Raw genomic sequence first — 72089 nt, 5'->3', positions numbered from 1 at the left:
GATAAGAAAACTCTAAGGAGACTTTCCGGCAGTTTCTTCCTGAACGGAGATGTGCTATACAAAAGAAACTTCGACATGGTTTTGCTCAGATGCGTGGACAGACACGAAGCAGACATGTTAATGCATGAAGTGCATGAAGGGTCCTTTGGAACTCATTGAAATGGGCATGCAATGTCCAAGAAGATCTTAAGAGCAGGATACTATTGGTTGACAATGGAATCTGATTGTTATAAACACGTGAAGAGATGTCACAAGTGCCAGATCTACGCAGATAAGATCCATGTGCCACCGACTCTACTCAACATTCTCTCATCTCCATGGCCTTTTTCCATGTGGGGTATCGACATGATTGGAATGATTGAACCAAAAGCTTCAAACGGTCATCGTTTCATCTTGGTAGCAATTGATTACTTCACCAAATGGGTCGAAGCAGCATCTTACGCCAATGTTACAAGACAAGTGGTTGTGAGGTTCATCAAGAACAACATCATTTGCCGATATGGTGTTCCCAGCAAGATCATTACTGACAATGGTTCAAACTTGAATAACAAAATGATGAAAGAATTGTGTGAGGAATTCAAGATTGAGCATCATAACTCTTCTCCTTACAGACCAAAAATGAACGGCGCCGTTGAAGCTGCTAACAAGAACATTAAGAAGATCGTCCAGAAAATGGTCATCACTTACAAAGACTGGCATGAAATGCTGCCATTTGCTTTACATAGGTACCGTACTTCAGTGCGTACTTCAACAGGGGCAACTCCCTTTTCTCTAGTATACGGCATGGAAGCTGTGCTCCCTGTAGAAGTTGAAATCCCATCAATGAGAGTCCTCATGGAGACTAAGTTATCAGAGGCTGAATGGTGTCAAAACAGATACGATCAGTTGAACTTAATCGAAGAAAAACGTATGACTGCTCTATGCCATGGACAGTTATACCAAGCAAGGATGAAACAAGCTTTCAACAAAAAGGTTCGACCTCGTGAATTTCGAGAAGGCGACCTCGTGCTTAAAAGGATCTTGTCTTTTCAACCAGATTCTAGGGGCAAATGGTCTCCTAATTACGAAGGCCCGTATGTTGTCAAAAGAACATTTTCTGGCGGCGCCATGACTCTTGCAACCATGGATGGTGATGAACTTCTATATCCTGTGAATGCTGATGCAGTCAAGAAATACTTTGTCTAAAAAAGAACAAAAGAACAGCTCGGTAAGTCGAAAACCCGCAAAGGGCGACTTAGGCAAAAATGAGCGTCTCGGTGGACTGAAAACCTGAAAGGGCGGTCCAGGCAAAAATTAGAGACAATAAACAGAAAAGAATTCATCCTGGTAGATTGAAAACCTAAAAGGGCAATCTAGGCAAAAATTAGGGATTTATGACAAAGTAACTGCATCAGTCCGTACTTCGTCACCTGAGGAGTCTTTTTCATCAAAGGATCTTCCATCAAATCATCTCCAATCTGAAGCAACAAGCACAGTTGGAACTCAAAGTTGTTAGGGGGAATAGTGGTTATTGCTTTCAATGTAGCCTTTTCCGCATAATTACCATTTCCAACTTTTGTAAATACTCCATAGAATCACGCCTTTAGCTGATTACCATCCTATTAAATAAATTTGAGCCTTGTGCCCATTTGTTTGCAATTCTAATTTCTTTTAGCTTGCAAAATGACGCTTTAATTGTGTTATTCACTTTTGAAGAAAAAAAAGAAAAAAAAAGTTTTAAATGAATTTACTTCACTTTTTCAAAATAAAAGCGAAACTTTCCTTTGAGTTGTGAACAACGGAAGGAACATCAGCAGTTGTCTCCGTAGGATGAACAAAAGGGTTCTCCCTGAAAAATTGTTGAGACAACGGTATTCTGGTCCCAGAAAAGAATTCTTGAAGCAATTACCCCTCGAGGTAAAGAAGCTCTTCTATCCCCAGTGAAGAAGGTCTTTTATCCCTAGTGATGAAGATTTCCAATCTCCAGTGAAGAAGTTCTTCCATCTCAATAAGAAAAGATGCTCATCTTCCCCAGAGAAGTTTAAAGCACGCAGCACCATTCATCAGCCGTGTTATCTACACCGTGTTGAAGAACATTTGCCGAGTATCTGGTTGTATTGCGACGTTGGTCCATCTCCATTATATACTTCTTTGTATGTCAGTATCGTCAGCATGCATGCTACATTCATGACATTCATCATTCATACATATTTGCATCATTTATGCATTCTTTCATTTTTCAAATGTTTGCTTTAAAATCACTTGTTCAGGATATATCTATCCCAAAAAAAAGAGAAAAAACAAAAAAAGAAAAGAAGAAAAAAGAAACAGGTATGGGCGTGTCATCTCTCCAAGTAAGTCGTCACCCATAAGCAAAAAGAACATATTCTTTCTCCAGTTCCCCACTGAGATCATCCCTCGTGGAAGAAAGTTGCTTTAGTTTCTCCTCTCAAAACAAAGGAAAATTCCCCAGTTGAGTTCATTCCTCATTGGGTACAAAGTCTTGTTTGACTGTCTCTTTCCAATTCATTCTTGGTTAGAACCCTGTCTTTACCAAAGATTCAAATTCCGATTCCATCAAACAGAGTCGTGAAAAACAAACAATAAGCAATAGCCTCATCATCTGAGCAGCTTATGTCTCTTTCAAAAGCTTTTTCCTCTCAAGGAAATCAATCACGAAGACCATTTGACAATCAGGGTCTTATTACTGTTCACAAGGCTGAATAACCAGTAATTTCCCTAGCAAAGTCTCCAAGATCATTTTATCACTCGGCTGATAATTGATCATGTCTTCAAAACCGCTATCACGAGGCTGGTAGTCGGTAACTTTTTGTTCTGGTTATATTATTTAACATGTCTATCACAATGCTGATAGTCGGTAATATTAACCGAACCGTTGAAACTCTTTTTACCATGTCAAGTCTATCACCATGCTGATAGTCGGTAACACAGCTTCATACCTTTCACCTTCGCATTATTAAACAAGTCTATCCCTGTGTTGATAGTCGATAATGTCGATTGGCAAGCTTTTCTTACAAAGCTATCATTCCCCGATGAAGCATACACTTGCTTTCCCAAAAGCAAAAACGGTTTCTCTTCCTAAAAACGGATTGAGGCATCCTTCCCAATCTCTTTTCCCCAGGGGAGTCAGTTCTTGATATCCCCTCGGTAGAGATATCCTTGCATCACTCGCAATTTTGGTATCTTAGGTCCAAAATTTGCGTCTTCTGATATTTAAGTCTCTTCCATCCTATCAAAACGAAGATTTTCAATCTTCATATCTCAGGTTGAAGAAACTTAAATAGGGGCATCTGTCATACCCCAATTTTTGACCTAAGATACCACCTCATATCATAACATATGCATCATTTGCATCTCTAACAAATTGTATAGCCTGTGTTTGCTACTTGTGCTCAGCAGGGTTTAATCAGGAAATCACTCATCAGTACAAGTAACAATCAATTAGGGTTTTGTTCTCCCTTCATCTCAAAAGAACTATCTTCATCAACAATCAACATTTGATCCTCAGAGATTCATTTCAACAAGCTCAAAGGCACTGAATCAACCAAATTAGGGTTTTACCTGAAGATAGCACACCCCTGACTTTTGCTCAGGATTTGACCTAATGACTTGGGAAATGACCTCAAGACCCCAAGTGCATCATTTGACTTAATCCATTGGCTCAGAATATCTCCTACACAAGGATTGATCAACAGTGAAATTTCAAATCATCAGATTAGGGTTTTTGAACTATCAGGGACTAAAATCAGGGATCACATTTGGGAAACCCTAAAAATCCCCAGGAAGTCAATCAAAGGTTTCAATCATCCTCAAATAATCCCTATGACAAAATCCAATGGAAATTGCATCTCAATTCAAGATCCACAGTCATCAATTTCATCTGGTCGACAATTAGGGTTTTTGACCTAATTCACTGAACAACTGACTTTTTAATCAGGACATGGTGCCACAACTCAAACCATGGCTCAATATCCTCTAATGCTTCAATGTGATCCATTCATACCATTCATTTGGTGAGGATAGCCTGTTTCATTTGAAATCTCCAGAAACGCGATTCGTCTGAAAAAGTCAATTGTACAAGATCACCATTGACTTTTGGGGAATTTTGGTCAACCATGACTTTTGAAGTTTTGAATCAGCAATATATGATATATGAAGTCATTTGATCAAGAAAAATCAAGAAAATCAATCAAGAATCAAAAAGTCAAAAGTTTGACTTTCATACTTAGAAAATTTTTCTAAGTGTTTTTCATGGTTTTTTCCAAACTTTGGAAGGGAATTTCTCAAAATTTCACCTACAAACTGAAAAAAACTTCCAACATGAAAGTTGTAGATTTTGATCCAATAAACAACTTTGACACATTAAATTTTTTCCATAAGATCAACCATTTAAGAGATATGGAGCTTCAAAGTTGGCATCTTTGGAAAATTTCACTTGAAACTTCATTTTTCTCAAAGTTCATGGATCTTTTTCACCCACTTCCTTAAAGATCTTGAAGAAACTTTCAACTAAGGTTTTGAAGTGTGTAACATGAGCTTTCCAAAATGTCTAAGAGCATGGAAAAATATGGAGTGTAGCCATGGTTTTGAATTTTGACATTAGTGAACTTTTCACTTGAAATTACAAGCCATTTTTACCAAAGTTATGCACTATTCTACCAAATGATCCAATTGATGACACATAGAGGCAATAATTGAAAGATATTTCTGGTTTGAGATCAGAATGGAAAGAGATAAGAAGCTTAGATAAATAACCATGGTTTAGTTACTTTTAACCATATATGCATTAAATGTGAAAGATTCCTTTCTATCCCTTAAGCCAAATCATCAAACTTTGAAGCAAGTTGCAAAGCTCTGAGTTCAGACACTTTGGCCTATAAATAGAGGTCATTTCCACTCTTCAATTCACACCAAAACCTCACAATTATAGGTTTTCTCTCTTCTTTCTTGAATTGCAAGTTTCATGAGTTTCAAAGAGGAGAAAGTGCAAGTTCCATCCCTTGCAAGTTCTGAGCAAAATGATGCTTCCCACAACCCATAAACATCATTTGGAAGTTGTCTGATCCATCCATACACCCCAAAAACACCCAAAACTCAGAATCATCATCTCACCTCCAAATATGCATAACCTAAGCCTTATCATGCCAAAATCAATTCCAGATCGGGTACCACCAACTGCTCCAGAGGTTTTCAATTCATTCCAAGCATCCAGACACCTTCCATAAGGTCCATTGAAACTATCCAGATCATCAAGCAACTTCTGTAACACCCCTATTGCAAAATTCAATTCTCAGGTGGCCGTTTTAGAAGGTAAGCTCTCTTGAACTTCAAACTCTATGAATCATGCATCATAAATGAAATATTGCTTTGCCATCTTGTTTCTGCACCTATGAGGATCATTAACCCTCAATCAATTGCATCATATCATGATCATACACGATTTCACAACGATTTGTCATATTAGGGTTCTTCGTGTTCATCAGAAAATTGATCACCTTAGAGCAAAAATAAATGAAATTAAATGGTACCATCATGTTCCTTGTGAAAAAACGAGTAAGATAGACCCTTCACTTGATCAATTTGGTTCAGTTTCAGAGATTTTTAAATTCAAATGGGGATGGTGTTCTTGGCGCCATTTTTTGCGAAGGAAATTCAAAAATTGAGTTTAAAATATAATCAAATCTTTGCCTTTGTTAATCAGACCACGCGCGTGGTCCAGTTGGTTATGCTTTTGAGTGGTGAGCATGAGGTCGTGGGTTCAACACCCTTAGGGACCAAAACATTTTTTTTAACACTATTTTTCTTTATTTTCTTCACAAACTTCATTTAATTAATTAACACATCAAATTAATTCATTTTCACTTCATTTTTTATACACTCCTCATTTAACATATATATTTTATGAATATCAAAAAAAATTACAAAAAAGATTTATTTAATATGTTTTTAATTAGGTTTAAAATGATACATTTTTAAGTGTTTTTAAATACTTTAAATATTGTTTTTCATTTAAATTTTTAACCTAATCACTTGTAAATATTTTTTGTGATCAAACCCTAATCATTTAGGTCTTAATTAAGCATTAAAACTTGTTTTAACTTAATTAAGTTGACTTTTGTCAAAATTCAAATCGTTTTAAGACGAGCGATCGCGATTCTTTTCAGAAAAACGATAAACCATTTCTTTTTGAAACTATTGATTAAATCTTTTTAATTGATCAATTGATTTTCAAAACGAAATGGGGCCTCTCGAATATTAGAGAGTGTAAGTCCCATTTATTTTCTTTTGTACAGTTTTAAACAGAAAACTTCTTTCAAAACAATCTTCAAACAGTTTTTCAAAAGCGAAATCTCGCGTTCTGTTAACAAAACAATCAACCATGTTTTATAAAATAAAACAGGGGCCTCCACATAGGTATAAGTCCCATTCCCGTACATGAAATTAGGTATTTCATTGTACATTCATCTTTTTGTACATACCTCGATCAGCTTATATTTAACTTCGAATAACAAATCAAAAATGAAGGTTTTCTTCAAATCTTCCCAAAAATACCATGGGCCTCCATGTAGGTATAAGTCCCAAGCCCTTTTGTGAATACCTGTTTACATAGCTTTGAATAAATTCAAGTGGACCTCTCCTCGAGTATAAGTCCCGAGCCCCGTGTATACAAATGGATCATGCTTACAGGTATATTTCCTTCATAAACTCCATTATATACACACACTTTGTCATATATATGTATAATTGTTCATACCTGTTCATGTTTGTTCATACTTGTTCATGTTTGTTCATATGTGTGATATGTGTGCTTGTTCAACTTAGTACAATACTAGGTTCCCCATAGCCTCCTATTGGGCTTCGTGCAAAGAATCTCCACTAGTTTAGGTTAGGACATAGAGTATGGTTTCCCGGTGAAATTGCTCTAAGAGCTCAAACCAACTATACCATGCCTCCCCTTGGGCTTTGTACAAACGAGTGACCCTCCCATAGCCTCCTCTTGGGCTTACAATGCAAGGACCCTGGATTGTCCCTCCCATAGCCTCCTCTTGGGCTTACAATGCAAGGACCCTCGGATAGCCTCCTCTTGGGCTTCGTACAAGGACCCACGGGCTTCTTATAAGCATCCCCAATATCCAAATCAAAAAACCCTAGGAGATTAGACATTTATCATCTCTATGATAGGAGTATCTCATCTATATCATCACAAACAATCAATCAATCAATCAAACTTATCAAACTCTTTTTGCCACAAGGCTGGCTAATCAATCAAACCTTTTTTTGCCACCATACTGGCTGATTAATCAAAGTTTTTGTCACAAGGCTGACTTCATTGAAACTTTTGCCACAAGGCTGGCTGATTAATCAAAACTTTTTGTCACAAGGCTGACTTCATTAAAAGTTTTTGCCACAAGGCTGGCTAAAAAACATCTTTATCATTCTTAGCACCATAAGCGGCATGGCCCAGGGCTTATAATGAAAAGATTTTTAAACAAAAACAAACAGATGTATGTGATGATATAGATTAGATACATCGAACATTTAGATGACATTTGTCTCTTTTCCTTTGCTTCCACTAGCATAAGTGGGAACTACGATTGCTCTGACTTTCTCAACATCCCTTTGAGAATACGTAGGCACAAGGTCGATCCTTGGCGAGCAAAATAAAACAAAAAAAACCACTCAAACCTTAGCACCCGTAGAACCCGAGCTACAGATGCTCTGATTCCCTCTAAGGGATATGTATGCAGAGGATCGCGATGATCTTTGCGAGCATAATCAAACAAACACCTTAGGTCCCACCTCTTTCTCACAAGAACCTCTCAATAACATGGAATGAAAAACAAAGCAAAGAAACCTATAGAGTACTATAGATACGTTGGGTGCTAATACCTTCCCTTCGTATAACCAACCCTCTTACCCAAGATCTCTCCCCCCACTTTTAGGTTATTGCAACTTTTTTCCTTTTCCTACTTTGGAAACAATAAAAAGTTTGGTCGGTACAAAAGAAAAATCATTTTATGAGCACTCGAGCCCAAAGAAGGCATCAGGTGTCTCATCCCGAAAAAGACAACGATTTTTCGCCCGCGACACTATCGTGCTACCAATCTTGTTCAAGCTTCGAGCTCCCCAGAGGTGGAGAGGAAGATTTGGTAGCTTAACCCATATAGGGAGAGTTCTGAACAGATCTTCTTTCACATTATAATCAGGCCTCCATTCCTTCAGTATAATAGGGATGTTACGGAGCGTGTAAGGTCCCTTCATCATGACTCCATCCATATTATCATGATTCTTGAATCGAAGAAGGAAGTAGCCCTCCTCACGATAATACATGTCTGGTAATGTCACAAAATTCCAGTGTTTCACCATAAAGTTCTTCACCACGTTCATGCTTAGGTCTTCCCCCAATCCATACAGGATTAGGGTATTATCCCAAAATTGCATCTTAGAGGTAACATCCTCCTCTTCAATTTCAATGTCAAATTCACCCTCAACCCTAACAGGTGCTACGTAGACCATCGTTATTCCCTTTGTGGGATTGCGATTCTCGTTGATGACATCGACCCACGGTTTTCTTTGTTCCTTCATATCCTCTAAGGAATCTTTGTTTTCAATAGTCTCAGAGTTCTCAAGTACCACTGTAGGAACATCCCCAGAGCTTTGCTGCACCGGTTGACTCACCGGTGTTGGAGGGTTGGTAGGTGACGGCGGCACTAGGAGTTTCGGACGCCCTCGTCCCCTCTTCACCATCGCAAAACCCTAAAGGTCTCCTTATTATAAATTTTAATCCTTTTTTGTTCGCTTTTTATAATCTGCCAACTCAATTATATGTAAATTGATATCAAATGGGACAATAATTTTAAAAAAAAAAACTAAGTAAAGAGAGAAAGAGGAATTGAAGGTGTTACTTTATATTTTTTACAAAATGATGATTTTTCAAGGCTTAACACACATGCCTTTATATAGGCCTATGAAACCACTAAACTAAACCACTAAACTTACAGCCTAAGAAATTATTGGCGGTGGTACAAAAGGCTTTAGGCTAGCTGGACTGTAATATAGTTCTTACAAGCTAAGAAACTTAATCATGAAGAAAAATTTCAGGCGGTGGTGTAATGATGTTTCTTAACATATCATGTATTTTCCAAAACATTCTAGTAATTTTATTTTTCTCAATAATTCTTTAGCCACTTGATTTAATTTCTAACATTGCCTCCCTTAAATCAAGCTCGCATCATTCCAAGCATTTTCTTTAACTTGTAAAATAGCTCAATCTTCAGAGGTTTTGTAAATATGTCTGCAATTTGTTCTTCAGTGGGACAATACTCGATCACCACTTCTTTCTCAGCTATCAACTCTCTTATCTTATGAAACCGAATATCAATGTGCTTGGAACGTCCATGAAAAACGGAATTCTTACTCAGTGCAATTGCCGACTTATTGTCGCAATATATCTTTGTAGGACTTTTCTTTTTCTGATGTATCACTTCTAAAATTCTTCTCATCCATACTGTTTGAGTAGCACAACTGGTTGCTGCAATATATTCAGCTTCAACAGTAGAAAGTGCAACAACTGGTTGTTTCTTTGAAGACCATGAAATTGCACCTGTGCCCAAATGAAATGCATACCCTGACGTGCTTTTTCTTGTTTCTATATCTCCAGCCCAATCACTATCTGTGTATCCAACAAGTTCCACATCATTATTACTAGCATAAAAAATACCTTCGGTCAGAGTACCTTTAATATAACGAAGAATCCTCTTTGCTCCTTTAAATGGCTAACACATGGTTCTTCCATGAATCTGCTGAGCAATCCAACTCCATATACTATATCTGGTCTTGTCGCAGTCAGATATCTCAGGCTTCTGATCAAACTTTTATATTAGGTTGAGTCTACCCTCTTTCCATCATTTTCTCTTGTCAACTTCAACTTTTCTTCAACAGGTGTGTAGACTGGCTTTGAATGCTCCATCTTGAACTTCTTCAGAATATCACTTGCATACTTTTGAGAAATGAAAATTCCATCATCTTTTTGGACGACCTCAATGCCAAGGAAATAGGACATTAGGCTCAAATCTGTCATTTCAAAATGTTGAATCATAGCCTCACTGAATTTTGTAATCATCTCTGAATTATTTCTAGTGAAAATCAAGTCATCAACAAACATATAGGCACACCATAAGGACATCACCAGGATCAATGTATTTGATATATAGCGTGTGCTTGTGAGGACATCTCTGAAAACCATTCTTCACAAAATAAGAATCAATCTTGTTATACCAAGTTCTTGGCGCCTGCTTTAAGCCATATAATGCTTTCTTCAACCTATAGACTCTATCTTCCTTTCCTTTTACTACATATCCTGCAGGCTGCTCAACATACACTTCTTCTTCCAGATTCCCATTAAGAAATGCAGACTTAACATTCATTTGATGTATTTTCCAACTATTTTGAGTTGATATTGAAATAAGCATTCTAATTGTATCTAACCTTGCAACAGGAGCAAATACCTCAAAGTAATCAATACCTGGTTTTTGTTTGTATCCTTTTGCCACCAACCTTGCTTTATACCGATCAATATCACCATTGGGTTTGAACTTTGTCTTGTACACCCACTTCACTCCTATAGCTTTCTTGTTTGTTGGTAACTCTGTCAGCTTCCATGTTTGATTCTTGTCAATTGCATTGACTTCTTCATTCATGGCTTTTCTCCAATTTTCATCATCAGCTGTTTCTTCAAAAGTAAATGGCTTACAATCTGCAAATAAAGCAAAGTTGATAATCTCCTCATCAGATGGGTCATTATCATTACCCAAAACACAATATTGCAGTCTGGCTGGTAATCTATGCGGCCTTTGTTGTCTGTTGGATGTTTCTGGCTCATCAGGCGTTGTTTGTTGTCTGTTGGATGTCTCTGGCTCATTAGGTGTTAGATTATATTCATTCATCTCTTCGTAATCATTTGAAGTTACTATTGAATCTTTTTGTGATTTTGAGGACCAATCCCACATTCCTCCTTCATTAAAAGTCACATCTCGACTAATAATCACCTTCTTTGTCTCTGGATTATAAAGCTTATAGGCCTTTGAGTTTGAACTATAACCAACAAAGATACATCTTTCTCCTTTGACATCTAACTTCTTTCTTAATTGATCTGGTACATGAGCATATGTAATACAACCAAAAACTCTAAGGTGTCGGATTGAAGGTCTTCTTCCACTCCAAGCTTCTTCGGGAGTCTTTTGTTGAACACTTTTTGTTGGACACCTGTTTAAAATATAAACCGCAGTAGCTATAGCTTCTGCCCAAAATTCCTTAGGCATATGTTTGGCCTTCAACATGCATCTCACCATATCCATGATCGTTCTATTCTTTCTTTCAGCAACTCCATTCTGTTGAGGTGTGTACCTTGTTGTTAATTGATGCTCAATTCCATGTTGTTCAAAGAAACTTGTACCAACGAGGTATTCTTGGCCTCTGTCTGTTCTCAATGCTTTGATTCTACAACCACTTTGTTTTTCTACAAATGCCTTGAATGTCTTGAAGGCATCACATGCTTCTGATTTTTGTTTCAAGAAATGCACCCAAGTATTTATACTAAAATCATCAATAAAAGTAATAAAGTACTTACAGTCACCAGGTGTTGGTATTTCCACTGAGCACAAATCTGAATGAATTATCTCTAGTAGCTTCTTCGCTCTCCAAGACATTCCAGTAGGAAAGGAATCTCTATGCTTCTTTCCAATTTGACAAGTCTCACATGCTCCATTTGGAATATTCACAACAGGCAATCCAGAAACATATTTTTTTCTCGATAGGTAATTCAAGGCAGAAAAATGAAAGTGACCAAATCTCATGTGCCATAACCAATCATCATTTGGAATGATAGAACTCAAGCAAGGAAATTTTTCATGTTGAATTTTCAAAGGAAATAAGCGGTTTGGTGTCATTCTTACCTTTGTGATGAATTGATAACAAGTAATTATATCGTATATTAGGCTCGATTATAACATTAATTGTTTCGTTATTTTATTATAATTATATATTATTACGGTATTATGCTGGTATTTTCCTTTGTTTCAGGTATTATGTTTATGCAAGAAGCATTTGGCAAAAGAAGAAGAAATCGAGAAGAAATCGTATTAAAAAGGGCAAAAGAATCAAGTTGGAGGTACTGTAGTGAAGTGGAGGTGCAAATAGAATGAATCAAATGTGAAGGGTGAAAATAGGATGGATCAAGTGTGGAAGCCCAGCCCACGAAGGAGCTGAAGCTCCCACTATGAAGAAGCTGAGACGCCCGTCTTAGGGCCCAATTGCATGGAGACGCCCGTCTCCAAAGTCCAAGGGCCATGTCATCAAAGGGGACGTCCGTCTCCCAAGTTCACCCACGTCCAAAGGCCACGTCAGCCACTTGAGACGTCCGTCTCCACCTCCCCACTATTTTCTCCACTTCTTTCTCACACAAGGCGCACGTCTCCAACTCTTTCCAAGTCAAAACCGTTCCTAAATTCTCGGGGAAGAAAGAGGAAGACGTGAAGAAGCAGTTACCACAAAGAGCACTATAAAAAGGACCAGATATTCACATAAAAGGGGTTGGACCATGCTTTGTCCCAGCCATTGTTTTTAATATTATTTTCATTTCAGCATTTTACTTTTCCAGCAATTACTTTCTGTTTTTGTTCATCTTTTCCCACAACAATTTCTACACCGGAAATTGTTGTGAACCTTTAACGAATCTAACCTTACGTTAGATTTAGTTTTTTATTTTCCTTGCCTTTAATTTTACGCCCAATAATATTTGAAGAACAATTCAACCAACCTGTGGTGGAAGTTCAAGTACTCCAAGATTCCAAGTTTAATTAATTCAGATTATATTATTCAGGTTTATTATTTACCGCCTTTATTTATATTTATTTGCATGATATATTGTATGCCTGCTAATATGCCTTTTATTATGAACCGAACCAATTTATGCATGTTTAACCGTATCAATATGTCTGGCTAATTTATTTTGATGTCGGTATGTAAATTAATCTAACCGAAGGGATCCGAAATAAATTGACTTAATTATGTTTTATTAAAAATCACTTGTTTATGGTTTTGTGTCTAATTTAATTTCTTAAAGTTCTAAAATCAACAGAGCGAGAGTTTGAGATTTTAGAACTGATAAAGGTTAAGATCAACAGAGCGAGAGTTTGAGATCTTTAACTGGATAGTAGATGTAACACCCCGATATCCGCTGCACGCATCAACTGTGTCGGCCAACCGAGCATGTTACCGGCTTAATCAATAATCCCCCCTAGGTCCGCTTATCGGCTGCCCAGGAAATATTGTTTTTGCCTCCCGCAGGAATCGAACCATGTACCTAGGGGTTAAGTACATATTCATAGCAATTCCTGCTACCAATTGACCACTAGCTCAATTGGTAGCAGGAATTGCTATGAATATGTACTTAACCCCTAGGTACATGGTTCGATTCCTGCGGGAGGCAAAAACAATATTTCCTGGGCAGCCGATAAGCGGACCTAGGGGGGATTATTGATTAAGCCGGTAACATGCTCGGTTGGCCGACACGGTTGATGCGTGCAGCGGATATCGGGGTGTTACAGTAGACATAGAACACTAGTTTTAAGGATGGCGAAAGCGTATTAAAACTGATTAGAATTTATTTACTTTCAAAAAGTGTTTTTAAACCCGATGCGGGATGGCGAGAGCGTACGTTAGGGAATACTAGCATGATCCGAGTCAACAGAGCGAGAGTTTGAGACTAGGAGATTTAAGTAGGTAACGTCTTCATGAAGCGAGCATTTTATTAAATATGATGTTTTCAAAAAGCGTTTCTAAATCTGGTGGGATGGCGAGAGCGTACATTATGAATTAGGATCGTAGTCTTAATCAATAGAGCGAGAGTTTGAGAGGAGGACTTTTAAATGACATAGTTAGTAAAGGTTTTTGATTTAATAAGAATCTGGCTAATGGAATTTCGGATCACCTAAGTTAGACAAACTACATACTGATATCCGCACATTTATATTTCATCTAGATTTAAGATTTTAGTTTCCCCATTTATAAACAACCCAAATATTCTTAGCCTTAACTTTACATAGTAACATTAGATAACGGTAGATCGATTTATAGTCCCTGTGGATTCGATATCTTTTAAAACTACACGACATGACTGTGGACTTGTAGTTATCCCGACTAATAGACACGTAAAGTCGCGATCATGAATCTGCCATTTCTATCTATCAACGTGCAAAAACCATTGTGAATCTGCATGTTGTAACCTTTCTCCAACAATTGTCCCATACTCAAGAGATTGTGATGAAGACCAGGAGCATAGAAAACATCACCAATAAAGTTTTGAGTTCCATCTTTCAACCTGATAGCAATTTGGCCTTTCCCCAAAATTAGAATATTTGAATTTTTTCCAAACTTCACGGTAGATTTTACCGTTTCGTTTAGAGAAGAAAATAATTCCTTTTTTCCACACATATGATTACTACACCCAGTATCCAGATATCAAATATCCTCTTCTTCAGAAAATGTATTACTGGCCAAAAATAAATTTTGTGGATTTTCAAAGTACTCACCGGTATTTTGATACGAACTTTTTGCCACATTTGCCTGATGTTTGTATCTGCAATCAGCTGCTTTGTGTCCAACCTTTCCACAGTGATAACAACTATAATTCGTCCTTTCTTGATTGTAGATACCTCTTCCTCGACCACGATTTTTGAATCCAAAATTGTTTCCTTGACCATGATTGTTGTATCCAAAGTTATTTCCACCTCTTCCTTGATTGGATGGATTGAAATTATTGTCTCTCCATTGGTTAAAGTTTCCACGTCCTCTTCCTCCATAATTTCCTCTGCCTCTGCCTCTATAATTTCCTCTTCCTCTATTGAAAGAATTTTGACCTCTTTCTTCTACAATATAACTTGACTCAGAAGTGTTGTTGAAATTCACCTGACTCTTTAGAGCTTCTTCTTTTACTACTTTCTCGGTCTTTTCTAATATTCTGTTGACATGACTTTCAATGCTTCCTTGTAATTCTGCTACAGACAGAATATCTGTATCGTGGGACTCAATTATTGTAGTCACCACATGGTCAAACTTCATCGACATCATACGTAGAATTTTTTCTACCACTTTGCTATCTGGAACATCTTCTCCATATACTCGCATCTTGTTGACGAGACTTATAATACGAGAAAAATATTGTTCTACTGTTTCTGAATTTGACATTTCGTACCTTTCATATTCTCTACGCAGCGATTGTAATTTGGACTTTTGAGCTTTCTCTACTCCTTTATGTGACAACTTCAATATGTCCCACGCTTCTTTAGCAGTTTTGGCATTTGCTATTTTGCCAAATATTGAGTAATCAATTCCTTGATGAATTTGTGAAAGTGCCAATTGGTCCCTTCTACGAGCGACATCATCAACTCCTTGTTGTAAACCCGGATCCACAAAGCTCCAAACATTGTGAGCTCTTAGATGTTGTCATCAACAATTCCCAATAACTAAAATCCAATTCAGCGGTTAATTTTGGACCGGACCAGACAAAATTATAATTTGCCATATCTCTCAAAAAATACTCACAATAGTTTTTGACAGAATGAGAACTCTTTTGTTCCTCACACACTCAAAAATATTTTTGACATTCACACTAGCAGGACCTAACCTGCTCTGATACCAATTTGATATCAAATGGGACAATAATTTTAAAAAAACTAAGTAAAGAGAGAAAGAGGAATTGAAGGTGTTACTCTATATTTTTTACAAAATGATGATTTTCCAAGGCTTAACACACATGCCTTTATATAGGCCTATGAAACCACTAAACTAAACCACTAAACTTACAGCCTAAGAAATTATTGGCGGTGGTACAAAAGACTTTAGGCTACCTGGACTGTAATATAGTTCTTACAAACTAAGAAACTTAATCATGAAGAAAAATTTCAGGCGGTGGTGTAATGATGTTTCTTAACATATCATGTATTTTCCAAAACATTCTAGTAACTTTATTTTTCTCAATAATTCTTTAGTCACTTGATTTAATTTCTAACATAAATTCCCCCAATTTAAATACATAAATATGATAACCATGTCTCAATTTAAATAATTTGCAACTTCTATGTTGAATGATCTTACTTGTCATTTTATTATTTGTGCAATATCTGGTACACATGCTAATTATCCATCAAAATTTAGGCTCTAATGTTGAGGATTGTTAAATTTATTTTCAACAAGACAATATATTATACTTGATCTTACTTTATTTTTTACTTTTTGTCATTCAAAAACTCAAAAAGACCGAATTTTTTTTTTGTTTTATTTTTTTTACTTTAATTATGCATTGCTACTAAGATTTTTTATGAATTATGTGTGCAGTATAAAAGATCGGATGAACTTACTATATGATATAGAAATCGAAAACACTGTAAAAGCAAACAGAAAAAGAGTAAGATTAGCATGACAAAAAGAATAATAAGCAAGGAAATGAGCATACCATGTTATCCATCTCATTGAATAATTACTTAAGAGCCAATGGGAGGAAATCCACCATCACTTAGGCAAATACTTGGAGATTACGAAAGGAGAAACAATCGAGGGGAACTCACTCATGGGTTTCAACCGGAAAACCAAGTTGCCTTCAAGATCAAGACATTTACGTTCACTACTATTAAGAAATTAATGCCAAAATATTCTAGAGCAGATACTATGAAGACTCAAATCAACATTTTTAGTTGTTTCTAAGAGACATGTGAAAAACTACTCAGCTGGACATTTCTAACAATTTGGCTGATATTTTTGTTCCTATTTATCATAACTACTTCTAGACCATTGTGGTCTGTTTTGTCCTCGACTACCCTGGGCATGCGTGGTTCGACAAGTATCGTTGGTTGTGGTATTTGGTTATTAGGTAATCGCTGGACTAGCGCTTGTAGAGCGCCTAAAAAGTCCGCAATTCAACCCATATGATGTGCTAATTGTTGTTAATTATGGTTAGTGTTCTGAATCAACATATTGTACATGGTGCCAAGTTTTTGCATCAACATGATAAACATCTCATGGTTACTCTTATCCATTTGTTGCCTCATTGACAATAGGGAAGTATTAGTTAGCGTCAGCATACCCTGTCCTGTGGTTGCACCACTCGATCGAGGTTGCTTGATGCGGACCCTGATGCCAAATGTTGATTTAACGACGACGCCATCATCACAATATTATGTGCAAAGGTAGAAGAGTGGGTGTGCAAACCTGCCATCTTGGCAGTCGACATGCTATACGGGTAATCTCTAAGGCCTAGGGATAATATAAAGTTCATAACATAAGGGGGCTAAGGCCCCCCACAACGGCCTGAGTAATCCTAGGGTTTGTTAGAGTGTTCGCCACTAGTGGTTACAAAACTCCCACTCCTGGAATCGATACCGAAGTAGATATTTGACTTATAACGGGTTCGGTTACTCCAATATTACTCGAAGTTCCTGCGCTATTAGCTGCTAACTTGACGAGTTGTTCTATGTCTGGGGGATTGCTTTGGAAATAAGTGTTTTTTGAACATTCCATTTCAGCGAGGGCTTTACCACTTCTCAAATGCTTAAAAATCCAAACATAAAAAGGATTCTCCTATAACACAGAATTAATAGTGAAAATATAACACTTTCTTGCAAAAGTTTTAGGAATTTCACAAAAGGGTCCCACTAAACGTGACAATTTGTTCATGAGTGTTTTTGTCAAACAATCAAAAGTTTGTTTGGCTTGTTAGATTAACTCGAAATATCTCGGGAGCAATCTGTGCAATATTAAATGTGCGAGAAAGTGTGTGTTTACAAACTGCCTGTGCACGTTTGCACACAGACAAAAATGTTAGGAACCTTAATTGCATATGAGTTTGGATGAAAGCAATGAATAAAAAGTGCAATAAGTGATATTAAACGATAATTCACAATTAATGAAATTAAAATAAGAATGTTCTAGTTAAGGAAACATCAAGACAAATAAAATAAAGGGACACAAACTCATACATGTTCCTCACAAACTGTTTCGCTCTTTGGCTCAGGCACTCTAGTTCTATAGAGAGATGTATGAATTTTACAACCTCAAGTACAACGTATGATTCTTCTATTTATACTATTCTAAAGATAACTGTCGATAACAATTAATATCTGAAAGATTGGACACAATTTCCACTACTTAAACATCCTTATTCTGAGTTGCTTTTCCGCGTCTCCGGAGAGGTAACTGTTGAGGAACTAGACATCATGTTGATAATCGTCTTCCACCGTGCTTTGAACTTCCCAACCGCCTTCAAGCCTATCTGACTCTGTCCCCGTAGCGTTTGTCAGAGTGCTTCCTTGCATGCTTGATACTGGAAATCATAAAATTATTATAAGTCCTTGATAACTTGTGACCTTATCAAATTTTACCATTACGTCAAAAATCATCTTTTCAAGATTTCAGACATGTTTAGAGGAGAAAGTGATCCTAATATTATGGATATGTTCTTGAGATTCTTTCAAACCAAGCTTACCAAGCTTCGTTAAACGCTCCTGGGTCTACATGTTTGATATGTTGAAACTCCTTCTATTGAGAGTCTTCAATACTTACCACCTTTCAGCATAATTAGCTAGTCTCATTCGCTGACTTTCTAGCACTTTGTTAACTTTCTTTAGCTAGAATTTGCAAGCTAACATTTCAGTGGTTTTGCTTCGAATCAGTCTGTTCTTGTTCTCACGTTACAATTTTCTAGTGTTGGTGGTGAATTCTTTACTTTAATTTCTGGTTCTTTCCAGATCGGCTGAGATATGCAAATTTCAAGGTGTTTTAGTTTTCGGCACCACACCAGTGGTTCTGTGGTGGTTAAAGCCTCGTTGCTGATGCGATGTACTGTTATTGTTGATCAGATGTCTTTGAACTAGCTCATTGCAGTCTGGGTTGGGTAAGCTTGAAAGAGTTGTTAAGCTTGTTGTGATTTATTTCACATGAATTGTTGGTATGTGTATTTGTCTTTGTTGGTGGTCGGTACATTCACCAATCTTTCAAAAATGAGTTTATTTATTCAAGCTCATTTCTGCCTTATTTAAAATGCTTGCGATTTTTTACACACATTTCTTTTATAATTTGGTTTCGAATCCTGTGTTGGATTAATGAGAATGTCTTTTTGTGTCTATCTCATTTGCACTGGGCTATATTATAACGAGTTATCAGTTAATTAATTTATTTTAGAATAAGTTAAAGTTTTTTCATTTTTAGCTTATACAAATAAAAGATTTGTGAATGTAATAATTATAAAAAAAAAGTTTTTGAGAATTGTTTAACGATGTACTTAGCCTCTTTTAATGCATTTCCTCTCCCCTTTAGTGTACCCCCAAAAATAGTATTTGTGCTCTTGTTGTCGGAGAACATAAAGATCAACACACAAATAACCATGTCAAAGTTTCGTCCTATTAACAATTGTAATTATTGTTTGGAGTCATGTTTTTCAAACACAAAAACCCTTGTTTGAAAACCTTCATCATGTGACCACACACCCTAACTAAAAATATTTGTAGACCATACTAATTCATCCTATGGTAGACCCTTCACTATTTAAGATCCATATTGTATGTTATGAAGTGCAATTGAATCCCTTTCCTTTTCATGTTAGTTTGTACCACTTTGCAGTGTGACACACTCCAAATCATATGAAACTAATAGTATTATTATCCTAACAATGCTTAAAAGTTCAATAACATAATAAAAATTCCTATGGTTGAGTAGTGATTGAAGGTGAGTGTGTGCTGTCATGGATGGTGGAGGGTCTGAAAGAGACACCATTAGGTGGCCATCTAAGGCCATATTTTTGTGTGTAGATGAAGTTTTGGCAGCATTTGCAATTAGGGAAGGTAGATCCAAAATCAACATTTGTGGGACTCTTGTCGCTATTTTAAGGTTTGATTGGAGGAGGTTTCGATGGGATCAGTTTTTTGAAGTTTGAAACAGCATCACATGTGCTAATATGCGAATCTTTTTTTTCTTTCCTTTTTGGATAATGAAAAATATGCGAATCTTCTTTCGTGGACTTGGGTCGGAACATTTTTATGCTAATCAGTTATATTAATAATTTGCCAACTATGTAACTTACAAAAAATCATTATGTTCTAGTAATTTATTATATTTGTTTATATTGCTTCAAAATAATAAACTTAATATAGTAGTAATATATGGCACTGACATTTGTACCGTTAAGATTTGGTGAATCTATCTCCTCAGTGTATATAAATATAGGCATTATTTTGTTTTGAATGGTGGAGGTGTCCTTGGGGGAGGGGAGAATGAACCTATGTTGCCAGTTGCCACTAAAATTTTAACTTGACTTCAATAAAGGTTTTACAATATTTTTAACTAATGTAAACTAGATCACCTGCCCGTGCATGGCACAAGTCAAAAATATATCATCTTATTATATTATAACTATATGTATAGATGGAGAGTGTAGAAATAATAACTTTGAAATGATTTTTTCAATATAAAAATAAACATAAAATATAATTTAGTATTATATAATTTTGAAAATTTTCTTAATACTACTAAATTTGAAGTTATATCTGTAAAGTCATTATTGTTTCCAACCAATACAATTTTTAAATTGTTTTTTGACGGAAATTTTGATATTTCAACGTATAGTTGATAAGGAGATAATTTTTTTTCCTGGAAGATATATTATAATTTGTTTGAGTGATTGTATGTGATATACTTATATAAAACTGTCTACGATAAAATTTGAAATGAATTCTTGAATAAAAAAATATTAATGATAATCTAGATATATAAATTTTCTGATCAATAATGTATTCTGAAATCACATTTCATTCTAGAACGAATTTTCCCATCTTTGTTATAATTAATCAAATTTTATTGCACAATTTAGAACATTGATCGATATTTCTCAATAATATGACTAACACTCCCACTTTCAATTTTAAAGTGTGGTTTTGAAGTTTCGAAGAATTAATTATGTTCAAATTTTTTGAAGTGTAAATATCATCAAATTTATCGATATTTGAGCTATTTGAATATGGGGAATCAAATTTAAATTATACATTTTCCTAACCAAAAATCAAAGTCAACATGCATTTATTAATCAAGTCATCAATTGCATTCTTAGGAGTCAATATCCAAGAGGGATGAATACATGCTTTCAACAATAGATGCAATATGATCACCTAAACTATGAAAAATAAAATCAACTCAAACATTTAGTTTCATATCAACATTATAATTTTTCCAATACTCGTATCAATAGTTTCTTAGTCTATTCGAAAAATTCTTTCCTTTTCTGAACATTTTGATTAGAGGTGTCAATTTAGGGGGTCAAAAAATTTGAGCCCCAGCCCACTTAATGAGAGGGCCTAAAAATATCTAAAAATAATGAGGCCATAAACATATAGGCCCCAAAAATATAAGGCCCTAAAATTTAGAAAAGGGTTTTGGGCCCCAATTAAAAAATTAATAAATTTTTTTTGAAAAAAATAATTTTGAAAAATAATATTTTCAAAATAAAAAAAATAAATAAAAAATATCTAAAAAATAAAAAATAACTTTTTTTACACTTCTATTATGTATATTCATACATCAAATTCTATAATATATCAATCAACGGCTATTAGTTCTGTGTTTCTTTAATTGCATTTTCAAATAGGTTGGAGCTGCATGACTCAATAACTAAATGATAACCACCCCAATGTGCAAGGTAGTAAGTAGTAGTAAAAAATAAATAATTTTGAAAGAGCAAAATAAACCAACAGCATTAAGAATGATGGCATGACATCTTTTTATATATTATAGTTACATCAGAAAGAAAATAACAAAAGCAGAGGTGGAGTTTCTGTGTGGGGTGGAGTTTTTGCAATGAAAAACCGAGGAATTGGTGAAAAGTTACTGCAAAAGTGAAATTTTTAAAACAGAATAAGGCCCCTTCAGTTGGGCCCAAAAATAACACATTAACTAAGGGGCCTAAAATTATGGGGCCTAAAAGATTTCTCATTAGCAAGGGGTTTAATAAAGTTGGGCTTTAATGGGGTTAAAAATTAAGGGCTTTACAAAATTGGGCTTATATGACCGCTCTAATTTTGATATGAACTTTCGTGTAAAAAAGTGAAGTTGAAATATAATCTTGATATGCATTGATAAAAGATCATTAAGAATGTGCTTATAGTAGTCCCTCTATCTCAAGTTATAAGTTACTTTGTTAAAAAAATTGTTCTAAAAATTATTATATGTCACTTTATAATTTCAATACATCATTAATGACATTTTTACCTAATATATCATCTTATTTATTTTTCTTTCTTCTTTCAATTTTTTTAATTTTGATTTTTAATATAATTATTAAAGGACATTTTTGTAAAGCCTTACATTATTTTGCTTTTCTATAAAATAATAATTATATATTTTTAATTCGTGTAAAATAACAAAAACATCTTATAGTTTGGGACGGACGGAGTAAATGCTTATTCTTGAAAATATCATAGTCATTTGTAACTTAGACGCTCGTGTATTAACAACGAGAAACAATCACAAACATATCATGATATTGAATATTACAACCTACACTTAGCGTATTCCTATGTGCATGTGTGAGCTTTCAACATTGGTAAGGAGATTATTGAGCCCTAAATTTATTAAATGTCAAACATTAGAAGTTTAAAACATGCGTCATGCTAACACATGTTCTAAAGGCACATGCTAAGAATATTATAATTAGAAAAAGTAAAATGTAATTAAATGTAATAAAGTCATATTTAAAATTTCGATACATCAAATACACGTGTTCAAAAAAAATATTTCTGTAAATAGTTTATTAACTTGTACCCTTGTGGCACATTTTAGCCTTTTCCTTAAAACATAACATCATGTATGGATAATAAATATTCCCTCTGTCTCAAAATAAAAATCGTTTAAAATTGTTACATAAAAATTAAAATATGTAATGATTGAGTTTATAAAGGTAACAATTTTACAAAATTACCCTTAATTATTATTGATTGTGATTATTGATGTATTTATTAGGAGATTAGGGATAAAGTGGATAAAAGTTAATTAATGTTACAATGGAAAAATAAAGAAACTATTATTCCATCCTTACCAAATTATAAGACGCTTAGGAGAAAAAATTTGTCCCAAATTATAAGTCACTTTACTATTCCAATATACATTAATACAATTTTTCTCAATATACCTTTTATCATTTATTACTCTTCTTTTTTTTTTTTTAATTTAATTTTTCTTTCCAATATAATTATTGAAGGACATTTTATAAAGTTGTACATAATTTCACTTTCCTATAACATAATAATTACATTTCTTAATTCGTGTGAAATGTCCAAAATATCTTATAATTTCGGACGGAATTAGTATTTTGAAACAAATTTTTTTAAATTAAAAATAAACTTATTTTAGGACAGGAAATATCTAATTTTGGAAGTTAAAAAGACATCCTAACCACAAGAAATATTCATGCCTGTGATCAATGTCTAACATTTGAAGCGAGTCTATGATTTTGTCAAAATAAATGCATGTTAATTTAAAACCAATAAGAGATTGATAAAAGATACTATAAATAAGATACAGAAAAAGCTAACATGTGCTTCAAGGGCACAAGTTAATAAGTTATTTATAAAAATATTTTTTTAGAACATGTGTATTCATTGTGTCGAAATTTTAATTATGACTTTATTACATTTAATTGTATTTAACTTTTTATAATTGTAATATCCTTAACATGTGCCCTAAAGGCACATGTTAACATGGCCCATAAGATATATTTCATTGAGTCGTGTGATGCATTGGGAAAAGACCATATTGTTTTTAATAAATTCGTATTCTTAGAGATTTCAAGGTCCTTTATAACAGAATGATATTTGTGTATTACCAATGAGCGAATGATAAATATACATTACAAAATTAGTAGATCAAAATTTATTCTGTAGTATGATTTGCACGACACACTTTTTTGTTTAGAGTTATCTTATAAAGCTTAAGCTTAAGTAGACACAAACATAACACGTAATTTTAAATACATTCAATTATAATTTTTTTATTAATTAAAAAATAAAAATAAAATTGTCTCTCTCTTTCATTATCACAATTGTTCATGATTCCAATTAAAAACGAAATTAAATTTTAAATAAATTTATATTTGCTCTCTTTATTGGTTGTTCCTAAAAATATGGATTTAGGTTCGTTTCTATGCAATTACTTTTCATATATTGGATTCTAAAAGAACTTTAGTTATCCAAGCACTAAATCTGAGATTATATAATTTACGTAAACCATACCACCATCACGACCTTTGTTCAATTTACGTATTATTCATATGTTAAATTGTTCTCTTTTTACAACACTAAAACCTCAAATTCGCCACAACTACTATCATTTAAAGTAACATTATTGGCGATCTTCATTTCAAATTCCTTAGCAAACAAAAGATGGTAGTTGATTTAGAAGATGGAGATTCGTGCTTCGATTGAAGAAGAATTGGATTTCTATCAGAAGTGATTCGGTCAAATCACAAAAATTTAGATTGTGGATCTCCTACAGATGCGCCAATGTTATGCTTTAGAACTAGATGATGATTAGAGCGGATGAATTCACTTTTTGTTATGATTGTTAAAAGCTTCTAGTGTGGTGGAAAGGAGGTTGGCCTGTAAATTTATCAGTCTCATACTCAAGTCACCAAGAGAGAGAAAAATGAGATTTGAATGGGAATGATTTGAATACTTAAAAATGGCAGGATCCCTTCATTAAACAGGAGAATTAGTTTGCAATCGAGTGTATGTAAAAGGGGGTGATACGCGATCAGTCGTTATATTGATCTGGACGACTATGATGAAATTCATGGAATAGTCCACCAACATGGGGGAGAAAAAGAACACACCTATTATGTTCAAAACGTGGTCAACCACTACTATTGGACTTCTGAGTTATTGGGTCTTATAGACGACCTATAACAAATATTAAAATAATGTAAGTTTTTTTTTCATTTCAAGACTAATACATAATCTGTTATATTTTCAATCTTATTTTCTAATTATTTTTAAGAGTCCTTGAAAGTTTGAGTTTTTAGATGTTACGATTATTGTCTGAATAATTATATGCTATTAATGAAATTAATAATAATTTGCATTCAAGAAGTTTGGGTATTTAAATTGAATAAGGTGAAATATCGTCAAAAAGAAAAAGAGAGATACAAAAAAAGAGAGGGAGGACATAAACCAAAACCCTCTCAACGGGAAGTAAACCTAAAGAAAGGTAAGCATAATCTATTCTTTATAAAATATGCTCTAAGAAAAAGAGACAAAGAGTAAAAATTGATAGAATCAGAAATATTAAGACCAAGGTTAGCAAGGGAGCCTACACAAGTGTTCCCTTCTCTATAAATGTGGGATACAACAAAAGACATATGGGAAATTATATTAACACATTTGATCCATCTAGAGCGAGGCTGCTAAGGCACTTTAAAATGAGGGTTGAAAGTCTTAACAACAACAATAGAATCAAATTTCAACCAAAGGTAATTCTATTGACTGACATAACCCCTAACCCCTGAGAGCTTCGAGACACCTACGAAATGAGAGAAAGTAACCATGAAACCACCTTTGTGATCTCTAAAAATACTACCACAAACCGAAGTCTCCGAATTATTTAAATAGGCTCTATCACAAATAATTTTGATTCAGTTTCAAAACGTGGTTTCCAAATAACTTCCACCATTTTATTGGAAACATGAGGCCGAATATTAACCTTAAGATTTTTTAGAACTACAAAACCAGACATGACAAGATAAGAGCCCGGTTTAAAATGAATTCCGATGGGTATTGACACTACTAAAGAATGAGAAAAATGTTTGATTAAATATAAATTTTTAAAATAAACTAAATTAAAAATAAATCATATAGTTAGTGTTGAAATAACTGATAATGCAATGTAAATTGAATGCGTGTGTTATTTTTTCAAAGACCAATAAATTAATAAAAAAACATCATGAAGAAAATATCTCTGAATGCACATAATCAAAGTATGTTGATGATTTCTTTTAAATATTTTTTTTTCTTCCATATTGTAGATGAAGTAGTTGAGTTACTTCACAAATTATTTATTAGAGAAGTTTGAACATTTGAGTTTGTTTCGACTCTAAGTACATATTACTTCGTTTTCTAGTTATTGTTAGCCTTTCATATAATTAGTTAGTAAGAATGAAGAGTTTGTTTGTTGATAGGTCATACATAAATTTGCTTGCACTTAAATCTTCATTGAGGTTAATTGTCCATATTAACTTTGTATGAGGTGTCTTATCCCTAATCTAACTTGTTTCGACAAAATAAATTCTAGGTGCCATACATAAGATGATCCATGTGATTGTTTTAAAATTACTCATAATACCAAAACATATTAAAATTTTATACTTTTCTTTATTACACATTCCCATTTTAAAACAGACATATTCTAACTTTCTTTTAATTATTAAAAAAAGTAAAGTTTTAATAATATAAATATAATAATGAAAATTAAAGTTATACTAAAATACATAATAAAATATAAATAGATTAACTTATATTTATTCAATTATAACAAGGATTCGTTATAATTTAACAATCTTCTTTCAAATTCACAATGCGATGAAACTTTGAGAATTTGATAAAAAAAATATCTTTAATATATTAAAACACAATACTAACCACATACATTAGCCCCTAATTTCTTTTCACATCCCGCCTAAGCCTTGCTATTCTTATATTCCATTTTTATCTCAACAACCTTTTACTCTTTCTCTTTCCAATAAATATAATTTAGTTATTGATTATAATTATAAATTATAATAAATTATGAACTTTAATTAAAGAGTCATTCTATATTCCCTTATTTAACTCTCATTTTCTTTTCAATAAATATAATTTAATAATTTTTTTGAAATAATTTTCAATTCAATCAATATTTTTTTTAACTCACGTTCATATTTTTCTTGGTTGCCTAAAAAATTGGCATATCAATTCATTATTATTAAATTGATTACTTATAATAATAATAATAATAATAATAATAATAATAATAATAATAATAATATAATAATAATATAATAATAATAATAATAATATATTAACCCAAAATACACAAAATATTAAATTCCCATAGTTATACATGCATTCACGTTAATTTACGCTAATTCACTAAATCACATTAATTCACTACATTATTATTTTTATTTTGGGCATAAAAAGAATCAATAAAATTATTTCTCAAAAAATTATTTATTAAAAAAGGAATCAATATTACTCAATCAATATTTTTTTTCTTTAATCCATGTTCATGTTTTTCATGGTTGCCTAAAAAATTGACATATCCATTCATCAGTTCATCATTATTAAATTGATTACTTATAATAATAATAATAATAATAATAATAATAATAATTATAATATATATATATATATATATATATATATATATATATATATATATATATATATATATATATATATATATATATATATATATATATGAGGAATATATTTACTCTAAGAGTAAGTGTTGAAGACTTACTCCAAATCTTAACCATTGGTTATAATTAATCTAACGGCTTTAATTAAAGAAAAATATTTCCAAAAATAATTAAATTAAATATTCAATTAAAACCGTTAGATTAATGAAAATCAATGGTTAAGATTTGGAGTAAGTCTTCTACATTTACTCTTGGAGTAAATATATCCCTCCTCATATATATATATATATATATATATATATATATATATATATATATATATATATATATATATATATATATATATATATATATATATATGAATGTCATATTTATATGAGAATGTGAGAATGAATCTGAACCATTGGATTTTAAAATAAATGGTGGAGATTATGAGTGAATCTTTTTTCTCTCTCTCCTACATCATTTATTTTAATAATGGAGGAGAGAGAAAAAAATATTCACACATAATCTCCACCATTTACTTTAAAATCCAATGGTTCAGATTCATTCTCACATTCTCATATAAAAAAGTGATTCTCATATTTATATATATATATATATATATATATATATATATATATATATATATATATATATATATATATATATATATATATATATATATAAACCCAAAATAGACACAAAATAGTCAATTCCTATAATTAGGAATTCACGTTAATTCACATTAATTCACTAAATTACATTAATTCAAAATTACATTAATTCACTACGTTATTTGTTTTTTTTTAATTTGGGCATAAAAAGAATGAATAAAATTGTCTCTGAAAAATTATTTATTCAAAAAGGAATCAATAAAATTGATTCAAAAATAAGTGATTTTAGGGCGGCGCATTAAACACTAATTAATAATAATAATAATATGTTATAATAATGAATAATAATAGTATTATATTATTATATATATATATATTATATAACGCTTCATTTCTTTTTGATCAAACAGTTCATTGAACGAAAAACCCTAAAGTTTGTCTACTTTATCTTCTCTCTCATTCTTTGAATCTAACCCTTCACTTCTTCTCCATTTTTAATTCTCTAGCTTTCAACTTCCAATGCAAATTCCAAAACTCTATTGCACTTATTGTACCTATTCACATTACCCTATCATGATTTTGGTACAAATAGATTCAACCTCCACAGTTTTTCTATATTCTCCAAATTCTGCACAGAAAGGTTACATCAAGGTTCTTCAAACTTCAGGTATAGAAAATGTGCATTGGGAGTTCTTAACCCACATATATTTTCATGTTTTGACTTCCTCTATATCAATTGATTGTCTAAATTTTTTCTTTTGCATTTTATGCAGAATGACACTATGTATCGGTACGATTTCTGACATCGTCCCTCCAAAACTGAATTGGCAGATTAAAGTTCGTTTACTAAGGTTGTGGAAAGTCCATTATTGAAATGACCACAATACTATTACCAGTTTAGAAATGATTTTGCTTGATGACAAAGTGAGTGTTACAATTGTTGTTTATTAGCTATCATTGTTATTTAATTTTTTGTTAGTTTACCAAATTATTACATTTTTACCTCTTCCTGTGTTGTTTTTAGTGGTCATGTATCCAAACTTCGGTGAAATCGGCCCTAATCGGTGAATTTGACTCAAATCTTGAAGAGGGATCTTCCTATATTATTTATAATATATTGGTTGGATTGCATGATCCTAAGTTTATTATGACAGATCATAAGTACAAGATTAACTTCATCAAAATCACATGTAATACTAAGTTTGGAGATATTCCTTACATCCCTAAAATTAATTTTAAATTTGTGTGTTTTCCTCAAATTTTGTCTGGCCTCGACCAATCCCCTGACATAGGTCATCATGCTTCAAATTTAGATTTTGCAATCTTTTTTAAGTTTAACTCAATTCTATTTAGTCATATTTTGTCCGATGTGATTGGTCACGTGATTAAAAAGATTGACATGAAGGAAACAATGACAAGTGGAATTTGAGTTAAACTGTTGGATATTACATTGGAAGATTTGGTGTAAAATTTTGAATTATCAACTAATTATTATGTTTATAGTATACAATAACAACTATATATTAATTGACGAAAATTATTTTTTATTCATATCATCAATACATAGTAAATAATGTTGATTGTACTTTGTGGGCTGAACAAATGAACCATTATTAGTCATTTTACAATTGTGTAAGCCTAAAATTTTCCAATGTAAGTGGCACATATTTTAATTGATTGTATTTTTTATAGCTATACTATCTACACATCATACTAACATTATAATTTTTATTTAAATTTTTTCCAGCAATTCATGGCATTTCAAATGCCTTTAATGGTACAAAAATCTTTATCAACAACAATCTAAAGGAATCGCTTATATACAAAAGAGAAGTAATTTCGATAATTTGCCTACAATATCTTTTTATGTTTTTATTTGATTTATTTTTTGTCTCAATATATGTTTGTAATTATAGTTTTTGTTAATTTTATTTTGTCAGGTTGGAGAATAGAAATAATTCACTGAACAAGGTGATTAGTTATGTATCTGGCCAAAGCAACAATGCTTCAATGGATAATTTTCTTAAATATCCAAAAATGAATATTGTTGAGGTTCTTCAATGTTCTAAGGTGATAATTTATCTTTATGATCTATTGGTATAAATCCAGTTTCTTCTTTAGATGCATAGAATAAATCAATTATTATTTGATATATATATATATATATATGTATTTGCGCATTAGGTTTCCATTGGAGTTGTTCTTGCTAAAACAATTGACTTCAACCACACAAAGAAATGATATTATCAAGCATGTATCAAATGTGTAAAGAGTGTACGTACAAAAAGTGAAGAATTGTATTTTTGTGAAAATTGTGTCGATGTTCTTCCAGCGAATCCAAGGTATCAAAATAGTTGTTTGTTTTATTTTTTTATTAGTGTACATTCCATTGTAATTTATACATTTTTTTGTATAGAATTAAGATACATGTTCAAGTTACTAATGTTAGTGGTTCTTCGACTTTTATACTCTTTGACTGTGTAGCTACAGAAGAATTAGAAAATCTGCATATAAAACTATTTGATGTAAAACATTCATATTTTTCTATATGTACTATTAAGTTTATGTTTTTTCCTTTGATTACAGATATCTAATACTTGAAAAATGTATAGGTTAATAATGTCACTTCATTGCCTGCTGTTTTTAATTCATTGTTGGACAAGATTATGCTTTTCAAGATTCAAGTCTCCAAGGGTAATATTGAAAATAAGTGGCAAAGCTATATTGTGATGAAAATCACTTCGGATCAAAATTTGATTGATCAGTTCAAAATCAAACATGGCATGAATGTAAGATGGGATGAAACACCTTAATTTAACAATTATAGGTGGATAGTGCCAATTACAAATTAGAAAGGTTTTGCTGCAAATTACAGACATATTGTGTAAGTTTGTTTAAATTGCTATTTTAATTCACTTTCAACATATGCATAATGAATTAGGTTATATGTCATTATCAGTGCTACAAAAAGTTTTACATTCTCTTTTATATTTATTCTTTTTGCTTTCAAGTTTCAAAGATTAATTTACTCTATTTTTGTTCAATTGCAGGGAAAGTGAGAGAAGGATAATGTGAGATATTGGATCGAACTCTAGTATTGTCGAAGGGTAGCTTCTTGGTTCGACAGTTCGACAGAGTTAAGCATGAAGTCGAAGGATTGTTCACATGCTGGTGTCGAAGTGTGCATGCTGTAGTCGAAGATGGGTCTAGCATGCAGATGTCGAAGATGCTAGAGTTTTTAGCATGTTAAATTAGGTTTTAGTGTTTAAACCCTAATTTGTTAAGTTAGCTTGTTTATTAAGTTGGCTTGTGTAATGGGCCTTGCTGAAAAAGCCCATTAGTTAGTATGTTAGGTTTTATTATAAATAGCATACTAGTCTCTCATCATTGCTAAGCTGCAAATCCTAATTTAGGGTGAGAGAGGTTATTTGTTATTCTTGTAAACTTGTAATCTTGTTTTAAGAGAAAGTAAAAGAATAGCAGTTATAACCAATTCTTGTGTTCTTATTCTCTTCCCTAATTCCCTATTATACTTTGTTATTGGTATCGTTTTTCACAACAGATAATTTATGTTTCATGTTCTTATTGTATCAGTAGAATGTACTTTTTTGTTTTGTAATATGAAAAAAATATATATTTTTGTTATTTTCATACATTTATATTTTTACATAAAAATACAATATATATCCACAATCTATCCCGTGCATCGCACGGGTAGAAGTACTAGTATTCAATAATAAACAATGTAATCTAAAACTCTTATACATTCTTTCAAATTAAAATTTATTAAACTCTAAACTTTACAAATTAATCCTAAAATTAAGAGACCAACTCAAACAATTAATATAATAACTAATACATATAACAATCAAGAAAAATCATCATAGAGAGGAACAGAGAAGAAGTTAAAGAAGTCTAAGAGATAAATCAATAATAAAGATGAGCATCAAAAGAGAGGGACTAAGAGATAAGCCAATAGAAAGATGAGTAATCAAACAGAAGATCTAATAGAGAGAAGATCGACCAAACAAAAGAAGAAAACAAAATCAAAATAAAATTAGACTAAATAAAAAATAACCAATTCACAACAAAGAGAGGGAAAGACGGATTTTTTACATGATCAATAACATAACCAACATAGCCAGAGACAAAAGCGAAATATACATGACCAATACTAGAATCAACAATGAGAGAATAAATCAAAGCCATATATGATTTAATCTCGACCTTCAAACAAAAAAGTTTAAAACGACATGTAGAGAACAATTTAGTTATTCAACCCAATTTTTTTCTTAAGCAAAAAAAAAAAACATTAAAAATCAAGGAGGATCAATAGCATAAATGATAAGTATTTCAAGGAGGATCAAAACAAGCTCTAAATACCATGCTAAAAATAAAGAAGTATTGAAGGAGAATGAGACTAAAGTAAATAACATAATTTATGAAAATAAATATTACAAAAAGAGTTCATAATAAAATATAAATAGACTATACTACTCTTAATTTATTTATAACGAAAGGTTCATTTCATATTTTCTAACATTATAGTTGAAGCTATTTTTCTTTCTTCTCCAAAATGTATATTCATTTTAGTTTTTATTAAAACAAGATGATTCTAATTTAATCTTTATAAAATAAAAACAGTTTTTGGTTGATGAATAAAAGATTTAAGAAAAAGATTTTTTTTAAGGAAAGAGATAAAAATTGATGATGATTATTTAGTAGTTTTGTATGATTGAAATGAAAGTTGTTATTTTATATATATATATATATATATATATATATATATATATATATATATATATATATATATATATATATATATATATATATATATATATATATATATATATATATATATATATATATATATATATATATATATATATATATATATATATATATATATATATATATATATATATATATATATATATATATATATATATATATATATATATATATATATATATATATATATATATATATATATATATATATATATATATATATAATCTAAAGGCACCTGAACTCAACAAGAAGATGTGGGTACCAAAGGTGAAACATTACTGTTTTGTAGGTATGCTTTGCAGCTCGAAGCTTTAAAAGGATTATCAAAGAAGTTGTGTAAAGCAAGAGTATACCTCCAAGTATATATATATATATATATATATATATATATATATATATATATATATATATATATATATATATATATATATATATATATATATATATATATATATATATATATATATATATATATATATATATTTTAAGAAGTCTCTGTTCCAAGAATGTACGATTATGGCAAATATTAATCAGAGATAATGTTTTGAGAATATATAAATATTTATGATCCTTAGTGATCAGTTGAATTTATATGCCTATAATGGACATATTCATCATGTTGCTTATATCAGTTCTCGCATCCGAAAATGTGTAGATAATGATACACTATAATATAATTGGTGTTTCCCTTTAACAGAGATAATTATTAAGATATCTTGAGAAAAGAGGTATACATTAGTTTAAGGTTGAGATAATTGAAAAACTTTGGTTAAATCCTTAAAATAGTGAATTTACTTTTTGCTCGTATCAATAAATATTTTTCTAATCCAAAATATGAGTTTTTCAAGTATTTTAAAAAGGAGGTGTAAACAAGCTTAACAGGGGTGAATTCCACTGTCTAAGAGAACTTTCAGACAACAAGGAGGTATGCCATTCGACTGATCTACCAAATGCTGAGAGGGGAAAAGGAGAAGGTATGCTGGAGTGGACTAATGAGAGGGAACCTGGCAATACCTATGGCAATATGCATCTTGTGGCTGACATGCCAGAACAGATTGAGCATAAAAAATCGATTGGTAAAGTTTGGAATCCATACTGATGGTGCTTGCGTGTACTATGGTATGCAAGAGAGTTGTGAGCATCTCTTCTTAGAATATGGTGTGACTAGGCTAGTTTGGAGCCAAATGCTGAACTGGTAGGGAGAAAATCATACCATTAGTAACTGGAAGAATGAATTGGCATGGATTAACAACAGAATTAAGGGTAAGAGCTGCAAGCAGAGAACCTTGAAAATCATGATTGCTGAAACTGTGTACAATATCTGGAATATCATGAACCAAATTATCTTCCAAGGAGGAGCTAAAGAGAAGTTGTGTAGCATGGATATCATAGACATAGTGAAAATACATATGGAATTAGATAGAAAGCTGATAAATTTTTGTAATACAGGTAGGGATGAGTAGAATAGTGACTTAGAGTTCCTACTAGTCATTTGGAAACCGGGATCTGCGGATCGGTTATGTACTTGAATTATTTTTTTGGGTTAATATGTGTGTGTGTGTGTATATATATATATATATATATATATATATATATATATATATATATATATATATATATATATATATATATATATATGTATCTCTTTCTTCAAAAAAAGCTTAACAGGGGTGCAAAAAAGCAACCAAATTTAGCATAAGACCCAAAATGCATCAATGAGGCTGAAATAAGTAAGCCCAATCAATTGGCCCATTATGGCAATCGATTGGAAGAGCTTGGCGCATAGATTTTTTTAGATCAAATCTAATCCAAATTTGTGCTTCAAGTAAATGAAATCCCAACATTGTTGAAGAACACACAAAATCCCAACATTGATCCGTAATTCCCTTATCAACTAACTTAAACATGCCTTCCTTGATAATCTTTTGAATGCATTTCTAGAAGACAATATAGTTTTTGTTGCACAGTTATATGAGTTACACCACTTGTCGTATCCCTTTCCTTAGACTTCCCTAATTGTAGGAACCTTATGATTATCTAATTTTTGAATATTCTCATCTGTAAGTAGATAATCAATATTTTTATTGATTTTGTGATATCAAAAGCATCATCCTTCTTATATTCTAATAAATTATAGGTCTTACCGTTAGAAATCCTCAAGGTGGGACAGAAATATCTTTTTTCTTTTAGGAGCTAAACTGCTACTTTATATGTTGTGGAATTAACTGACATATTATCATCAAAAACCTCTATAAAACGATGGAGACCGTGTGCATGACTCCTCCCTAACAAATTTTTTTTCCTCTTTATATTAATTGAATTTATTGACCTATGCTACTCACCTTTCCATGCCTGAAAAAATTTGTATAGAGTTTGATGGGAGAGAGGAATACCATAAAAATATTTTTCATGTCAATTAAAAGGAATAACTATAATTTATGGAATTCATTTTGATTTTCTTCACTGCAATGTACAATGAATCTTACAATATGTTCCAAAGTAGACTTACATCTTTTCAAAATAAAGGTAGCAAAGTCTAGAGCTTTATGACCTATAGGAAGAGACATAAATATGTCCATCAAAAGTATATCTAAATATTGGTCTATCCATGTGATTAATTTGTATCTCAATGTACCTTGATTTGCATAAACTATTAAATTAGGACCTGTCAGACATTATCCGAGATTTCTTAGATTCTCCGTTGAAACTAAAATTAAGGTAAATATTCCCCATTGTTGTTATTTATTTTTCTTATAATGTTTTCGCATGAGTTTTAAATACCATCAAAACACTACATTGGTAAACTGGAAGTGTAATCCAAGGTTTTTCAACAACATAACCAACAACTGGTTTAGGTTCCTCAAAACCACTAGGAGTGGAGATGGTACAAAAGGTCGTGGAAATTATGTTGTTAGATTTTAAGCTACAGACGGGTTACTTGCCCATGATTGCAAAATTTAGTAACCCCAATTTGTCTTTAAATTCATGCTATTGTGTCGAAGACATTCCCTCTAGCGTAGTCTTACAATATGGTGATACTTATGGCATAGAAATTTGTATGATTGCTTCATGTGAATTATTTTCCATATGTACTGGTCCAAATTGAAGATAAGTATGATTGTATGTATCATTATTAACTTAGTGTTTCTAAGGTTAACCACGACAAAAATATTAATCAAGAAATTCTAAATAATGAAAGACATTCTTTGTATATGAATCTATTGGGCTTGAGAAGAACCTATTATTTCATAGATCATTTGACTATGAGTAGCAATATCTTCCCATACTTGATTACCTTGAACTACTATGGTAGATATGATAGTATTATCTCCTAAATTACCTCGTTTGTTCTCTAACTCATTGGCTTGTTTGATCTTATTAAGAACCATGTGTATCACAGTGCCAACAAGTTGTTGAGAAACTGTATACATGATATCATTTATCCATATGTCCAACTATTGTCTAATTAAAAATATTGTTATTATTAATGTTTCCTCAGGTGGATCAACCGATTTACCTCAAGAAGAAGTAAGAGAAAACTAAAAAATGTTGGCTTTTTCACTAGTCGTGGAGGTTCATCTGGTCGTTGTTTCCCCTACCTTATTGATGTTGGTAATGATCGATTGATGCTTATAAGTCTATTTCCATACCATAGTTATCCATCGAGCGTGCCAAATTTTTTTTTCGAATTTGAAAGTTAGTTGTCCAACTCTAAAACATTTTGATCGAGTCCAAAGTTTTTCCGACCATAATAAACCCTATTAAACTTGAGAAAATAACGATGACTCGTGTTCGATTATAGTCATACTCTTTTGAATTGCTATCGGTTTAAAAACACCTAGCTTATGTAAAAATCACGTATCTCTCAATTTCAATTGACTTTTTCTAATGTTTGGCCCTGGACAATAATAAATTCCATCTTTAATAAAAATATTTTTGTTATACATTATTTTCTAATGTTAATATTATTAAAATAGTTTTAACCGGGTTTAATCTTTTGATTTCATGTGAAACATGACACTATAAACAAGTTTTTATTTTTGTTTGATGCTTAATTTTGCTCTAACCCTTCCCTAAACCGTTCTTTTTTAAAATGTGAAATGTTAATGTCATTTATTTATAAATTTCTTGAGTTGATATATAACCCAGATGAAGATTATGAATCAGCTGATATTTCTTCTTCAAGTGACAACACATCGATTTTTAGAATTTTGTCTTATTTTGTACATGTTCTTACGTGTGTAAATGCTTTTACTCTTTGAGACTATATATCTGCCTCCTTAGCACTATGCTTTTGGTTTTTGCGACAAGACTAGGAAGTATAAAATCTTCCATAAATCTCGTTCCTCTTTATGTAATTATTTTATATTTCAATTTTATTTTATAGAAAAAAGATATACACTGATGTCTGATAGAGTAAAATACTTTTATATTATCAATCAATTACGATCATGTTAAGTATCAAATCATACTACTATTTTAAAAAAAAATTATGTGACATAGTTGATTGATGAATCCTAATTAGATGATACACTCTCAATGTACTACTTTTATCCTCTTTATTTTAATTATATTTTAGTAGAGTGACACGTACTTTTAAATCATGTTTTTTATTTAAATAAAACTATAAGATCTTACTCACATACATGTTTCATGCAATTATTTTATAAAATTAATAAAAACGTAGATGATTTCTAACCATGCATAAAACATGGCTATATAAATTTAAATATTTTAACTACTATTTCGTTTTAAAATGGGTATCGCTTTAGTTTTAATAAGTAAAATTTGTTTATGTTATTCTCATTTCTCAATATAGTAATAACTGTTATTTTTCTAATTTTATTTTTTAATTATTACTTTGTACACTTCTTCCAATATATTTATAGGATTAATTTAACAAGAATACAATGTCACATGACAATATTATTACATTCTTTAATCTGTGTACAAAAACTTTAAACAACACTCATTTTAAAATAGAGTATTATCATAAGCAATACTTACAAATATGGATCTAGTTGTCTTTACATGTTAGTGACATCACTATGTTTAGTAATTATTTGAATGAACTATTTGTCACAAATAAATTAAAAATAAATTACGATATTCATCATTGATATATCAAAAGTATGATACATATATTTGTCATTAATATATGATACATAAACCAAGTAGTTAATGTTTCTCAGTTTGAACCATCTTCATAGCTAAATTTTGAACATCTTCACAAGTGGAAAATGAAATATTTCTTTTCACTTGAAGAACATAAGTTTCAAGTTGATCCCTTATTGTTCCACGATCATCATCAGAAAAGTCTTCAAGATAAATATCAACAAGACGAGCAAGCTTATCAATATCAAACTTGGAGAAAGAGTTCTTGGGGTCAAGACATGAGAAGCAATCAAGGATAATTTTACTTCTTTCACTAAAGAGGTGATTCATCTCGACACATATTTTGTCAATAACTAAATAAAATATCTCTGCACGGTAATGATGAAGATTTGTGATAGTCCTCCCTTCTGTCCTTTTCATCATCCATTTTTGGCATCAGAATACATTTAGCAACACAAAATTCCTGGACATCGGCAAAAAAAATTATCCCAGCCACTATCTCTCATTCTGGTCAACCGAGCTTTGATAACATCGACTAATTCCATGGCATTCACAATATTAATATCTTTTCTTTGTAAGACACTTGAAAGCTCGTTGTGATACCAAACAACTTTAACATTAACTTCAAAATAAAATAAAATTTAAAACTCTCCATTTTTTTCTATCAAGCTCGTTGCTTGACATGGTCCATGTCATCTCCATCAACCTTACTAAGTACCTTTAACACATATTACCACATTTGACCCAAACGAAGCAATGTAGTATGATGTGAACCCCATCTAGTATCCCCGGGTCTAGTGAGACATGATTATTAGTGCAATCCCATTCCTCTAGATATCTCACCCCTCTCAAGTAGATTTAGAATATCATGGTGTTGTGCCTCCGTCAAAGCATCCCTCCTCTTACAAGATGCACTGTTGTAATCAGAATCTAGGATATGTACTCAAAGAAATCATGAATAGATGAGCAGCTACTAGCAATAGACACAACAAACAATTGCAAACGGTGAGCATAACAATGGACAATGAAAGCATAAGGGTTTTCATCTAGAATCTTTCTTTGTAAACCATTAAATTCACCTCTCATATTTGAAGCTCCATCATATCTTTGCCTTTGTATCCTTGAAATAGATAACGTATACTTATCAAGAATACCATAAAGAGCATCTTTTAATGACTTAGATGTAGTATCTTTGACATGATGTAGAGCAATAAATCGTTCCACAATATGCCCTTTGTCGTTAACAAACCTAAAACAAATTCAACAAGTTTACTTGGCGGCATAATAAGTAATGAAAATTAGAAATTGAAAACAAATACAACTATTAACCTCAATATCATCGCCATTTTCTCTTTAATAGATATATCATGTAACTCATCAATAAGCACGGAGAATTATTTATCACCAAGCTCTTCCATAATCACCTTGGTAACTTCATGTGCACAACAAGTTGCAAGCTCCTTTTGAATGTCACTGGAAATCATTGTGCATTTTTTCCACCACGATCAAGAGCATCGCTCACTTGTTCATCCTTAGCTTTTACCCATTCTACTATCTCTCTAAAATTGCCCTTATTTAGAGAAATAGCGGATTCATCATGGCCACGAAAAGCCAAGCCTTGTGCAATGAGATATCTTGAACAGTCTACAGAACAAGTCAAATGAATCTTATATAATTCTTCTGATTCCTTGGTTGCTTTAGAAAACTTACTAGCCACACTTTGTCTTTGATTATTATAATCATCGCAATGCTTGACACATGAGTTGTGCAAACTATTATGACTACCAACATGATCTTTAAAGCCTTGTGATGCATGCTTCCAATCTTTATATCCGTTTTTAGTAAAGACTTCAAAACCAAAGTGCTCGGTCCTCCCGGGTTTCTTAAATAGAAAACAATAAAAACAATAAGTTGCATCCTTAATCTCATTGTATTCTAACCATGTATAATTCTTGTACCATAATTTACTAGATGCTCTGTTAATACTTCCAAATGGAGTACGAGTAAAGCTTGGCATATCTGGTTGCATTGGACCCTTCAATATATATGCCATCCTCACTTGGTCTTGAATATCCAGAGCATACTCATTAATTTGTTTCCTACGACCTGGATCACGCACAATTTCATTTGGGTTAAACTCATTAACCACATCATGCGGTGGTTCTGATTCTGATTGAACCAAAAATCTCCTCATTAACCTAAAACTAATCTCCTCATTAACAAAAATAACAAAACCAATTCAACTTTTCAACTCTGATTAACAATAACAACAAAATCAATTAGATTAACAAATCTCCTCATTAAACCTAAAACAAAACTCAAGAAAAAAAAGAATAAATTGTATCCACAAATTATATACAGAGACTAAGTATTAATAATTTAATTTTCACAAATTTCATGTTGTTTTCTTTATAAAGCCAAAATTTTTGCTTCGGTTGCATTGAAAAACAAATGACACTAATGTGTCAAAATTTAATTTGACACCAAATCTCAACCGTTAATAGTACTCGATCAAGCGGTCATATAAATAGCCTATTTTTTAGGAAAAAAATAGACTATATATATATATATATATATATATATATATATATATATATATATATATATATATATATATATATATATATATATATATATATATATATATATATATATATATATATATAATATTTTATTTCATGTGATATGGCCGTTTGATCAATTCTCTTAACAGTTGAGATTTGGTGTTAAATTAAACTTTGACACATTTGTGTCATTTGATCCTATCCCTATATGGGATAGGATCAAATGACACCAAGGTGTCAAATTTAGTAACATAACACATCTGATAACTCTTTATCACATATTCGTATAACAAAATCCACCGTTAAATTGAAAGTTAACATCATATAGATCATGTCCATAAAATTTAATATCAATAAAAAATTATTTGATATGTCAACGATTTATCAATTGATTTATCCCAAGCAATGTATTATTTTTTGAAGGGGTTTAATCCCTAGCCTTTATCCCTGACAAGAGAGCATGTTTTTGTAGTGAAAGCTAGAACCCCTATTAAAGGACCATCGGAAAATGACACCAATCTCTGACGGAACAACAACACACCAAAGTGAGAATGCCGACCCTCAAGCTGCTGTTGGCTCAAAAGTAGGATAGAATTCTTGATTCAGGCCGAGACGCACAAGAGTTACCCACATACCAAACAATATATCATTTTCTAACTAAGAGGATGCTCATATCTTCCACGTTATTTCTTGCCACAAACTTACTAGAAAATACTATATTATTTTGAGATTTCTAAATGAATGTCTCTTTCAGGTGTTATATATATATATATATATATATATATATATATATATATATATATATATATATATATATATATATATATATATATATATATATATATATATATATATATATATATATATATATATATATATATATATATATATATATATATATATATATATATATATATATATATATATGGGAGCTTAACATGGTAAATTAAATTTATTAGTTTATCATAGTGAACTAAAAATTATTTATTAATTGTAAGTTAAACCAATTTTTTCATTTTAAATAAAAGACCACTATATTACTTTAATTACTTCATAGTTTTTACATAAACACCTAAAAATATATTTAATAATTTATTTAATAAAAAAGTAATAAATTATATGAAAACTAAAAACTAAAGGGTTGTTTGATAGCCTTTTCTAAAACTCTTTGCTGTTTTCGAAAACTTAAAAGCTATAAGAATTTGTTTGTTTTATATCTTTTTAGGAATTGTTTTAAGTTTAATATTAAACTTAAAACAATTTTTCTAAAGAGTATTTTGCTCTTCATTTTCCTATATTTGATCTATGGCTAAAAAAAGTCACAAAAATAAGGAAAACAAAACCAATTTTCATTAATATAAATACTGTAAATAATAGTAAATTGATCCCTTGTGGATTTCTGGTGCTTTATGCAGTATCCATGGTACTTCTCATTTATTTTGCAAAAATGTTCTTCTCATTTATTTTACCGAATGTTCTATATATAATTTCTTTTCCCACCTCCTAACCTTCTTAGTCACCTCTGGTGAATTTACCAAAATACCCCTTGTTTCGAAAGTTCATTTTCGAAAACGTACTTTTATTGAAAAAAAAAGGGCTTATTTTGGAAATACACTTCCGAAAACACGAAAAAAATGTGTTTTCGGAGATGCATTTCCGAAAACACCCCTTTTTTGGGTTTTCGGAGATGCATTTCCGAAAACACCCCTTTTTGGGAGAGAGGTGTCTTCGGAGACGCATATCCGAAATATTCCAAGACCAAATTGGTCTTGGAATGTTTCGGATATACACTCCCGAAATAATTCAATAATTATTAAACAATTAAAATCAAGGTGAATCAATACAATTAATAGGTATAAAATCAAGGTGAATCAATAAAATGAAGGTGAATCAATAAAATGAAGGTGAATCAATATAATCAAGGTGAATTAAAATTTCCTAAACAATTTTAAAGTTAAAAATTATTTTACTAACTTATATAAATCAAAAACATTTTAATTTCATAAGTAAATTTTGAATTATATAGAATTAAATATAAAATTTATTCTTTAAATAAAATTAAGACAAAATCTTTTTTTAATGTTTTTAAACTAAATAAAAAATTATAACTCATTTTTAATTATGAATCAGAATAGAAATATATAAATATATAATAGTAATTATTAATTTTGTAAGTGAAATATATAAATATATAATATATAAATATATAATATATAAATATATAATATATAAATATATAATAATTATTACATAAATATATAAATATATAATAATTATTATATATTAAAACGCTCATTTTTTTAATTTTTATAATTATTATATAAATATATAAATATATTTATAGTTAATATATAAAAATTATTATATAAATATATAAATATATAATAATTTTTATAAATGTATAATAATTATTATAATTATTATATAAATATATAAATATATAAATTTAAAAACTCATTTTTTAATGTAAATAAAAAATTATAACTCATTTTGTAAGTGAAATTATTTTAATTTTTTTAATTAAAATTATTTTAAATTTTAAAATATGAATCAGAATAGAGATATATATAAGAATTAATTAATATCCTAAAATTAATTTTTGGAATTTTTAGTTTTTTTTTTGTTTTTTCGGAGATGCATCTCCGAATTAATCAAAATCCCAATTTTTGGGATTTTTTCGGAAATACACTTCCGAAGTCTCGAAAAATTTCAAAATTTTTTTTTCGAAAATACATTTTCAAAGCAGGGGTAAAGTGGGGTTTTCGCGGAGGGTGACCGCCATAGGGAGGTGGGTAAAGAAAAAAGCTATAATAAACTTATAATAGAACCTAACAAGTTGTTTTAATTATTTTATATTTTACATATGATATATTTAAAATTAATTTATATAATATAGTAGTAATAATATAAAGTAAATGGCAGTAGTGTCGGTTAAAATATGATTTAATTCTCAAACATTTTTCAGTTAATATAATATAATATTTTATTTTATTTTATTTTAATAATTATTACTCTATTTTTAAAGTGAGAAAAAAATTTAAAATATATGCAGAGTTGAATTTCTAACTCCATGATCATTTATGGTTAGTTAACTGCCAATATATTCAATCAAGCCAAGCTAGAAAACCCAACCAATACACTTTATAAGTGCCAATATATATATATATATATATATATATATATATATATATATATATATATATATATATATATATATATATATATATATATATATATATATATATATATATAAATATATATATATATATATATATATATATATATATAAAATTATAATTTGTTATTAATATTGAAGTCTAATTTATTATTTGTTATAGATATTGGGGTGTAATTAGAAATATATGTTAGGAGAGAAATATAAATATTTATTAGTGGGTCATCCATAATCAATCATAATTATTAAATTTATCTATCATTAAATTAATGCAAAATCAATTTTTATAATTGTGGGAACTTTATTCCTTACGAAAGATGTGAACTTTAAATTTGACATTTGACAAAAGACAACACATCTTGATGGTCAATTTGACATTGACAAAAGACAACACATTTGTATGGTCAATTCAATCTAAAATATCTCCAAAATGAAGAAATGTCTTCGCGCAAACTTATCATAATTATGAATTACATAATGATAAACACATATTTTTACGCACAAATTAAAAAAATTGAGGAATAAATAATATTTTTTTGCCGTCTCAAAATAATTTTTTTTTAAGATTGTTATACATTGATTAAGAAAAGTAATGATTGAGTCAGTAATATTTTTACAAAATCACCTTTAATTACTATTGCTTTAATTACTATTGGTTGTTTTATATTGTCATAACTTGAAAAGGATGTAGACAATAATTATTAAGGGTAAAGTTGATAAAAATTAATTAATATTGCATTGGAAAAATAAAGAGACTATTATTTTGAGACAACTTTCTTTGGCTAGAAAGACACTTATTTTGGATCTTTTGACTATATGGTGGCAATGACATATTCATAGAGGCGAGCATATCACTCAATGAACCTAAAAAGAGAATATTTGCTTATAAATATGAAAAAATAAGACGTTTTGACCATTTCACACGAATTAAAAAAATACAATTATTATTTTATGGAAAAATAAAATGATGTATGACTTTACAAAAGTGTAATTCAATAACTAGTAACAAACCCGTGCGTTCGCACGGGTTCGGGTACGGAACGCGCAGTTGTTTCAGATGTATTTTTTTAATAGAAAAAATGTATATAAAAAGTAATTAACATTTTAATCAGTAATTTCATGTCACCGTTAACATTCAATATTTTGATAAATATCTTAATGTTCCCGTTAATATTCAATATTGTGATCAGTAAGTTCAGGTTCCCGTTAATATTCAATATTGTGATCAGTAACTTCATGTTCCCGTTAATATTCAATATTTGAATCAGTAACTTCAGGTTCCCGTTAATATTCAATATTGTGTGATCAGTAACTTCATGTTCCTGTTAATACTCAATATTTAATTAGTAACTTCAGGTTCCCGCTAATATTCAATATTGTGATCAGTAACTTCATGTCACCGTTAATATTCACTATTTTGATCAGTAACTTCATGTTTCCTTTAATATTCAATATTTTAATCAGTAACTTCAGGTTCCATTGTGATCAGTAATTTCATGTTCCCGTTAATATTCAATACAAATAATCAGTAACTTCATGTTCATGTTAATATTCAATACAAATAATCAGTTACTTCATGTTCCCGTTAATATGCAATATTGTGATCAGTAACTTCATGTTCCCGTTAGTATTCACTATTTGATCAGTAACTTCATGTTCCCGTTAATATTCAATATTTTAATCAGTAACTTCAAGTTCCCATTAAAATTCAATATTGTGATCAGTAACTTTATGTTCCCGTTAATATTCAATACAAATAATCAGTAACTTTAGGTTCCCATTAATATGCAATATTGTGATCAATAATTTCAGGTTCCCGTTAATATGCAATATTATTATCAGTAACTTCATGTTTCCGTTAATATTCAATATTTTGATCAGTAACTTCATGTTTCCGTTAATATTCAATATTTTAATCAGTAATTTTAAGTTTCCGTTAATATTCAATATTGTGATCAGTAACTTCATATTTCCGTTAATATTTAATACAGATAATCAATAACTTCAGGTTTCCGTTAATATGCAATATTGTGATCAGTAACTTCAGGTTTCCGTTAATATGCAAAGATAAATGTTTTTAAGTGTGAAAAATTATTCAATATTTGAATCAATAGTAAAGTTGTTACGGCTTATAACAATAATAAATTTTTGTATATGAAAATATTTTAATAAACAATATGTTTTTCCCCGTTTATAAATATTATTTTTGTTTTGAAATTATTTATAAAAATATTTGAATCAATAATAAAGTTGTTGTCGTATTTAAAAATATTTTAAACACAAATGTATTTTTGCCCGTGTATAAATATTATTTTGTTTTTTTACTACATTAGAAATAATGTATCATACATGTTTTGTCTTACATTGTGATAAAAAAATTTATTTAACAAACTTCTCTCACACTGTCACACACAAACCCACTATTTTCTAACACGCCGTCCTATACTTCCTTACCCATCATATTATCAAATTTCACCATTAAAAACATAATAAAATACTTTCTTATCCTAAAATGTTGTAATTAAAAAAACTTAATAAAAAACATCATGAATAAAAAATAATATTTAAATATTTAATGTTGTAAGAAAAATAATATTTTATATTAATGACTAATCCAGCTCATAATATCTTTCATTATCACAAAAAAAAAATATTATATGATTAATACATAGATTAATTAATTAATATGAATATAATATAATTTTAGAGCCAATAAGCAAGATAATAGAAATTTAACTTTATGCTCCAAAATCAAAAGAAAAGAGGAGATCTACGTTTTATATACACCTACAACAAAAAAAGGAAATCTAACTTGATTCCCCAAAATAAAATAAAAAAGAAATAGAAGTTGTAACCAAAAAAGTAGTGATTTGAAAGGAAGAGTGTGAAGTTGAAAAAATGGATGTGGTTATTAAGACCAAAACCAAAAAGTCACTTTATGAGTTGATCAAAAGTTTAGAAGCAAAACAATAAGAAATGAATAGAGAACAAAACAATTGAAATCTAGATGGAGAAGACATCTATTTGTCAAGCTTAGAAACAATAAGGGCATTAATGTCTTTTCTAGAACAATGAATTTTCTTATATGATAGATTATCAAATTCCACCATTAAAAAACATAATAAAATACTTTCTTATTCTAAAATGTTGTAATTAAAAAAACTTAATAAAAAATATTATGAATAAAAAATAATATTAAAATATTTAATGTTGTAAGAAAAAGAATATTTTATATTAATGTTGTAAAATAATATCTTTCATTATCACAAAAAAAATATTATATGATTAATACATAGATTAATTAATTCATATAAATATAATATAATTTTAGAGCCAGTAAGCAAGATAATAGAAATCTAAGTGTATGCTCCAAAATCAAAAGAAATATATACACCTACAACAAAAAGAGGAAATCTAACTTTATTCTCCAAAATCAAAAATAGAAGTAGAAGTTGTAACCAAGAAATTAGTGATTTGAAAGGAAGAGTGTTAAGTTGGAAAAAGGGATGTGGTAACCAAGATCAAAACCAAAAAGTCAGTTTATGAGTTGATCAAAAATTTAGAAGCAAAACAATTAGAAATGAGTATAGAACAAAACAATTGAAATCTAGATGGAGAAGACATCCACTTGTCAAGCTTAGAAGCAATAAGGGCATTAATGTCTTTTTCAGAACAATGAATTTTCTTATATGATAGATTACATTGGAAAACGAAATTAAAATAATAGAAATAAGAAAGAGAAATAAATAGTAGAGAGTATATTAGGCAAAAAGTTATTAATGATGTATTGGGATTGTAAAGTGACTTATAATTTGGGATATTATTTTTGGCAAAGTGACTTATAATTTGGGACAAGGGAAGTACAAAATATTAGGGGTGGCAAACGAGCATGCTTGTCCCGTTTAGGGCCTACCTGCAAAAGCCCACAAAAAATGGGGCAGGCGGAACGGGGCGGTCATCGTTAAGGGTGTGAGCCAAAAACTTTGACTCGTCCCGCAAAAAGTTAGGGCTAGACGGGTTAAGCCCGCAGACACTGTACTTTGTAAGCCTAAAAATACAAAAATTATGTTAATGCATGTGCCCGCAAAAGTCTGCATAAAAAATAGAGCGGGGCGGAGCGATCACACTAGAGAGTGAAGGCCTAAAACTTTGAGCTTCCCCACACAAAAGTACAGATAAAACAGAAATGCCCAACAACAAGTTGGACCTGTTTTGTCACCCTTACAAAATAAAACATCTTATATTTGTTGGATCTAAGATACATAAACTATTTCTTCTCCTAATATTTATATTCTTCTAGAATAAATTCGAATTTAAATATAAAACATAAATATTTGTGTATTAAAATAATAATCGAGTCACCTTTCAATAATATCCACACAATTTATGTAATATTAATTTTTTTTTTGCATATTTTCTTCTTTTTGTCAAAAAGCAATGTTATTATAAATAAAAAATAATTCTAAAAAGACAAATTGTTATTTACAATTTTGTGTTCTTTATATGTCACTTCAATGTTCATATTAACTTGAATCACGAGATAAATGTTTGATTGTCACAGATTAATTGTATCAATTGTTAAATTTAAATTTTATTGTATATCTTCAAAATAAAAATAAGAAAAATTATAATATAAATTTGAATTTTTTTTATCAGTATTTCTGGAATGACTATAACAGCCGAAGAAGACAAGGTCGTTGATGAAAAAGGACAATATTGATACAATGAGACAAGCAGGTTAAAGGTCATTAACTCGCTTGTCGATCATTAAACCAAGATTGGAGGTTTTGTTTGTGAGAGTTTATTTCTCTCTATTGTTCTGTGAGGCTGAGTTCTAAATGTTTTCTATTGCGTATGCCTCTTGTTATACCCCAAAATTTGCCCACATATTTTTCAAGAAAACTCCAATCTGAAAATTAAGGGTCTCATATAATCATGGATTTTTATTTCAACAAATATCCTGACATATGAAATACTTAGTTTTTAGAATCTTTCTTATACAGTAATTTGGCTTGCAGTTGAATTTATTCTTACGCAAACTCCAAATACTGTTTATTACTTCACACATGCTATTTATTTATTTACAGATAAATAGTACTGACACAATTGGTACAGAGTTAAATCTTTTTGCAGGCGCAGAATCAGGAAACTCAGACTGTTGGGTAACAAGTAGATTATTATTATCTTTTGTTTCCCACTAATTTTTGTATTATATTCCATTATTTGCAAAAATCTTTTCAAATCTCTTTTTTCAAAAATCAAATCTCTCCTTTTTCCAACACTATCATACACTTTCTTTCAAATCTTACTTCCACTCAAATTTTCCTTTTGTACGGAATCACATCATTCCCCAACGTCTCTTTCCTTCTTTCCATTCTATAAATACCTCTCATTTTCTTTCATAAAATCTCACATCAAATTCCAATTCATCTTTCAAATTCCTATCTTCATAATCCATCCTTTCTCTCCTTCCCTGACAAGAATGGCAAAGTGGATAGAGACACTGTTTCTTACAGTCATCACCATTGCTACGGTGATCATGACTTTCTTCTGCCTGCATAGTCCTGAGGAGTGTGGACCTGCAATGGTTATGCTCCCAATCATCTACATGTTATTGTTCATAGCATGGGTCATTAATCGTCATTCTTAAAATTTGCAGTATTTCTTATTTCTTAAATGTACCGTTTATTCGTCGTACTGTTCAATATAGTATGTAATATTTGTACTGTCAGTATTAAATGTTGTACTATTTGTCATAATATTGCTTAATTACTAAGATAATATTTTGTGTGTTTTCTGCCAGTCAAATATTCCTATTTTTGTGCATTAAATGATTTTCAGGGTTATTATCGGTAATTTTGCCCGCATGCCGTAAATATTAGTTATTTATTATGTCTGTGTTTTTCTAACAAGTCATGTAAATAAACTTTCATTTTTCACATAAAACAAAAACAAAAAACAACAACAAAAAAGAAAATTAACTTTGACTGTTGATTTTTCACTCTAACTGCTACGTCAATACCTGAACAGTCAGTCGACAGCCAAACTGCTGGCAGCACAATTCTCAGTGTTTTGTACCATCAATCAAATCAATCTTTCACAATTCAAAATTCCAAGGTTTTTGTTCAAGAAGTCTTCTGAATATCACGCGATTAGCAGATACTCAACACTGCACAAAAATCAGGTACGCTTAACTGTCTCCTACACAAACAGTCCCTAATCAAGGTTTTTCTTGTTTTTACAGGAGCAACAAGTTTTTGAGAGCTCAAATGGATTTCATACACATCCATATATCTCAAAGTACCATCATACAAATTTTCAAACTTCAATTCACTCAGACGCACCGTCAGCAGCTCAAACAGTCAACAGACGACCCGTTTGACCAAAAAAGTCAACAGACAGTCAAAAATGAAATTTTTTGTCAAAGTCCATATTTTGTCAAAGGATTCATCATTTGATCATTGGATGATCATAATTCATCAAGGAAAGATCAAAAATCAACAAAACCCTAAGATTCAAAATTAGGGTTTTTGCCTGAAAAGTCAACTCAACTTTGACTGATCATAACTCTCCCATCCTTCATCCAAAAAATTCAAACCAAGGCTTGTTTTGAAGGAAATTCAATTATCTTTCAAATGCCATTGATCCCATGGTAATTGGATTCACCATTTGAAAAATATGACCAAAGACATTACAGGTCATTTTCAAAGTCAACAAAAAGACACTTTTTTCAAAAGGACACACAAGGAGCTTCAAAAATCATTTTGACATGAGACCAAAGGCATTGGTTAGAGGACTCTTTGAGGTTTCCAAAAAGTGCAAGATCTCCTTCATATGACAAAAATTGAAGGATTTACACCTTGTTGAAGTTGGCTAAATTTTGGGAAAATGCATGAAATCAACATTGCTCAAAAATGTGTTTTTTCCAAATGGGGCCAAGTTTTCAGCATTCAAACATCATTTCCATGTTACTATGGGCCTCCCACGACCAAGACTAAGCCCATACCTTTTTTATCCATTTTTTGCATGATTTTATCTTACTTTAAGATTAAAATTAAAAGAAAAATGCATGGATAATGGTAGCTTACAAATCAAGCATGACTCACCTCAAAGAATCTTCATCTTTCTGCAGAGAATTGAAGGACAAGGCAGGTGCATTGAAGGCAAGATGACTTGGTCAAGAATTCAAGCTTTTTTTATATTAAAAAATGCAAAGTTTCAACAAAGGCAACTAGCTGCAAGTTAGCCTCAATTCTAAGCACACATAGCTTATAAATAAGCTATCATAGTTCAGCAAACAAAAGGAGGCAAGACCAGAAGCATAGCATAGCATATAACACTTGTAGTCACTTCAAAAAATCCAAAGAAAAACTCAAATTCGAATTTGTAATTTCAGTCCATTTCAATACAAACTAAGCATTCATATACCTTCCTTAAACATCACTGAAACTATCTCAATCAATCACAAGCCTTGAAGCTCACTGAATCGAGCTACACAGGTCAAAATTTGTTCAAACTAAAATCAATTCGTATCTGGTTATTCACACATGTTTAACAAGATGTAGACATACTATTGAGTTTGGTTTGAGGTGTAGATCATTTCTGGAAACTTAATTGAAGTTTGGACATGTATAAACGAAACTACCATTTTAGGGTTCATAGCTTCAAATTTAGGGCTTTCCAAATTAGGCAAAATTAGAAGTTCTGATTAGCACCATTAGATTCGCATGAACAAGACGAAACGAATGGAACCATCGCGCCAAACTTCTTTGCATGTTTACCCCTATTCGCTATTTTGCAGGTTTGAGGTTCACTTACTATAGCGCTTTTTTCATAAAAACGCTGTAAAAGGCCCTGGCGAGAGGTTGAAGATGATGAGGTGTCCCCACCTCATTGGTTCAGACGCGCGCGTTTTTTTTTAAATTGTCCTCTGATTCTGTGCTTCGCAGGTGTAGCTTTTACCACGTGCCTCACCATCTGGACCACCTGATCTCATTTAATGAATAATCCAACGTGCCAGATCAAACCATCCTTATCATGGACTCTCAATCCAACCACACAGGATCAGTATCCTTTATTTCTATTTTATTTTCTATTTTATTTAATTTCTTTGTTAAATTAATTAAAAATAGTTTTAAAAATCCAAAAAATACACAAAAAATATTTTTAGACTTCTAAAATAATATACTATTTTCTGAAATAAAAATATTTTATTTTTCTTCAAAATTTCAATATTTTGCATAATTAATTAGTATATATTTATATATTTGCTTTTTAATTATTCTAACCAATCAAAAAATCCCAAAAAAAATGGTTCTTCATATAAAATATTGTTTATATATTATAAACTAATTTTGTACATATTTTGAATAATTTTCTTTTTTAAGTTTTAATTATTTGTATAATTATTTGCATAATTATGTTTTAATTAACTTAAATCAATTTCAAATCAATTCCAAAAATTCCAAAAAAATTAGTTTTGTTTTAAAATTAATTGACAAATATTTTTGTACATATTTTTGAACTTATTTCTAGGTTTAAATATATTTTCATCTTTTTCTTCATTTTAATTTAATTAATCATGCATTAATTATAATTAAAACCAATCATAAAAAAACCAAAAACATGCCTTTTATTTTTCTTGCAATTTAAAATTCCTAGATAAATGTATAGGATGTTAAATTCATGTAAATAGGCTAGTTTACATTTCCTGCACAATCGATGTAATAGCGTAGATTTACTTTCCGCACTTTACATTTCCGCACTTTAATTTCCAGCAAATATAAACTGCGTGTATGTCAAAGATAAAATTGAACCGTTAGATCACTAACTTCAAAGATAAATATCTGAATCCAATCACAATCACACTTGCACCTCTTAAGGTAATCCCTTCTCATTTCTTTCAAAGTCAAAGTCAAATTCCACTGTTTTGAGTACAAAATCGAACCTTGCGTTTATATCCGGTGAAAGGATAGATTTTTAAAGGAAATAGGATGAAGACCTTACAACTCAGGGTAGACCTCCTAGTTTGCTTGCTCGAAATCAAAACAAACAAAATTCTCATACACTGTTGATTTTTCAAAACTTTCAAAAAAGACAATACTTTGTATACATCCAAACACGGGTTATTACAAAGTTAACGTTCTTTTCAAAACATCTTTCGAAAGATAAACAAGCATTTTGTATACATCCACACACGGATCATTACAAAATTCAATTTACAAAGGTATTTGAAACCACATATGAGCAATTTCAGAGCAATTGAAAAGTGATCGAAAAACAAGTGAGCTAAGCAAACTTAAGAGCCCATGGATAACCATGGATACAAAGGGTGCTAACACCTTCCCTTTGTATAACCTACCCCCTTACCCAAAATTTCTTAAAGGTCTTATTTCTGTGTCTTTTATAAACCTTTCCTTAATTGGATAAAATAAAAGGTCGGTGGCGACTCTGTGAATTTTCAAAATGCGAAAGCATTAAGCGACAAAAAAAGAGTCAGTTCACGTATCTCTACAGATCAGAGGTATGGCCCGGTATTAAAAAAAATCGGAGGTCCACAGAACTGGCGACTCTGCTGGGGAGTTACTTTCAAAAAACAAAATGTTTTCAAAAGGGGTTACCTTAAGAGAATAGGTCGATGTTTTCAATTGTTTGACTTGATTGCTCTATTTTTCAAAGGCTTGCTTGGGTATTTTGCTTGTGTGAAAGATTCTAACCCGAATCTCGAGATACCTTAAGTATATGACATTAGACCAAGGAAACTGTACGGCATGTACCGATACGGTTGATCTGGTAGTCATCGTTAGTGCGATACTTTGGTTTATACTGATGTCCCTTGAAAACGATCAAGGAGTATATTAGGCTTCCGAAGTGTCATTAAACACTAATTTGTCTTAGAACCTTTTTAGTTGAACTTGACTTGTGGCCTATTAAGTGGCTAGCTTTGAAATTGATCGAAGTTAGTTATCCTCGAGGAATATTTTGATCGGCCGCTCGAGCGCCGTATTGAGATGTTACTTCCAAGGATCATAGAACCCAAATCCAATTCTAGGACAGGTTTTAACCAACTCAACTTCAGTGGGGAGGGTATCACCTATCAGCTCCATGCAAGCCTTTAAACCTAAGGCTATTGTTTGATTTGTTTTTGTGTGCCACATGTTTGCATCATAAGCATATCATTTTTTGCACCAAACACTTCAAGGATCAAAGAGTTTACCTTTGTTTTTGCAGGTAATGGCTCCCGCCACCAAAGATTACATCCGAATCAACATCTCAACGATACCATCTGAGCTAAAAGACTTGGTGTCAGAATTCCCCAGGAATGATCAATTCACTAAAAAGCATGGTCACCTACTCCATTTGGTTACCTCAAAATTTGAAGAAGACATGATACGGGTCCTGTTCCAGTTCTTTGACCCTGAACATCATTGCTTTACCTTTCCTGATTACCAGTTGGTACCCACTTTGGAAGAATTCTCTGAACTAATTGGATTGCCTGTTCGAAATCAATTACCTTTCACTGGTTTAGAAAGGATTCCAAAACCTGAAGTCATTGCTGCTGCTTTACATCTGCGGAAATCAGAAATCGAGTCCAATTGGGAAACAAAAGTTATCCAGCTTTTGAGGAAGTTATGGCACTTTTGATCTATGGGTTGGTTTTATTCCCTAATCCCGACCAGTTCATAAGTATACACATCATCAACCTTTTCCTAATCCGTAACCCGGTACCAACATTGCTGGGAGACATTCTACATTCTCTACACACTCGTACCATGAAGAAACGAGGAACTCTCATGTGCTGTATACCACTACTGGCTAGGTGGTTTACATTTCATCTTCCCCGATCAGTGTTGAGAAATGAACAAAGAATGCATAGGTCTCGCAGGATTATGTCTTTGTCTCATTCAGATATCCGGTGGAACAACTTCTTTCAAAGAGACATTACTATCATTGATCATTGTGGAGAATACCCTAATGTGCCACTCCTTGGCATCAAAGGAGGTATCACTTACAATCCCTCTTTAGCTCTACGCCAATTCGGATATGCAAGGAGCAACGGTCCTCATGACATGATTATCCATGGCATTGTGTTTGATTACGAGAATGATTCTCATAGACACCGACGAAGGTTCATACATGCATGGGGCAGTGTCTATAGAATAGAAAGCAAAACTCTGGGGCAATGGAATTCTATTCCTATGGAACCCTACCTCAGATGGGTCCGCACTCATGCTCAAAAACTCCTTATGCCATATCCTGCTGTTCTACCTGTGACTATTGAACCAGAGGTCGAAGGATATGAACCTCAAGTTATTCTACACCCGGACATGCCAACTGACCTAGAAGAGTTGCAAAAATCTTGGGTTCAACTCAAAGAGGAAAGAGACACCTTCAAATCATACTGTCAGGACTATGAGAGAAGGATATTGGAGCTCACCGGACAGCTTCAAGAAGAACAGCAGATCAACACATTCCTGGGGGCAAAGAGAAAGCGTCCACGGGAGACCTGAAGGATCATTTGTTTTATTTCTGTCTTGTAAGCCCAAATGAGGCAAAGAAAAAAGAAAAAAGAAGCAAAAAAAAAAAAAAGAAGAAAAAAGAAATAAATTGATTAACTAACGTTTGTTTCTTCTTTAACAAATCTAAACTCTAAGATCCTTGAAACATTGCACACACATTTCACTTCATGCATTGCATATACATTTCATACATTGCATTCATATACATTGCACATACATTTCATACATTGCATACACATGGCATCCAGTCATACACATTTCATAACAGGTTCACATGATGGATTTCTCATCTTCTCGCTGTTTATTTCAGTCAGAAGAGATGGAATCCGAAATGAGCATCAAGAATCTCGAAGCACAGAATGCCCAAGTTCAAGTGGCAATTCTGGAACTGGCAAAGGGGCAGCAAGAACTGAAAGCCCTGATAATCAAGAAGAAAAAGAAGCCCAAAGGATCTGTAGGTGTGAGTCACCTGAGAAGAAAGATCAAAATTCCAGTCAAAAAGTTCACAAAGCCACCGATCCCTGAAACAGTCGGTGATGATGAACAAGAAGACAATCAAAGCAACCAGGGTTCTGCTAAACCCTCTCTCTCTTCAAATGAAGAAAATGATCATTCTGGGGACGAACCGGATAATGAAAAATACCAACAGCTGGAAGACCGTATGAAAGCTATGGAGATACAAAAAATACCTGGCCTAGATTTCAATGATCTGGGGCTCATCTCGGATGTTGTTATCCCTCCAAAATTCAAAGTTCCTGTCTTTGCAAAATATGATGGAGTTTCTTGCCCGAAACTACATCTGAGATCCTATGTGAGGAAGATACAACCTCATACAACGGATAACAAATTGTGGATACACTTCTTCCAAGAAAGTCTGTCGGGTACACAACTCGAGTGGTACTACCAGCTGGAAAATACCAAGGTTCATACTTGGGAAGAATTAGCTGCTGCTTTTTACAAACAGTACCAATACAATGCTGATCTTGCGCCAACCCGTACTCAACTAAGGGGCATGTCTATGGGACCAAAAGAAAGTTTTAAAGGATATGCACAAAAGTGGAGAGATATGGCTGGAAGAGTTCAACCACCCTTATCTGATCGCGAACTAGTTGACATGTTCATGGGCACTTTAACTGGCCCTTTCTATAGCCATTTGCTGGGAAGTTCATCATCAGGTTTCACTGACCTGATACTGACCGGAGAACGTGTCGAAAGTGGCATTCAAAATGGAAAAATTCAGATAGGTTCCACCTCTGGTACTACAAAAAGGCCCATCAGTGGGAGAAATGAGGTCAATGCAACTCAAATTCAAAAAAGTCACAAAAGTGAGCAGCATCAATCTGTAGGGGCAGTTCTGATCTCCGCATCTGCGCCTCAAAAAGATCAACAGCCAAAATATACGCATCGACCAGATGCACCAAGAAGAAATTTCACCAAAATCAACATGCCAATTTCTCAGGCATTGCAACACTTGCTAAAAGCAGATCTGATCACCTTAAGAGGTCCTCCAAGGAATGTCAACACTTCCTCTCCGAATTATCGCCCTGATGCGACATGTGCCTATCACTCAAACTGTCCAGGACATGACGCAGATCACTGCTGGGCCCTGAAAAATAAAATACAAGATATGATAGATGCTGTTGAAATTGAGTTCGATCCTCCAGAAACTCCAAATGTCATCACAGCACCTATGCCAAAGCATGACAAAACTGTCAACGCTATCCTGGACACTGTTTACATCTATGATGTGAACGAATTATCAACTCCACTCTGCGAAGTCAAAGGAAAGCTAATCCGAGCTGGTTACTTCCCAGGGTATGACCCCGATTGCTTTTATTGCTCATACCTGCCCAATGGTTGTGAAAATCTGAGGATGGGAATTCAAAAGTGGATGGATCGCCGTATCATTATGTTTGAGAGGCTCCCTTCTATGGACGTACTGTGCGAAGTCTTTGCAAACGGGATAAGAATAGAGGATGCCTCAGTAATCTCCAGCTTACCATTCAAAATCTCTGCCAGGGCTCCATTCAAAATTTCTGCTACACTCAAAGTGGCATCAGTAGTCATTGCTAGTCCAACTCCATTTCCATACTCCTCAGACAAAGCTGTCCCATGGGGATATGACACTAATGTTTACATTCATGGAGTTAAGCAGGGTACCTCGACTGAAGAGACCACAAAGTTATCTACTCCAACTGTGGGTAATATTGTGGGTACCAGCAAGATCACGAGAAGTGGAAGAATCTTTTCACCAGAAATTTCTCCAAATGTTGCTGCTGGTCCAGTCCGAGTCCCAGTTCCTAATCAAAATGTCAACGCTCGAGGCAAAGAGCCACAAGTTGAACAAATTCAAACCCCGGTGGAGATCACTGCTGAGGATCCATCAAAGCAAGAAATGGAGGAAATATTGAAAATCATCTGCAAAAGTGATTACAATATTGTTGAGCAACTGGGGCACACTGCTTCAAAAATCTCAATGCTATCTCTGCTAAAATATTCAGAAGCTCATGCCAAAGCCCTGATGAAATTCCTAAAAGCTGCGCATGTGCCTCAAGAGATCTCAGTCGACCAATTTGAGAATTGTGTTGCCAATCTAACCGTGAGCAATGGTCTCGGTTTCTCTGATATGGATCTAACCCCTGCTGGGAAAAATCACAACAAAGCCTTACATATCTCCATTGAATGTAATGGCACTACTCTATCTCATGTGCTAGTAGATAACGGTTCTTCTCTGAACGTGTTACCAAAAACAGTACTAGAAAAGCTTGACTTCAACCAAGCGATGTTGTGGTAAGAGCCTTTGACGGGTCAACCAGAACGGTATACGGAAAAGTGAATCTCCCAATCAGAGTGGGTTCTCAAATCTTTGATTCTATCTTTTACGTAATGGAAATTCACCCAGCCTACTCCTGTTTACTTGGACGCCCTTGGATACATGGGGCAAACGCTGTAACTTCTACCCTGCATCAGAAGTTAAAATATCCAGTAAAAGGAAAGATTGTCACAGTCTATGGCGAAGAGGAATATGTGGTTAGTCACCTAAGCAATTCCAAATATGTCGAGTTGGAGGACGAATTCATCGAAACTCCATGCCAATCATTTGAGGTGGTCTCTCCAGATGTCTCTACCACCAAGCATATTCCTGCTACTCCAACTACAACTATGGCTTCTCTCAAAGATGCCAAAGCCATGATTGAACAGGGTGATTGCACAGTATGGGGACAGCTTCCCGATATACCCTACAAATCTGACAAGCTAGGTCTGGGCTATGATAGTGAAAATCAAAAGAATGATCAAAGTCCTCGTTCTGAAGGATTGATGTCTCACTTCGTCAGCCAAGAAGTAAACGCTATTGAAGATGAAGGAGTGTTCATGAACCATATCATCCAGCCATATCCAGATGAAATTCCACCCATTTCCATGGGAATGTGGGATGCTGTTCAAGAACCAAACGGTGGGTATAATTATCAGTATGCCGAACCTCAGAATTCTTATATTGCTATGGAGGACCTTACCCCGACTGGATGGGGTGATAAAGTTGGAAATGATCAAATTTTCACAAGTCCCGCCACTGAGCAATATCAAAATCCACCCAAAGAAGTATGGGACACGCTAGGAGAACCCAGCGGCAAATATGACTATATGGTGAAATACTCCGCTCCTCCAAGCTCACAAATTGCCATGGAGGACATTGTCCCAACTGGATGGGATGAACATTACGATGACAATTTCGCTCTTGAAAAAGCCAGAGAAATACCAAATAACGAGGGTTGCTTTCTGTCAGCATACACTCCTCATCAAGATGCACAAGTCTCTATTCAAAACATCATCCCGACTTCATGGGACGGCCTTATCGAGCATCTTGCTCAGCCAACAGAGATATCTCAGCCTGGGCTCTCGTATCCAGCAGAGTATATCCCTTATCCCGAAGGATCACCGGCTCATTTTCCCACTAATGAAATCAATGCTGTGGAAGATGAAAAAGACAACTGCAATTGGAACAGCTGGGTACCCCCTGCTCACAACAGTGGATTGAACAACTGGAAAGCTGAGGATGTGATCTCCTTTGACCAGGAGTAAATGCCATTTCCTGTTTTCTTTGTGTATAATGTGCAAAGATAAAAGTGGTTCCTGAACAATCGAACCATGAGCTTGAAAACCGTGTGCCTTAGCACACTGGTCCTTCTATAAGGGCTTATCATATCATGATCATGTGCATTCAATAAAATCATGGGACGCTTGCATATTTAAATTTTGTGATCCTTTTTCCTGCTTTCTTCGCTTTCAAATAGCTATGCTTTTTTCTTCACACATACTCACATAATTTACATGCAGATTCACATACACTCTGGATCCAGTCAACAACGATTCTGCTATTGCCCGTCATGACTTTGAAAATCCGATCTACCAAACTGAGGACGAAAGTGAGGAAGATTGTGAAGTGCCAAGAGAACTTGCAAGGCTGCTAGAACAAGAAGACAAGGCCATACAGCCTCACGAGGAGCCAATTGAGGTCATCAACTTGGGCAGCAACGAAGAAAAGAAAGAAGTCAAAATAGGGGCTGATTTAGAACACAGCGTCAAGCAAAGACTGATTCAAATGCTGCGAGACTACGTCGAGATATTCGCCTGGTCCTATGAGGATATGCCAGGCCTTGACACGGACATCGTAGTTCATCGCCTACCAATCAAAGAAGGTAGCATTCCGGTCAAACAGAAACTACAAAGGAGTAGGCCTGATATGTCAAAAAAGATCAAAGACGAGGTTGAAAAACAGTTCAATGCCGGATTCCTAAAAGTTGTAAGTTATCCTCCTTGGATAGCTAACATCGTGCCTGTACCTAAAAAAGACGGGAAAGTCAGAATGTGCGTGGACTACAGAGATCTAAACCGGGCAAGCCCCAAAGATGATTTCCCTTTACCACACATCGATGTACTGGTTGACAATACCGCACAATGCAAGGTATTCTCCTTTATGGACGGATTTTCTGGGTACAATCAAATCAAGATGGCACCCGAAGACATGGAAAAAACAACCTTCACAACACCCTGGGGAACCTTTTGTTACAGAGTAATGCCCTTTGGTCTGAAAAACGCAGGAGCCACCTATCAACGTGCAATGGTAGCGCTATTTCATGATATGATTCATCAAGAAATAGAAGTGTATGTCGATGACATGATTGCAAAATCCAACACCGAGGAAGAACATTTGGGTCATTTACACAAGTTGTTTGACAGACTCAAGAAATACAAGTTGCGACTGAACCCAAATAAGTGTACCTTTGGAGTAAGATCCGGCAAACTCTTAGGTTTCATAGTCAGCAGCAAAGGTATTGAGGTTGATCCCGCCAAGGTTAAAGCCATTCAAGAAATGCCTATACCTCGTACCGAGAAACAAGTCAGAGGATTCTTGGGACGTCTGAATTACATCGCCCGATTCATTGCCCACATGACTACTACTTGTGTGCCGATCTTCAAACTGTTGAAGAAAGATCAAGTGGAAAGGTGGAATGACAAATGCCAGTTAGCCTTTGACAAAATCAAAGAATATCTCCAAAAACCTCCAATCTTGTTGCCACCTGTGGAAGGCAGACCTCTGATAATGTACCTAACTGTGTTAGAAGACTCAATGGGGTGTGTGCTAGGACAACATGACGAATCCGGCCGAAAGGAGCACGCAATCTACTATCTTAGCAAAAAGTTTACCGATTGTGAAACAAGATACTCACTACTCGAAAAAACTTGTTGTGCCTTAGCTTGGGCAGCTCGCCGGCTAAGACAGTACATGCTAAATCACACCACTTTCCTAATCTCCAAGATGGATCCCATCAAATACGTGTTCGAAAAACCTGCTCTCTCTGGAAGAATAGCGAGATGGCAAATGATCTTAACAGAATATGACATTCAATACACTTCACAAAAAGCAATCAAAGGAAGTGTGGTAGCTGATCATCTGTGTCATACCCCAAAATTTGCCCGCATATATTTTCATGTCATTTTATTTCAAATAATTGACATGGCACAATTGGTAAGAAGGTAAGGTTGGTAAGTATAAGGTTCCAAGTTCAAATCCCACTTCTAACACTTTCTCATTTTATTTGTTTCTAACTATAGTTTTAATTTTATTTTTAATTTTATTTATATTAAAAAAAAAAAAAAAAAAAAAAAATCACAAAAATAAGCTTTTTTTAATCATTTAACTTAATTTTCGTTTTTTTAATTAACCATTATTTTAAATATTCTTTTTTTATTTTTATTTCATTTTTCATTCAAAAATCACAAAAAAAAAAAAAAAAAAAAACACATACAAGACAGTATTAATTTTCTTTCCAAAACAACCTCAAGACAATATCAACCAAAAATTAAAAAGAATTAATCAGAGAGGACAAGAGTCTTGATGTCACTAAATTAGCTTGTCTAAATCCTAATTGAGCATTTTCCCTTTCACTATAAAAAACAGACGAATCCTTATTTTCAAGGGAACGATTGTTTCAGAAAGAAACTAACCCCATTAACAATTCATACACTAACCCACGTACAAACTCCCATCTTCACCAATAACATGCCACAACCTTCCTGCATCTACCACAACACTAGTTTCTTCACTAATTTAATCATCAAACCTTTAAACTAACAAGAACATCATTGTATTCATTTTCTCCTAACATTATAACTTGTACAAAGTTTGTATTTTTGTAGATGAAAAAAAAGAGAGAAGGACATCACGCATCAGCACAACGTTCAACGCAGCCACCACCTGATACATATTCAAACAATTCTAACAAAATTAACTTGTATATGTTTTTTCTATTTTTGCAGTTATAATCATTACAAACTCAAAATTACAACAACTCAACCCAAACAAAGCGGTAGATCCACGCTATTCCGACGATGTCCGACGACGAGATTCACCGCCATCTCCGCAAACGCAACAGCAACCCATCGGAATCGACGGGAGAAACGCGACAACCTGACGGAATTTCGAACAGCAACTCGCACGAGTAACTCTCTGCCGCCCGCGAGTCTTCCGATCGCAGCCGCTCCCTTGCACATTCACTTGCTTAACGGATCATTTCATTTTCCCGGTAATAATCTCTTTGAAGTATTTTTGTTTATTGTCTTTTTGTCATACCAATTATTTTGGGGTGTGTTGTATTTGATTGAAAAAACTGAGATTTGAAAGAGATAGAGAGACCCAAAACATGTGTGTGGTTGTTTTCAATCGTTCTCAGGTAGTACGGGTGCTGCTTCCTTTTTTGTTTTATTTTCAATTCATTTATGCCACGTGTCGCTTTTTCATTGGTGGAAGTCTTATGGTGGAAAAGTCAAGCAAATTTGGAGATACTTTTTTTTTTTTTTTTTTTTTCGGTTCATTTGAAATTCCTCCATGAGTATATATGTGTTACTTTTAATTTTTATTATTATTACTTAATGAGTTTTTTTTTTTGTTAGAGTAAATTAGAGTTTCTCATGGTTTTTGGCTTTTGTATTACTTTGCACACCATAAGCATTATTTAACACATCTAAATTCTATTTGACTTACTTAGTTTATTTATGTAGATTTTTAAATCAATAAAATATGAAAGGGAGTTTATTTTAATCAAAAAAATACAAAAAAAAAATATTATTAGAGCTTAGATATAATTAGAATTTATTTTCCTTATTAAAAAATACAAAAATATATTTTATGTTTAGATTTTATTTTCATATTAAAAATACCAAAAAAATAAATATTAGTTCATGTTAATCTCTTTTTAGAATTTATAGTTTGTTTAGATATTTGTTATTAATTTCTTGATTAATATTTGATTACTAAGATTTGCTTTGTTTTGTGAGGTACCACTCCTATGGTTTTGGACTTTCTTATGGACATTAACTACTAAATTATATACATTTATATATGTTCATTTCCGATTTAATTTTTATTTTTTGGTTTGTAATAATTTTTTATCCCCGATTGGCAATTTGTAATCCCCTCCCTGAAGCGATGTAATAGCGTAGGAACCTTTACCTTTCCGCACTTTATTTTCTGCACAAATATTAATTGTTAGATGTATGCTAATAGGATTGTATGGAAAGACTAAAACTAAACATAGTTAACTTAATTTCAAAGATAAATATTCGAATCTAACACACTTGCACTCACTCACCCCTAGGGTACGCCCCTCATGGTTGCCTTACGAATAAAGGTCGTGTCCCTCGAATATAGAGGTACCCAATAGCAAATGTCCCTCAATTAAAAATCATCAAAGATCACGGTCCCTCGATGACCCTCGATGTTGCCTACAAATACGTGATCTTGTCCCTCGAATTGTTGCCTACGAAAAGATGATTGTCCCTTCGAACTTGCTAAAGGTACCTCTACCTGTTGCTTTCAAAACGACCTCGATGACCCTTCGATGACCCGCACGTCCAATATAAAAGGACTACCTACTTCTACATAGTACGGATAGTCCTAGGAACTTTAAAAAGCATAGAAAAAGACCAACTATTAGGGTAGTGCTCTTAGATTGCTTGCTCAAATCCAAAACTATCTTTCACACTCCTTTCAAAAACAAAGGCTACGCTTTTAAGCTAAAGTCCTTTTTTTCAAAAAACTCTTTTCAAACAAACAAAAACAAACATGAGCTAAGCAAACTAAGAGCCCGTAGGTAACTACGGATGAAAAGGGTGCTTACACCTTCCCTTTTCATAACTTACCCCCCGAGCCCGTTTTCTTTTTAAAAGGTCTTTTTCTGTACTTTTTACCTTTCCTAAAATTGGACAAAATAAAAGACGGTGGCGACTCATGCTCACCGCAACATTGTTGCATTATAAAATAAAAGTCAGTTCACCGTGTTACAGAACTGGCGACTCTGCTGGGGATTCTTTAAGAGGGGTTTACCTTAGGGCTTAGTTCATTATAAATGTTTTTAATTGTTTGTTTGTATGCTTTATTTTTAAGGGAATTGCTTGGGTTTGTTATTGTGTGAAAGGTCCTACACCCGGATCTAGTGTACCTTAAGTATGTGGCATGAGACCAGGGAAACTGTACGACATGTATCGTTATGGTTGAACTGGTGGCCACCGTTAGTGCGACGCTTTGGTTTGTCCTGATGGCCCTTGAATATGATCGAGGAGACATTTGGCTACCGCGTGGTGTCACAAGCACTAATTCGCCCTTAGAACCTTAGTTGAACTTGACTTTGGCCTATAGGAAGTAGCGAGATAGCTGGCTTTGGATTCTTGACTGAAGCCGGTTGATACTCGATGCTACACTCATTGAGATTGGACTCAAGGGATGCTTTTGGCTGGCCGATTGAGTGCTATGTTGAGACAATGCCCACGAGAAAGATCAAGGATATGAGCACCCTAGAACCCAATCTTTATCTAGGACAGTTTGAACCAACTAAACTTCAGTGGGGAGGGTACTTACTTATGAACTTCATGCTATCCCTTAAACCTAAGGACTTTGTGTGACTTGTTTGTATTCATTATCTAACCGTTTGGTTTCCTTTACAGGATTTGTTTATACCCTAACAACTTGATCTCCTTGCAGGATTTGTCTATACCCTAACAATTTGATTTTCTTGCAGGACTCGTGTATATCTTTTATTTAACAATTCTGACCTCTTTCAGGTTTTGTTTATATCTAACAACTTGAAATTTCTTGTAAGACTTACATATGGTCATTACCTCATACTTCTAGTGCTATTTGTGTGATTTGCATTTTCATCTATAGCATACACATGACATCACCTCATCACACGGCATATTCAACTAACCTTTTTCAAGGATCTTAGGAATTTAGGACGTACAATTTCAGGTGCTATTATCAAGAACCAAATTCCTATCAAGGGGCAAGAGGATTTATTTTCCTCTGGCCATGCATCCTCAAACTCAAAGGTACAGTTCCTATCAAGGGGCAAGAGGATTCACTTTCCTTTAGCCATATACCTTCAAATTCAGAAGTACAGGTATCCCGAATCAGAGGCTATGACCCACTGGATATGGTGAGCTTGATTCTTATAGAAGGACATTCAAAGATGAAAAGTCAAAGTTCTTCAGAAAAAGCTGCAACCAAATTCATTCTTAATGTTGCAGACATTGCATATGCATTTGCATACATATCATTGCATAACAGGTTTCCAGACAACGGGCTTCTCATTTTCTGCCTTAAATCCCTAAAGCTTGATACTTACAACTCCTTTGTGGCTTCGTCAGAATCTTCTTCTTAGAAGTAATCTGTAGTTCAGATACGAACGCTTGGTTTGGTTTCCTCTCTGGGGAGCTTGGTCATTCGATCGATAATTGCCAACCAGTCCGAGATAAGGTATAAGACCTGATTGATGCAAAGGCTATCATATTCACACCTGCAGGCCAGATTTGAAGTTCTCCTTCGACTCAATGGACCTTTTGAAGCAATAAGTCCATACGGAGAAAATCTCCTCAATGTTGGCAATTCGTGATTTCTCATGCATTTTCATGCGTAATCTTTCTTGTTCTTGTTCATTACTGTCTATATGCAATACTTGTTTGTTTTTGAACTATAATAACAATGCATTGGATATGTTTGTCTTGAAAAAATTCATTCGCTCTCGCTCTAATATGTTTTTATTTGCTTGTGATACCAAACTCTCAGTGATAAAGCATGATGACTCCGAAGGGAGAATGACGAACACATAATACCAATAATCTCAAATGGTGTGCTTTCGAGTAAAACCCTGTTGATGATGTACAGGCATTGTTTCAAATTCCCAAACACTGGAGATATAAGGAAGTTAATCCCTTGTCAACCCATTTGAGCCTTGAAGTAGGAGTTTCTTTTCTATACGAAAAAACCTCACATTTAACCCAGGGACAGGGTAGTATTCAGTTAATTTGATTGAGCATTCAAAATTCATCAAGAACACGAATCTAAGGATACAATAATGGTTATCTTTCAGAAAGGTTGAGGAAAAGTCGAGACCGCAATGGTCATCTCTCGCAACAGGAGGTCAAAATATGACAATGCAACAACGATTATCCCTCGTCGACCAAGAAATGAGGCAGTTACAATCTTTCCAACAAATTGAAGACGTGTCAGGATCATACGACTTGTTCAAAAGAGAACGAATAAAAAAAAGAGAAAAGAAAGCCCGCTAAGTCAATAACTTGAAAACAAATGACTTAGGCAAAAGTTAGGGTATCCCGCTGGACTTCAAACTCAGAATTCAAAAGAATTTGTCCAGGCAAAAGTTAGGGAAACAAAAAAGATCCTTAACAAAAGGGGCAAATTCGTGTGTCTATAAATTCAAGATCATGTGATCAGACACCAAGAATAAAAGGTAAGTGACTGCCGTGTCCAAACACCTCATCAACTCCTCAGTCGTACGTCTCAAGCTCCTCTTGAAGGACGAATGCTCACATCGAGTTAACTGAGCTTAGGTTGGAGAACATCACGAAGGGGGTGGGCACCAATAAATTTGAGCCTAAAAATCCTTTTTTCTAAAACCATGAACCTGGCCACGTTACAACCCTCAAAAGTCCTAATTGAAGCAGGGTTAATTCGAAAGCATACTGTAACAAGAATACGGTAAATTGACTCCTAGGAGTTTTGCTAAAAGCTTGAGTTGGTATCGCACCACCTTTCACAAAAATAGATGTTTTCAAAAATTTCCTCTTTAAAACTTCAAGACAAACATGAACTTTGCATTAGAATTATATTTCTCATTTTAAACATTCTTTGCATATGAACAAGTACTTGACACCAGGAAAACTTCCATCATGAGCTGCAGATGAAAAGTTTAACCCTCTCAAGGGACAAGTTGTCTTCGGAACTCCGTTGAGTTCGAGCATGAACATCTCAAATTATAATCACCCTCAGGGTCACAAAAACGGTTGAAATACCCCATGGACTAAGCGTTCAGATATTCGGGGCAATCAAGCCAAGATTCAAAGGATCTCTCAAAACTGCTGAAATTACCAGGAGCCTTCACCCAAGCACGACTAGAATTACCTCCAACCCTGATCAACCAGAGGCATGATTCCTAAGTTCATGATACAGGGGCATGTTGCTTATGATAGCACGAATATCAGAAAGTCCCCCGATAGATAAAGCTGCAGAGACGTCTCGTACGCCCGACTCAGTCAGTCAAAAGCTTGTATATACAAGGGGCATGACATATCGCATTCATCAGGGGCAATCAAGTCAAAGATGCAAAAAAACAATCAGGGGCATGTATCCAAGTAAATCTTAGTCTATTTCCAATCAACATGGGGCATTGTCCTAGGCCAATGATTACGAGGGGCATGACGCCCATAGTGCACATCTCATAAAGTCCTCGCGAGGCGAATCTTTCCGAAGTCCCTACTAACTGGCGCAAATCTATGCAAGTCCAGTTTGACAGCTTGATCAATACTCAGTAGGGTGTCCTAAATCGAATGGTAGTTACTACAATACTGGGGGCAATTTTCAAGACACCCATGTCTCCCCACAAAGCCGGGTTCACAAGATCATATCCCCACAGAGTAATCCTCAAAGAAGATATCTTTGAACATACTCGTCCCGACAAATACATGGCTCCCCACTAGAGTTTACATCTTCAACACCACCGGTTCTCCGACACGTTGCTCTTCTCCAACATGGCTTACTAATATCTTTATCTCCAGTCAGGGTACATCAAGTTACTGGTTATCCCCAAGCACGAATCATAAATTCCTAGCTGAGCATCTTCAAAACAAGATCAGACATCAAAACCACAAAGGCATAAAGATTTATTTTCTCAATAAAGACAACATAAATCATATTCACATATCATATGGCATAAACATATTCATACATTGCATACATTACCTCATAATGAATTCATCCATAACATACAGAGTTTCTCTTTTATTCTGAGGGACTCATTACATAATACATGCATCATGACATTGCATAACCATACCTATTGCAGGATACAGGCACAGATAAATGAACGAAATCTCCAACTTTCCAAGATCTAATTCAGTTACTACGAACGGTACTGACACGGTCAACGCTCAAAGATCTAATTCATTTACCACGAACGGTAATGACACGGTCATTTTCAAAGATCTAATTCAGTTACTACAAACGGTACTGACACGGTCAACACTCAGAGATCTAATTCTATCATCACGAACGGTGTAGACACGATCAATGACAAACTAAGCCTAATTCATTTACCACGAACGGTAATGACACGGTCATTTTCAAAAGATCTAATTCGGTTACTACGAACGGTGCCGACACGGTCAACTCCCAGAGATCTAATTCTATCATCACGAACGGTGTAGACACGATCACTGACCTTCCCAGTCTAATTCAGTTACTACGAACAGTGCTGACACGACAGGAGAATCTAATTCTATCATCACGAACGGTGTAGACACGACCATCTTCCAAAGTCTAAAACAGTTACTACGAACAGTGCTGACATGATCAATCTCCAATAAATCTCCTCTCAAGACCTGGATGGCATATTTAAGCCCATCTCCGACAAAAGTCCCTACTTCAGCTAGGGCAAATTTCTTGGTATTCTAGTGTTCAATCATCTTCCACCTTCAGATACCGACCGGCATACAGAACCACTCTACATCTTCAGGTTTAAGATAATTGAACAGGGGCAGCTGTCATACCCCAAAATTTGCCCGCATATATTTTCATGTCATTTTATTTCAAATAATTGACATGGCACAATTGGTAAGAAGGTAAGGTTGGTAAGTATAAGGTTCCAAGTTCAAATCCCACTTCTAACACTTTCTCATTTTATTTGTTTCTAACTATAGTTTTAATTTTATTTTTAATTTTATTTATATTAAAAAAAAAAAAAAAAAAAATCACAAAAATAAGCTTTTTTTAATCATTTAACTTAATTTTCGTTTTTTTAATTAACCATTATTTTAAATATTCTTTTTTTATTTTTATTTCATTTTTCATTCAAAAATCACAAAAAAAAAAAAAAAAAAAAAACACATACAAGACAGTATTAATTTTCTTTCCAAAACAACCTCAAGACAATATCAACCAAAAATTAAAAAGAATTAATCAGAGAGGACAAGAGTCTTGATGTCACTAAATTAGCTTGTCTAAATCCTAATTGAGCATTTTCCCTTTCACTATAAAAAACAGACGAATCCTTATTTTCAAGGGAACGATTGTTTCAGAAAGAAACTAACCCCATTAACAATTCATACACTAACCCACGTACAAACTCCCATCTTCACCAATAACATGCCACAACCTTCCTGCATCTACCACAACACTAGTTTCTTCACTAATTTAATCATCAAACCTTTAAACTAACAAGAACATCATTGTATTCATTTTCTCCTAACATTATAACTTGTACAAAGTTTGTATTTTTGTAGATGAAAAAAAAGAGAGAAGGACATCACGCATCAGCACAACGTTCAACGCAGCCACCACCTGATACATATTCAAACAATTCTAACAAAATTAACTTGTATATGTTTTTTCTATTTTTGCAGTTATAATCATTACAAACTCAAAATTACAACAACTCAACCCAAACAAAGCGGTAGATCCACGCTATTCCGACGATGTCCGACGACGAGATTCACCGCCATCTCCGCAAACGCAACAGCAACCCATCGGAATCGACGGGAGAAACGCGACAACCTGACGGAATTTCGAACAGCAACTCGCACGAGTAACTCTCTGCCGCCCGCGAGTCTTCCGATCGCAGCCGCTCCCTTGCACATTCACTTGCTTAACGGATCATTTCATTTTCCCGGTAATAATCTCTTTGAAGTATTTTTGTTTATTGTCTTTTTGTCATACCAATTATTTTGGGGTGTGTTGTATTTGATTGAAAAAACTGAGATTTGAAAGAGATAGAGAGACCCAAAACATGTGTGTGGTTGTTTTCAATCGTTCTCAGGTAGTACGGGTGCTGCTTCCTTTTTTGTTTTATTTTCAATTCATTTATGCCACGTGTCGCTTTTTCATTGGTGGAAGTCTTATGGTGGAAAAGTCAAGCAAATTTGGAGATACTTTTTTTTTTTTTTTTTTTTTCGGTTCATTTGAAATTCCTCCATGAGTATATATGTGTTACTTTTAATTTTTATTATTATTACTTAATGAGTTTTTTTTTTTGTTAGAGTAAATTAGAGTTTCTCATGGTTTTTGGCTTTTGTATTACTTTGCACACCATAAGCATTATTTAACACATCTAAATTCTATTTGACTTACTTAGTTTATTTATGTAGATTTTTAAATCAATAAAATATGAAAGGGAGTTTATTTTAATCAAAAAAATACAAAAAAAAAATATTATTAGAGCTTAGATATAATTAGAATTTATTTTCCTTATTAAAAAATACAAAAATATATTTTATGTTTAGATTTTATTTTCATATTAAAAATACCAAAAAAATAAATATTAGTTCATGTTAATCTCTTTTTAGAATTTATAGTTTGTTTAGATATTTGTTATTAATTTCTTGATTAATATTTGATTACTAAGATTTGCTTTGTTTTGTGAGGTACCACTCCTATGGTTTTGGACTTTCTTATGGACATTAACTACTAAATTATATACATTTATATATGTTCATTTCCGATTTAATTTTTATTTTTTGGTTTGTAATAATTTTTTATCCCCGATTGGCAATTTGTAATCCCCTCCCTGAAGCGATGTAATAGCGTAGGAACCTTTACCTTTCCGCACTTTATTTTCTGCACAAATATTAATTGTTAGATGTATGCTAATAGGATTGTATGGAAAGACTAAAACTAAACATAGTTAACTTAATTTCAAAGATAAATATTCGAATCTAACACACTTGCACTCACTCACCCCTAGGGTACGCCCCTCATGGTTGCCTTACGAATAAAGGTCGTGTCCCTCGAATATAGAGGTACCCAATAGCAAATGTCCCTCAATTAAAAATCATCAAAGATCACGGTCCCTCGATGACCCTCGATGTTGCCTACAAATACGTGATCTTGTCCCTCGAATTGTTGCCTACGAAAAGATGATTGTCCCTTCGAACTTGCTAAAGGTACCTCTACCTGTTGCTTTCAAAACGACCTCGATGACCCTTCGATGACCCGCACGTCCAATATAAAAGGACTACCTACTTCTACATAGTACGGATAGTCCTAGGAACTTTAAAAAGCATAGAAAAAGACCAACTATTAGGGTAGTGCTCTTAGATTGCTTGCTCAAATCCAAAACTATCTTTCACACTCCTTTCAAAAACAAAGGCTACGCTTTTAAGCTAAAGTCCTTTTTTTCAAAAAACTCTTTTCAAACAAACAAAAACAAACATGAGCTAAGCAAACTAAGAGCCCGTAGGTAACTACGGATGAAAAGGGTGCTTACACCTTCCCTTTTCATAACTTACCCCCCGAGCCCGTTTTCTTTTTAAAAGGTCTTTTTCTGTACTTTTTACCTTTCCTAAAATTGGACAAAATAAAAGACGGTGGCGACTCATGCTCACCGCAACATTGTTGCATTATAAAATAAAAGTCAGTTCACCGTGTTACAATCTGGCTCATCAAGCAGTGGATGATTATCAAGCATTGAACTTTGACTTCCCAGACGAAGACATTATGCTAGTCAATGACTACAAACAATCAGGACCAGAAGAAGGACCCGGGCCAGGATCCCGGTGGACTATGGTTTTTGACGGAGCTTCTAATGCACTTGGCAATGGCATCGGAGCTGTGATCATTTCCCCCACGGGAGGTCATACACCATTCACTGCCAGGTTATGCTTCAATTGCACTAACAATATAGCCGAATACGAAGCATGTATTCTGGGTCTCAAAGCTGCAATCGATCTAAGAATCAAATTCCTGGAAGTCTACGGAGACTCGGCCTTGGTAATCTA

At 32.9% G+C, this 72089-nt stretch overlaps 2 protein-coding genes across 2 annotated transcripts; both read right to left on the bottom strand.

Moving 5' to 3' along the window:
- Positions 1–14520: 14520 nt before the first annotated feature.
- Positions 14521–38768, bottom strand: LOC131631157 (uncharacterized). The gene is made up of 3 exons (XM_058901931.1): positions 38708–38768; positions 36215–36295; positions 14521–15491 (listed from the first exon to the last, which is right to left on the bottom strand). Exons 1-3 carry the CDS (start codon positions 38766–38768, stop codon positions 14521–14523), a joined length of 1113 nt encoding a protein of 370 aa, XP_058757914.1.
- A 701-nt stretch (positions 38769–39469) lies between these two features.
- LOC131631156 (uncharacterized) lies at positions 39470–40183 on the bottom strand. The gene has a single exon (XM_058901930.1). It carries the CDS (start codon positions 40181–40183, stop codon positions 39470–39472), a length of 714 nt encoding a protein of 237 aa, XP_058757913.1.
- Positions 40184–72089: the final 31906 nt, after the last annotated feature.

Source organism: Vicia villosa, unplaced genomic scaffold, assembly GCF_029867415.1.
Source record: "Vicia villosa cultivar HV-30 ecotype Madison, WI unplaced genomic scaffold, Vvil1.0 ctg.000780F_1_1, whole genome shotgun sequence".
Taxonomy (NCBI): Eukaryota; Viridiplantae; Streptophyta; class Magnoliopsida; order Fabales; family Fabaceae; genus Vicia; species Vicia villosa.
The sequence above is the reverse complement of the archived record's forward strand: the minus strand, read 5'-3'. Positions and strand labels throughout refer to the sequence as shown.

What these genes read in the sequence shown, in the direction of transcription:
- LOC131631157 (XM_058901931.1), bottom strand. Translation starts at nt 38,768, where the DNA reads ATGGGGTTCACATCATACTACATTGCTTCGTTTGGGTCAAATGTGGTA. An exon ending in TGTGGTAATATGTGTTAAAG is followed by an intron (nt 36,296 to 38,707) that starts GTACTTAGTAAG and finishes TCATGTATACAG; the next exon opens with TTTCTCAACAACTTGTTGGC. An exon ending in TGAGTTAGAGAACAAACGAG is followed by an intron (nt 15,492 to 36,214) that starts GTAATTTAGGAG and finishes AACATCTAAGAG; the next exon opens with CTCACAATGTTTGGAGCTTT.
- LOC131631156 (XM_058901930.1), bottom strand. Translation starts at nt 40,183, where the DNA reads ATGAGGAGATTTTTGGTTCAATCAGAATCAGAACCACCGCATGATGTG.